Here is a 72,089-nt window from a genome sequence, read left to right on the forward strand (position 1 = left end):
AAAACATAAACTTAGATATAAAAATTTGTTAATCAACTATATCAGAGGTAAATAATTATAAATATTTGGGTGTTACAATTGACAGTAATCTTAATTGGTCTAACCATATTGAAACATTAAAAACTAAATTATTAAAGACAATAGGTATTTTATACAAAACATGGTACTATTTAAATCAAAACTCTTTGTATTACATTTTTAACTCACTTCTTATGAGTCATGTTAGATATGGATTACTTTGTTGGGGTAGAGCAAGCAGAACCAAAATTTCTGAGATCAATAAACTTGTAAATAGAGCTGTAAGGTGCATACATTTTAAAAGTTGGAAGGAAAATATTAGTAGTATAAAAATATCAAAAAAAATTTTAGATGTTGAAAACATGTTTTGGTATGAGTTAGGAGTCTTTATGTACAAATTCAAAAAAAGCATGTTGCCTGTTAATTTCAATCCTTACTTTACAAGTATAAACAAGATTCACAACCATTCAACGAGATTTTCAGAGACAAATTACTTTTTTCCTCGAGTAAATAGTCTTTACGGTTCTAAGTCCTTGTCATATCTTGGATGTAAGATATGGGAGGAAATTCCAAAAAGCTTAAAAGAACAAAACTATCTTAAAGCATTTCAATCTGGACTGAAAAATGTATTGCTCAGAAATCAATCTTAATTTTCAGTTTTAAATAGTATATCATAAAATGATTTCTTAGTTATTAGGTTTTACTCTCTGTTTATTTTTTATTTTTTTTGAGAAAAATCAATGGCAGCTGTGTTGGCTGGGTGTGAGAAGAGTTGATTTGGTCTTGGGTATAGTTTTTGAACAAGCAGTTTTTATTTACTAACTTAATTTATTATTTTTTTTATGTGAGTTTATAATTAGGAATTATTATTATTTTTATTTAGTTATTATTATTTTTTTTAATTTTTAAAAATAATTGTTGAGTTTGTTTTAGAGTAACAGGGTTTTTGAACAGGTATAGTTGAAACTAACTTTGTTTATTTTTATTTCTAAGTGAGATTTATTAATTAATTTTTTATTTACTTAAGTAGTTCTTAAGTCTTTTTTTCTTATATTTGTTTTTTTTTTTAAACACATTTAGTTTAAAAAAAAGAAAATATGTTAGTTATAGCATTTTCACTACTTCTCCCTTTTGTTCTATTATTGACCTTTTTATTGCATTTTCCAGGGTTGCTCTTGTAGAGAGGGCAACAAGAAAAATGTGAACGTACATGATCATAAAAATTGAAATCTTTGGGAGGAGATGGTGTGGTGCCCATGGTAGACTATGATTTTCATGGTTTATATTGTGGGTTTAAAAAAGAGTGCATACCATTTTTTTTCCTTTAAGAATTAATTTATTTAATTACTTAAAGTTAAAAAAAAAATCATATTTAACTTAAAATTAGATTTTATCAAAGTTTTAAATAAAACTTATCAAAGTTATTTATACATATATGGTGTGAGGCTTGATGACCGAAAGGTCTTTCTCCACACCAATCCATTGACCATAGTTGTGAGCGTTCACTTTTTTTATTTCTTCTTTCTTAACATTAAATATTAGTGTGGGAAATCATTAAGCTCAAATCCTCAAGCAAGTATCTGCTGACGCTGCAACAAAAATTATCAACAATCAAACTATGTCAGCTGCCAAGCATGAAATTTCACAAGCAGCTGTTGCAAAATCAAATAAACCAGTATCTATTTCAAAGTATTAAGTTCTATGAGCAAATGGTAATTTACCAGGATTATGTTGCACCAAAATCAAACTGAAACTATATTCATAACCATTTAATTTAGGCTCTAAACAATAATTTAAGAATGTGCTTTTAACAAAATAAATTCACTAATAAGGTACGTGCAATATGCGTAAGTAGGCAGTAATTATTATTCATTACAAAGTTCAAAATAATGCACACACTCTTATCTTTATATTTAGTGGTGTTTTTAGGAAATTTATTAAATACTAATTAGCTATAATTATTTACAGATCTAAATGAAGACAAGCTTTTTAGAGCAGAGATAGAATACTTAAACTACTGATGACCTTTCGACAGGGTTCACATTTTATTTACTTGCAAAACTTTATTGTGACATAAATGTTTTGTATTTATTTTAAGGGCATAGGGGGGGGTCCACCTTGAATTTTATAAGTTGAACTATAAGTTCTAGAGTTCTATCTGAGCTATCAGACATTTTTAACCGCTTAAAAAAAATTCAAAGTATTTTTTGAGGTATGAGCAGTCAAAGTCTGTGACCTCAATAGGTTCCTAATGAAAGGTGCAAACTAAAAACTCAAAAAAAGACCATTTCACTAAAAATCTATCTCCTCTTTCATTTTTTAAGCAATCTTCTTCAAATTTTCACAGAAAGTGTATTATTAAATTTAAAAATGATCAAATGCAGGAATTTTTTTAATTTTGAAAAATAGAATTTTATTAAAAAAAAAAATGTATTTTTTTGTTTTTTTTTATCTAAAATTTTTATTTTTCAATATATTTAAAATTTCAACATTCAAAGTCTTTTAAACTATAAAAGGAAGATTTCCTGAAAATTTTAGGTTTCTATCTCAAAAAATGAAGGAGAAGATAGGTTTTTAGTGATTTTTAAATTTCTGAGAAAATTGACCCTGAAAAACTTGGGATCCAAACGTTTGTATCGGAAACTTTTTATAAATTTTACAATATCTCAAAATTTAAATGATATTTTTTAATTCTATAAAAACTGGCTTGTAGTTTGTACTATAATAAGCTTTCATATGAGATCCAATATTATTTTTAGTAAAAAAAAATGTTGAACCCTTGCCCCCTATGCCCTTAAACTTATAATACAACAGAAAAACAGATTAGTAGCTTTGATAACTTTAAGAGCATATATTATTTAGATAAAGTTTGTTGATCTGACATTTGGTAAATAAACTAAAACAACTAAAATAATCAAACTTTCTTAAAAAACCATTTTACTAAAGAACATAAAAAGATCACAAACTAATATCATGAAATTTTTAAATTAAGATGTAAATGTTTAATATTTGTTACAAAGTTTAAAATACATATATCAACAGCTTTGATCATATTTTGGGTCCTATACAGTTGGCAATGGGACAGTTTTTATTAAATTAAATGATACTAGCATGAAAGTTTCTTAAAATAATCTAGAATTTTGCAAGGGTGTTTGTGTGGTATTTGCAAAATGAAAATAATTTTTTAGCTTAAAACCCCTAAGGTTGCTACATTTATAAGCACCCTGTTATGTCTATATATATAATCTGAAAACACTCACAGGTCTGATACAAATTTAGTTATCAGTAAATTTTCTTGCTTGTTTTAAGATTATGTTTAAGAAAAAACTATTTTGATCAAGAGCATAGGGGGAATAAAGCACTTTTTTCACAATTTGATCTTATTTTATATAGTTTATACTAAGCTACAGGATAATTTTTACAGATTGTAAAAATTCAAAAAGAATTTGAGATATAGCAGTCAAAGTCAGAGGCAACAATAGGTTCTTTGTGGGAGGCGCAAACTAAAGCAGCAAAAATAGACTATTTCACTGAAAATCTATCTTTTACCTTTTTTGAGATAACTACCTCAAAATTTCAGCAAGTGCTCCTTCATATGTTTAGAAAATTCTGTCAAAAAGAATTTTTTTAAATAAAAAAATAAAAATTTTATATACAAAATAAACAAAAAAATTTTTTTTTTTGGATTATAAAAATTTTATTTTTTAATCCTTTTAAATTATGTTCCAACGGGTTTTTTAAATATTGCAACGAATATTTTCTAAAAATTTGAGGTAGTTATCTCAAAAAACGTAGGTGAAGATAGATTTCTAATTATTTGCTGTTTTAGTTTGCGCCTTCCATAGAGAACCTATTGTTGCTCCTGACTTTGACTGGCCATATCTCAAAAACCGTTTTGAATTTTTTAAATCTGTAAAAAGTATCTTGTTGCTTGGTAAAAACTATATAAAATAAGATCAAATCGTTAAAAAAGTGTTTTTTTCTCTCCCCCCTATGCCTTTAGACAAAGTTAATAAATAAATTTGACAATTTATTTAAAGTTTACAAAAGTAAAGCTGCACTCAAAATTAAAGTCCAATAATGTTTTTTAATTGGCTTGCCAAGTAAAATACATGCAATCTAATATTTCAATTTTTGATATTTAATTTTAATTTATGTAATTCAAAGCTATGACTACTTACAAAGGTTTATTTTTGAGTTTGTAAGCATATACTGACAAACTCAATAATGATGCTCTTGCTGATTTCAAAAATATTCATAACAATAAATTATAAAATATTTATGTAAATTTTTAGCATATTAATTTGTCTAATTCATGTTTTTAAAGGGTTGCCAATTTACCTGAAATCCTGGAAAACTTGGAATTTGACAAATTGGCAAAAATGACCTGGAAAAACCTGGAATTTGGGAAATTAAAAAAAAACCTGGAGTTTTTAACAACAATCTCTAAAAAACCCTGGTAAAACCTGGAATTTTAACAATTTTCACATGTTCAGTAGTAAAATTTCAATTTGACTTAAAAAGTTACCATCATTTTTTTTTTAAAGATGTTTAAAGTAGCTTTACAGTATGTTTTCAATGTTTTTATACTATTTAACACCGTTTCTTACCTTAAACTTAACTTTAAATAAAAAATAGACCCAAAAATGTGTACTTTTAAAAACCTGGAAAAAAATTGGAAAGAAGAGTGGCAACCTTGTTTTTAGTTTACTTATTTTTATGTTTGACTTGAATACTTAATTTGAATAGCAAATTTTTAATAAAAAGGCAGAGGGAAACTTTTCTTTTAAAAGAAAATATTTACTCCCAAAAGAAATTTTAAAGTATTAACTATAAGTCATCCAGTTTCTTTAAAATATTAAAGTTTCAATTATCCTTTGAGTAATAGTAATTTTTACTAATTTTTTTATGATACAAACATATGACCACACTTTTTTATAGTCAATTTTCAAAAACTTAAAGTTTCCCCATAAGTTCATCATCTTTTTTCTATTTTAAACTAAAGACAACAAATTTCCAGAAAGTTTTGCATTACTTAAAAGTTATGTTTGAACAATATTTTTAGAAGTGCAATATCAATAGTTTCCAAACTATACTTTTTATATTAGAAAACTGTTTCATTTTTAGTATTAGTTTTTTGAAAAATCAAATAATTTATTTTTTTATAATTTTTTAAACACTTTTTTTCAAGTTATATACATATTCGTGGGAATTCTAAAAAATAATTGTATAGAGTTTTAAAAGAAAGTATATTTTAGTAAAGTAGTCTTTTTTGCTGTTTTAAATGATTATCAATGCATTGCTAAAAACATATGAAAGAAAAATACATATTTTGAAAGTCATAGTTTGTGTTTATTTTTTAATGCTCAAATAAACAAACATAAAAAATTGCAAATATTCCAAATTTGCAATTTATTTTTTAAAAATTAATTGCATCTGCTTCATTAATAATTGTTTGATGAAAGTTATACATGAAAGTTTATGAATTAAAGATTATTAGGCTTTTTAATAAACTTAATCTTATTCAAGCTAGTTTGTAAAATTGAGCCAACCTTTTTGCTTGAATTTAAATTTATATATTTTTTTAATTTTTTTCAAACAGTTACTAAAAAGTGTGGTTTTGATTATTTTTCTCATTCTTAGCTTTCACGTAGAACATATTTAAGTAAAATGAGGTCAAGAGCTACTGGGTTTATTCTGTTCAGAAGAAAGCAACTCTTAATAGAATATCTTCTATTAAAAGCATCTTACGGAGATTTTCACTGGTCACCTCCTAAAGGTAAGGTCTTAAATAATGTATAATGAAAGTAGAAACTACTTTAAAACTTTATATTGTTAGTTATACAAAGTTGCTTTTGTAGTATCAAATGAAACTTAATTAATGTTAGTAGAGTTTGATTTTTGCAGATAAGTTAATTTATTAAGTATGGAGGTTAGCTTTTTAAATGTTTCTTGTTTTGCACTATAATTAATTACTAAAATAAATTTAGAAATGATGAAGTATAAAAAATTCTATAAAATGTGTTTAAATTTGAATTTAACCAAATTATAATTATAATAAAATCAATTATCTATTTGTAGCTAATCAAAGTTATAGTAGTCTTAACTATATTTACTATTCAGTCCCAGTTAAAATAAATTACAAACTGTTTCAATTACCTGTATAAGTTAGTTGTATAAATATAATACATTTTGTGTCAGGTTATAATTAATTTTTTGTAAAATTTAACAATTTTAATTTTCTTTTTAACACAACTTTACTTAACAAAACTTTTAAGTTAATTTATCTGTTAAAGTATTCTTTTTTTGTTATTTTCAATCTAAACTTAAATTTTCCTAACAGTTTTTTGTAATGGTTACATAAAAATTTGTTCTCAATAAAATTGTTTACTGATTTCATTCAATTTTATTTGTTCTATTGTTTATATTGAAAATATTTTCAGCTTCAATTATATATAGAACTGATGCAGTTCTAACAAAAGTACATCTATATTTAAAAAATCTCTCTGCATACAACTTTAAATTCAAGGTTATATTTGACAAAGCAATAAATCTGTTAGTACTTAAAATGAGGAAAATAATATTACTTAACAGTTTAGTGATAGTGATAAAAGTTTTAAGACAATTAGGAGATAAATTACTCACTTTTTAGCATATTTTAAAATTGTCCTCTATTTATAATTCTAAAAGTACTTTTAATTTACAAAATACTTTATTTAGCTTTAAAATATCAATAACAAAAATTTGTTCAAACAAACTTTCTTATATTAAGAATAACAATAAGTTTTTTTTTTCTTTTACAGTAAGCAGGGTTGCCATGGGTCAGGCTAAGTCAGTTTTTTTTTGGGTCAAAATGACCAAAAGTAAGTTTTTAGGTTAAAATAGCAAGAAGTCAGTTTTTTAGGTCAAAATTTCAGAATTTATCAGTTCTAACTTACAAAGTTCCTTAATTTTCATAGCCTTAAATGGTAAAAATTTTACAAAAAATCCTTTAAAGTCAGACTAAAATTGCAAAATTTTCTTAGAAATTTATTTACAAAATCATTATATTCCAAAGCCTTCAAATAGTAAAATTTAATTAATAAATCCTTTGTAAAGTCAGACTAAAATTGCAAAATTTTTTTAGAAACATGTTGAACTATTACCCTGTTTGAACAAGTAGTTATTGTATGTAATGGTTTTAGTATTGATGATCTGTGATAAGGACATTTCCATAGTGAAACCTTGATATATACACAAAAGTCTACTTTGCAAAATTTTTGAATCAGGCTGTTTTTTGGTTAAGTAAGTTACTTAAATTCTTCTAATTAAGAAGTTAGTCAAGTATATTTTAAAAGAGCCTTATCTTGTTTATTATACAGTTACTATTTCATTGCATGTGTTGTTTTAATTATTTTAGTTTGTTTTAGTATTTATGTATAGTCATGGCTAACTTTTTAAGGGTACATCATGATACAATTTTTTTTAAGTTTTAACGTAGGGGTAGGGAGTACAGCACATTTTTTGGTCATATTCAGGGTTGCCACACACTCAGGGAATCAGGGAGTCTCAGGGAATTTTCAAACTGTAGAAAATCTCAGGGAAACTCAGAGAATTTTGGCATTTTTCTTTTAACTCAGGGAAACTCATGGAAGTTTTGATTTTTTCTCTAAATTTCAGGGAAGTTTTTGAAAATCTCAAGGAAATTGTTTTCTAGATCTAGAATGAGGTTTAGTTAATCCAGTTTCGATATTTTGTTCAAAAGTAGTAATTTTTATTATTTAAGTGGTTATTTAGAATTTTTTTAGCCTTGCGGCTAGTTCTTCAATATTCTTAGTATTAACATTGTAGTTTTTTTAAGTTTTAAATTTATATTTACTTAAGTAAAATCAAACAGTTTAGAGAAATGAAAGTTGTTGTTAACTATTCATTATTATATGTATGCATTTAAGTGAGTTCTTCATGTGAAATTATTATTATAGTATAATTAAATTTTGTCAATTAAAATGTCAAACAAATTAAACTTTATTCTTTTATGTAGAAAGTTAACTAACAAGTTTACACAAAGTTGTGCAAAAATTTAGTTTTTAATTTTTAATTGGTTTAAACCTTTTAAGATTGAGTTTTTAAAAACATATTTTTCATAAATTTAATGCAGAAGCATACACATACAACCTTCCTTTTATTATTAAAGAAGAAAAATGAGAATGAGGTATTAATAACTTGTGTTAGAAGAGAATTTTTTTTTTTTTAGATTTGAAAAATACTCAGGGAAACTCAGGGAAATTTAAGGTTACTCAGGGAAATTTTTGGTCACTCAGGGAAGATTTTTTGGCTCAAAGAGTGGCAACCCTGCATATTGTAAAATTCATATGAGTACATATGATTAGGATGTGTTTTTACTTCATTATGAAGAATCTAAAAAAATAGCAAAAAAACCATGCTGCCCAAAAAACTAATTTCAACTCCCAAAATCAAATATTTTTTGACTTAAACAGTAATAAAATCACTTATACATGTCCTAGCTTATAATTTGTACCTTAAATGAAAGCTTATAATTGTAGGCATACATTTAAAAACATTTCAACTGCTTTTGATGTATTATGACGTCATTATTACACAAAATATGAAAAATTTATCTGTAAAATTGTACTTTTTTATAATAGAAAAGGCAAATTCTTCTGTTATTTTTATATTTAGTTTTTATTTTTTTGAATGTAAAATGTGTGGAGTCATCTAGCCATAAATAAATTACAGATGTAATGTCATTTCATTTGCATTGTAATGAACTGCTGCAGTTACTTACATTATTCATTATGTTGAACTTAAGAGAATATTTAGAGTTTGCTATAGTTATGAGAAATAAGGCTTAAAATCAATGATGCAAAATTTTTTCAAAATATTCATCAAAAACATAATAAAGTACATTCTATGTGTGCAGTTGTGTGTTTTGTGTAGCTGAATGAAGGAACTCATGAACTTATGTTTAATTTATTTGTATTTGCTTGTTTTAGGTTTTGTTTAAATATAGAGTTAATATTTTGAATTGCAGTTAATTTCTTCAAGTCATTAGTGTTACATTTAAATGTTTAATAGTCTATTAAGCCTTTTATTGTTTTTTGCTCACTAAAAGTTTTTATTTAATTTTGAGTTAATTTTAGCAAAAACTTTAATCTTTATAATATATAAAAGCTGATACCTTGCTAAGAGCTATTATATACACATAGTAGAATTACATTTTACTAGGTATTTTTTTGATATTAACTATTATTTAATTTATTTTTAAAGAAAAAATAAATATCAACCTCTGAAAATATTTTGATAGGGCATTATTATGTTACATTAATTAGTGAAGGATCATCAGACAAATGGTATATTGTTACTTGTTAAGGTAAAAATGATGATGGGACTCACAAGATGGACCACCTCATGAGAGTTTAAGATGGAAATATTTTTAATTAGAAACACCCACTTAAATGTGATTTGCTGAACTTGCATATAGATTCTATTCTTGATTGTAAAATTGAAGGGGAATGGAATGTTCTAAACAAAGATCTATTACTTTTTCACTGAGAAACCATTTCCAAATAGATTTTTTAGTAGAACAGATGTCTTTTACCGAAAGTTAAATAATAGTTTTTTTTTATTCTTTAAGAGTATTATGTTTACCTAACTATTTCAAACAGTTTAAAGGTTAAAGAAGATTGCTTGAAAAATGTAGGAGGAGATAGATTTTAAATAAAACAGTCTTTTTACGCTGTTTTAGTTTTCCCTTCCCATAAGGAACCAATTATTTGGCCTGACTTTGACCTGTCATATCTCAAAAACTAATTTGAATTTCGTTTTATTTTGTTAAGAATAATGTTTTTGTAGCTTTCAAGGTAAGAGCAATACATGTTACAGAGAACAATATGCGGTTTACAGAGTTTCCACATATTCAGGATAAATCTAGACAAATTTAAGTTTTGAACTAACTCGGGACAGTTTAAGATTTCTAGGAAAGTTCAGGTTGACTCAGGGCAGTTTGGTTTTTTATAAAAGGTAGTTATATAATTTAACAAAAATCTTAGACCAGTTTTTTATTGATCTTGAGAGAGACATAGTTGACTTAGTTTTAATATTTTGAAATTTTATAACAAGTTTTGTCTTAGAACTTGATATTTATTGATATAGTAAAATGTCTTTATTTTCTTTTACAATAACAAAAACTCAGCATGACTTAAGACAATTTTTTTGACACAAAGAGTGGCAACCCTGTGTTTATAAAAGGTGCTAACTGAAGTCATAAAAGAAACGTTACAAAAACCTTATATTTTTAAGGACTTTCGAGTTTAAGAATTTATATCAGGGTTTCTCAAACAGTTTTCATAATATCCCTCTAGAAGAAATTATTAAAGCTATGGCCTTCTTCACAAAATGTTGCAAAAATTCAAACTTATAAACCCCTAATGTTTTTTGCTCTTCATCATCAACTCCAGAATACTTATTGTAAATACTTATTATTATAAATTATGGCCCCTTTACTACTCACACCTTTACTATCTAATATAATTATTTTATATTTAAAACATGTTATGTTACAAACAAAAAATATAAATTATAAGAAATATTTACTAAATTTATTACACACTTTTCATTAAAAATCAAAAATTATTTAAAATTACAGGACACGTGGATCCAGGTGAAAATGACATGCAGACTGCGTTGCGAGAAACCGAAGAAGAAGCCGGATTCAAAAAGGAGGACCTCAAAGTTGACTTGTCAAAGAAGATCGAGTTGAAGTACAACGTGAGGGGCAAGATGAAGACTGTGGTGTACTTTGTGGGCGAGTTGGTGAGTGACAAGGAGGTGAAGTTGAGCAGGGAGCACACAGAGTTCAAGTGGCTGGGTATTGAAGATGCGTGCAAGTATGCAAAGTACGAGGATTTGCAGGGAGCGCTGAGGGAAGTGCACCAGTATGTTGGTTCATCAGGCCATTTTAATTAACTGTTGCAAAAAATATGTGGTGAACTTGAACTTAAGTAGAAATTAAAAAAAGTTTCATTTTAAATCATATTGATTCAAAGATGTATTTATTGATTTTAGATCTAAACTTTTGATGAGCTTTTAAAATATCAAGTATATTTGTATATCTTATATTGCTTATATAAAATTGTAAAAAGTATATATTATAAAATTAAATTGCTAAAGTGTATAAACTAATCAAAACATTGTGCTCTCTGTCAGGTTGAAAAAAAATTACTTTTTCTTAAAATACAATTTTTAAATACAGTACAATATACTGTATATTAATATTTTATAAAAAAACTACTTCCAACTTGCATTAAAATTCACTAAATTTGAGAAAATATTGTTACAGTGTGATATAGTTTTTTTTCAATTGTGTGTTAACACAATTTGTTTAGTAGTTAGTAACTTCATGACAAACTTTTGATTTAAATCTTAATTTTCACTTATTTTATATGCTTTAAAAAATGTCGCTTTATTGTATTCATTGAATATGTATTTGAAATATTCATGTAACTAGTACTTATTAAGTATAGTAAATACGTTATTAGACGCAAATTAGCAAAATATATGCTTATACTAAAAGTATAGTACTTAAAATATTATCAAGTATTGTTTACCACCTGTTACTACTTTATTGAATACTTATAACTAAAACCTGATTATTTTAGTTTGCCAACTCTTTTTTATTTCTTAGTAGAAAATTAGTTGAAAACTACAATGAGGCAAATCTATGCAAAATATATTTGCCATTTAAAATTTGACACTTTCTCAACATATTCAGTAACTTTAGCTTATTTTTACGTTATCAACTGCTGATCATATAAAATTAGTTTCTTCGTCATCGTTTTTATAAATTGTACAACTACTTACCTAAATATTAAAATAAAAAATTAAACCAAAATTTTTGTTTTCTTAAGAGATGAATAAAACTTTGTCAACTATAAAATAAAATGTTTGGGTTTCATTTTATTGTTGACTTTGAATTATCACATAGTTAAAATAATTTATTACAAAACAAAGTCCATAGTTTTTATTCTCTGCTTTTTTTTTAACAGTACTGCAGTGCAAAGCTTTTAGATATTTTACCATAAAACTTAACAAAATACTAACAGATTTAGTATTAAAATGAAGTATTTGTTACTACTAGTCCTCATTGCCACCTGCCTAGCAACAGGTTGCCATGGTTTCAAGGTTGAAGGCAGGGTGAGGGGTTGCCAGGGACCCGACAACCACAACGTGATGGCGGAAGTGGTTTTGGAAGGGGGACTTCACCGGGGTTTCGTCAGAACTGACAACAAGTTCACCATTCACAACGTTCAAAAGGGTTCTTACGTCGCCACTGTGAGTTGTAAATAATTTACTTTGAAATATGTTTACTTTTTGCATAAATGCTTTTACAGGTTTTGTAAATGAGTATAAAAAATTTATAACAAAAGTTATACAATTAGCAACCTGAATCATTTTGTTAAACACAATAAATAATCCATTAAATTCAATTTAGATTAAAACATAAAACACTAAACTTTTTGAGCTACCGTCTTTTTGTATAATAAAAAATATGTGTCTTTTAAATGAACTAAAGTCTAATAGTAACAAACAGTTTGTAAAGTATGTTGCCACATAAACTACACAACTTTAGCACATTTCAAATTTTGTTCAAGCAAAATTTAGTGTGTTTTATCTTCATAGCTATTTTTTTATCGAGCATTTTCATTTTTTGGCGAGCATTTTTTTTATTTTTATTAATGCATAATACATAAAAATTAGATGACAAATAAAAAAGTTTCTTTTTTAACTTCTTTTCCAAACGCGAGACCACCATGCAGCAAAAAATCATTCACTTATTTACCTTCGTTTTAATTTTGCATCATTTTTTGTAATTTTTCCGTTACGGTACATTCCAACAGGTGAACTGCCCCGGTCAATCGTACGAGGGAGTTCGCGTTGAGGTCAGCAGCAAGGGAAACGTGAGAGCGAAGAAGCTGAACCTGGCCAAGCTCGCCAAGCCCGAACTGGTCACTTACCCTCTAGAGTTCAAACCAGTCGGAGTGCCCAAGTACTTCCAACAGAGAGAAACCTTCAGGTTGGTTTTAGTTAGTTTATTTCAAAAATTAAGAATTAAAAAAATTTTTTAGTCAAGTAAAAGTTTTAGTTAAGTTATAAGGCTACTTAAACAGAAAGTAACCTTAAGGTTTTTTTTAATAAAAATTAAAAAATTAAGTGTTAAAGTTTTGTTCCTGTAAAGATAAAACTTTAATGAAATAAATATGCTTTATCAAAGATAGAATACTTCAGGCTTAATTTTGTATATAAATGCTTGTATTTTTTTGCTGCATATTAGTAATTAAACTTTATGATAAAAACAGGCAAGATTACTTTATGCTTTGTTAAATAAGTTACTTAGTATTTTAAATTGCTTCTGACCAGGGTTGTCACAAGGTCAGGAAAAACTTAAAAAAAAATGACAAAAATCAGGAAAAAATGGGGTTTTTGAAAAAAAATCAGGAAATTTGAATAAATGTCAGATTTTGTTAGTTCAAATTTACGAAGCTCCCTATTTTCCAAACCCTTCAAATGGTAAAAAATTAATTAAACATCCTTTAAAGTCAGACTAAAATGGCAAATTTTTCCTAAAAGTTTACAAAATTACTTAATTTCCAATGCCTTCAACTGGTAAAAATTAATAAAATAAGTGCAAATAGGAAAGAAATGAAGCCAACAAACTGTGGTTAGATTTACAGAAAATATTCTCTTTGGTAAGTGTAGGAGCATCAGATGAGAACGATTTAATTAAAATGAGGCAAATGGTTTTAACTGCCAAGAAAGTTAAATGGGATAAATAAGATAGACCAGATAAAGGAAACCTTATCTCCATTAGATGAAGAAGTTAAAATTCTTATAAAGAAACAAAGAAAATAAATTTTAGTGCGTTAGTAAAAAAAAAAACTTTGTTTGATTAAGTTCTTTGTTGTTTTAAGGTTTCAACTGTAAAAGTTCGTTATTTTTTAAAATTTTGACTGTAAAAGTTACTTCTATGTCTTTTCGTTTATTTAGATACATTTATGTTAGGAAATGCTAAAATATTGTATCTATTTTCAGACAAGTTGTGTTTATACATTAAAAAAACAAGTATTTTGCTGATATAGCTTTTTATTGCAAATACATCAATCATACATAGACAGTTCAAGTGATGTAATTGAAGTTAGATGATTGAATTTGGCAAAAAAAAAAAAAACTGTTGTTTTAACCTGTATAAAAATATATAGTTTTAAGTGTTCGACTATGTATTTTACAATAGGTTTAAATAAAGAGCCTGATTTAGAAAAGTCAGGAAAATTTTTATAAAAAGTCAGGAAAAGTCTCAGCTTGATCTGTGGCAACCCTGTTCAGACACACAATTCATGTTGTAAAACAGAATAGGTTAAATACTAAGGTCACCATATTATATATAACAAAATAATAGACACGTTAAAATCAACATATAAATACCAGAAGAATAGGTATACTGAAATCATCATACAAATAACAAAATAATTGGTAGTTGAAATCACCAAATAAATAACAGAATAATTGACAATTGAAATCTTCATATATTAACTAGAACAATAGTTATACTTAAATCATCATGCAAATAACAGAATAATTGACAATTGAAATCACGATATAAATAACAGAATAATAGGTATACTGAAATCATCATGCAAATAACAAAATAATTGGTAGTTGAAATCACCAAATAAATAAGAGAATAAATGACAATTGTAATCTCCATATAAATACCAGAATAATAGGTATACTGAAATTATCATACAAATAACAGAATAATTGAAGTATTGAAATCACGGTACAAGTAACGAACAATTAACATATTGATATCGCCATATAAAGATCAGAATAATTAACATACTGAAATCTCTATGTGAATACCAGAATAATTAACATGTTGGAATCACTGTAACAAAGTCGATTCTCGATTTCGTTGTTTTAAACTTTTCCGCCAGTTGGCGTTATAGTCAGCCGAGATTGTGTACTTATTTCTTGATAACGTTAAGAAAGTGCTCATTAGCCTTTAGCTCGCCCAATATGCGCAGCTCCATTCTATTGTTCTAATTTATGTTTATTTTCAGGGTTGCCACTTTACCTGGAAACCTAGAAAAACCTTGAAAAACCTGGAATTTGACAATTTGTGCAAAAATAACCTGGAAAAACCTGAAATTTGAGAAATTTTGAAAAAAACCTGGAAAAACCTGTAATTTTGATCAAAAAACCGGGAAAAACGTGGAATTTTTAATAATTTTAACATTTTCAGTATTAAAATTTCAATTTGACACAAAAAATCTATCATATAAATAAGATTTTTTTGTCATCAAATTTTTTTTTTTTAACACATTTAAAATAACTTTACAGCATCTTTTAAATGTTTTTGTACTATTTAACACAATTTCCTTTATAGAAATTAACTTAAAACTAAAAATAGACCCAAAAATATTTACTTTTAAAAATCTAAAATAAATTTGGAAAACCTGAAAAAGATTTGGAAAAACGAGTGGCAACCCTGTTATTTTGTATCAGGAAGTCTCAGTTAAGCCATAAGACCGTGCGCGAGGCACACAAATTGATTATAAGAACTATTTAATTATTTTCATTTTATAAGATCTTGATGTTTATTTGCATTATCGTATTATATTGTGCTTAGTTTAGATTTCGTTGTGCATGAAGCGCGACATATATTAAGACTCTGTTTTATTAGTAGTACTATTAGTAACACCTATTTTTGTATTAAGATTGTGACATTCAGACATTTTAAGAACATTATTAAGACCATTTTAATTTGTAAAATTCGGTGTTTACTTGTTGTGTTTATATTTGCAGTTTTATTCTACTGATAGTTTGGCTGCTTTGTCATTCTACTTTCTAGTTATCATATTAATATCACATATTCAATAAACTCACTTCATTAAAGAAATTATTTATATTAACTTTATTACATATTTATTAATTACTAAGTTAAATCTAATAAGTAAGGTAAATTCAGTAAAAGCCTTAAGAGCTAAACGCGCTAAGCGTTTATGACTAAAAAGGGGACTTCCCCCAATTAAAAGTATTTCCTACCACAGGCCACCGAGGACTACATCTCCATATAAATACCAAAATATTAGGTATACTGAAATCATCATACAAATAACAGAGTAAGTGACAATTGAAATCACCAAATAAGTAACAGAACAATTAACATATTGAAATTTCCATATAAATAACAGAATAACTAACATATTGAAATCTCCATATAAATAACAGGATAATTAACATACTGAAATCTCCATATAAATAACAGGATAATTAACATACTGAAATCTCCATATAAATAACAGGATAATTAACATACTGAAATTTCCATATAAATAACAGGATAACAAACATATTGAAATCTCCATATAAATAACAGGATAATAAACATATTGAAATCTCCATATAAATAACAGGATAATTAACATTTGAAATCTACATATAAATAACAGGATAATTAATATACTGAAATCTCCATATAAATAACAGAACAATTAATATATTGAAATCTCCATATAAATAACAGGATAATTAACATACTGAAATCTACATATAAATAACAGGATAATTAACATACTGAAATCTCCATATAAATAACAGGATAATTAACATACTGAAAAATCCCTACATGCTCACAATGGCGGTACCCGTACTGTTGCTGATGGTGATGAGCAGATTGGTCAACACTGACGATCCCGAAATGAAAAAAGAAATGGAAGAACAAATGAGCAGGTTCGTTTTAAAATTTAATACTGACATAGTTATTGTAACAGACTCATAAGATTTTTTTGTAATAAAAAAATTAAACAATTTTTTAACACTGCAACTTTAATTCATTTGTACATTTAAAATAAAAGTATAAGTTATCGTCTTTTGTGTAAATGTCATAATTATTTCACATTTAACGGTTTTAACTTAATTGCAAACTATTTACTATTTACACACTTATACCATTATATATACCATTATACTAAAACATCATAAATAAAAACAACACTATTTAAGTCTGAACAAACAAATTTACCTCAGCACAACCACTATTTTTTTAACACCAACAGGTTCAACAACCCTCAGAAGATGCCGGACGTGAGCGACATGATGACCAACTTCTTCTCGAGCTCCAACAAGCACAAGCGGGCGCTGGAGAGCAAGAAGACGGCGGCCAGGCAGAGGAAGGAGAGGTAGGAGAACGTGTGTGTTGTGTATTTTGTATATGTCTTTTACGTGATAATGATAAAGTCAACTTGAAAAAAAATCCTGATAGCTTTCCTTAGTTATAAGTTTAAAAACTTTAGTATTTAAATTTAGGAATATGTACACTTGTGTATTTTGTTCCGTGAATTTTTTCTGAATTTTGTTTCCATCTTCTACGTGATAATATATAAATTCAACTTAAAACTACATGTATTCTTGATAACTCTCCTTTATCTAGTTTAGTTTTAAAGTTTTGTTTCAAAAGACAAAAATAGTTTGTTATTGTATTTAAACCGGCTACAGTTTTATTGTAACTTTTTAATATGTTTTAATTTGAGTATTTCTAATTTCGTTTTTTTTTACAGTTTTATATAGAGTTTTTAATTGTTATATTAAAAGAAGTATTGATAAAACAGATTAAAAGTACTTTTTTGTTGTTAATAAAAAAAGTGTAAATGACTCTACATAAATTAGTTGAACTAAAAATATTTAAAGGTATAAGATTTAAAACAATAGTTCCTTATATTTTTTAACACAATTTTTTGTAGAAATCTTTTTAGGCAGTATGGTAAACTTGGAGTATTTTACATTTGGTTTTACTGATTTTTTTATTGTTAAAACTATACTTTTAAATGTTTATGTACATTCTACTTGTAATAGAGCTTTTGAATTTTTATAAATGTTATAGAATTTTCTTGAAACTTTTATTCATGGCTTGAAAATTTTTAAAAAGTCTGATTTTATATTTTTTTTAATTGCTTCAATTAGTATTTGTCTAAAAATTTGTAAGATTGAATGCATTAAAAAAAAACTTCATAAAACTTTTCCGTTATTAAATTTAACAATTTGACTAGCAATATGGTTTTATTTTAAACGGTTTCTTATTTTTTATTTTAAAGTAAAGGTTTTTTGTCAAATACTATGTACTATTTTTTTTTGCAATACATATGCAATTATTTTCAATAGTTTTATACTCATGTACTCTATGTTACTTTATTTTGAAACAGTAAATTAAAACGTTTCCAATTTTATAGATATTTTAATTTTTTAAGTTGTGCATTTATATTATTTTTTAAAGTATGATAATTTATGGTTCATATTCAACTTTTCGAGAACTTCCTATATATATTTTTTTCTGCTGCGGCTATTTGTTTTACTACTTGGCTTTCTTAGGTCAGTCACAAGATAGGTAGTTTGAAAACATAACATAAAAATACTAGTTTACTAATAAATATAAATTGACTAACACCAACACCGATTACAAACAGACAGAATTAGACTGTGTTGTATTCAAGTAATTTGAGGTAATAATTAAGTTCAGGTAATTTGTTAATTAGTTGTTGTAAAGGAAATTGTCTTTAATGCAAGTGTAAGAATTTAATTCTAATGTTTTTTTGCTTCCAACATTACTTACAATAGTAGAAGCTTTAAAATATTTTTAAACACCATATAAAGACAAGAGTAGTAAAAGTATTTTCAACAATATTATAATTTTTACTACAGTTTACTATCACTAGTAAGTTTAGCAACATGACCTCTTACAAAATAAAAAAACTAAGCACCTTACTTTACTTTTCACAGCAATAAGGGTTACCAAAAAACATTAAATTTCGAACAGAAATCAATAAAAACCTATTATTTTAGACTCTTTTAACACATAAAGTAATGAAATTTGGATTATTTACGCAACATCCATCATATAAATACTGTTTTTTGTATCATTAAAGTTTTTATCAAAAAGCTTATTTAAGGTAGCTTTACTACATCTTTTCTGTGTTGTTCTACTATTTAAGACAGTTTTTTTACCTTAGATGTAATTTTATATTATAATAATCCAATAAAAAAAAACTTTGGCAACCCTTAGTTTTGTAAAATGTGAATAAAAAACTGTGGTTATGTAAATAAAAGTAAACTACTGAAAAAATTCGTAAAATATAATATTTTGTAAATAAATTTTTATTTAGTATATAATCTTTACTATGCTATTATGTTTCAGAATAACCCTTTAAATCAACATCAAAAATTCTAATTGCGGATTACTTTTTATTTACTATTTCGATATAGTGGTTCATGAAGGTTTATAGAATTTATACTTTAGCTTAAATATTTTTTACAAGTCAGATAAACTTAAATTAAGTAACTTATTAAGTTAAAATTGTATTAGTTTTAAAAATGTTTCTTTCATTTAATAAAATTTTCTTTTTTTATGCATAACTCACTATGGATTTTATTTTGAATATACTCACACGATTATTTACACATAAGTGTTTCACAGTGAGTGACTAATAGTTATGTCAAATCAGCAATACTTAATAAAAAATAATTGTTAACATGTATAGCTGGGTTTCCCAAAGTCAGCCGAGGCCCCATAAGATAAATTTAGGTGGCCATGAGGTCATAACTTGAAACTTACACTAGGTATTGTCGAGTTGATGATGAAGAGAAAAAAAGGTCTTGGCGTATTTAATGGTAGTTTTTGGGTAATCTTGTAGGAAAGGGCCATAGCTTTTTTCAGTTTCTGTTTAAAGGGCCTTTTGAAAAAAGTTTGGGAAACCCTGATCTACAGTAAAGCAAAATGTGACAGCTAATTAATACTGAGAAATATTAAACAGCTCTAACTAATAAGTACTTAAATTTTGTTTAAAAAACTTGGTTTACTTGTTTAAAAATACTTTTTGATAAGCCTCAAAGTATTTTTTTTTTACAATCTAAAATAGGGGTGGGCAACATAAATGATTGACGGGCCGGATCCAAAAAACATTAAGCCTCAGCGGGCCGGAGCATTTACAGTAAGTGATCTACCGGATTCAGCTGGATCTTTTTATAGATACGGACCCTTATTTAAAAATATTATCCGGATCCGGCAAAATACTAATTTTAGACAAGGTTCCGGACCCGAATGGAATTTAATTCCAAAAAAGATTTGGTTCCGGCTGGATGCTAATTGATCGGGTATTTTAGAATTTCGAATCAATTTATTAATTATTAGGTTCTCACGTATGAAATTTTATGTTAATTTTTATTAATTCTATATGGATTATAACTCTGGACCGAGCTAATACTACTTAATCTTATAAAAACAATAATTTACTTACTAAAAGTCACTCGAGCCTAACATTTCAAGCTGAAACATTAAAAAAAATTATAGTCGAAATTATCTTATTTGACAACCTTTGGCTGGAGTTTACATTAAAATATTATTCAGAAATTTACTAACATTACGGTGTTAAACTACTACCTTTTGATTTAAATTAAGTTATAAAGATTAATTACATATTTTTGCACGTATAAAAGAATCGAAAAAACAAATAATTCTGATATAATAAACAGTTTATCATAAAAAGCGAAAAAAAAATTTAAAGATGCAGATGAAACACTTAAGGTTGATAATATATTAGAGTTGTTTAAAAGTTGCATGACGGTTTGGTAAAATCTGCAAGTGCACTGGAATACTGATTAGGTTTGAAATTAGCTTATCCTTAATGATGTTTAAGGTCGGAAATGTTTGTCTGCAAATTTATGAAGATACAACTTAAAATATATTTTTAAATATAAAAACATATATACAACATTTTTTGTATATTCTATCTTACCTTATCTAAATTTTATCGTTAAAAAAATTGTTAAGGTTTAACTTGTTATCTTTTAAGTACGAAATTCTTGGCTATAAAATTTAACTTTGCCAAAATTTTTTAAGTTTAAGGTTTTTTTAATATTATACATTAAGTAAGTAACCTGATTCTACAATCTAAAGGAGGTAAAACAAATCTATAAATATTAAACATCTTGCAATATACTTTTTATTTATTCTGAATTATTTTAGGATTGCCACTCTTTTTGAAAAAATTTCAATTAATTGAACAAAAATTAGTCTGAGTTTAAAAGAAAAGTCAAATTTAAATTTGATATCATCCAAGTTTGAAAAATTTACCACTTACCAATCTTAAATAACTAATAAATTTAAAATAATAAAAATACTTAATGAGAACCAAACCATAAATTTTGCCTGCCATTTTTAAAAAATTATCCCGAGTTGGCTGAGTTTTTAAAGTATCTTAGACTAGCCAGAGTTACTTAGTCTCAGTGCAAGGCAACCTTTCTCAAAATATGAAAAATTATATCAAAAGAAAAGTTAAGAGATAAGAAACATTCTTGTATTTTCCTACTATACCTTCTGTATGTTTTAGACTCTAAAACATACAGAAGGTATAGTAGGAAACTTGTTTTTTTTTCTATAATTTCAAAGTCAACCAATGGATTTTAATTATAAATTAATTTTGATGATATAGCGTGAACAAATTATGCATTTAAACTAAGCTTGATAAATTAGTTTTCTTACAGGATTTGAAATCTTTTTTCAATCAACTTTTGTTAATATAAACTGAGCAAGTTTTTTATTGGTCAACAAGCTTTAGTTAAGTTGAATATAACTGTTTATTATAATACTATGATAAAATTTCATAAAGTATATTTCGAAAAAAAAAATTCTTAGCTGATTTAATGCTAATTGAGAGCATTTATAGTTAAAGGTTATTGGATTAACTACTGTTGTCAAATTCCCCGATAATTAAGAATGTTTATCTAATGATGAGTAGTTTGTTATTAAAATATGAGATAAAAAATGGTGAAAACCTAGGTTGCTGCAAATTTTATAATCTTAAAGAAAAATCAAAATGTACTTTATTTCAAATTAAAGTACATATTAAAATTCTGCAACACAAAACAGTTATTTAACTTTTTTTTAAGGTAAGTATAATAAGTTAAACTTACAAGCTGAAAAATTATTAGTTATTTTTAGTACTACTTTTTCCAAGTTTCGTAAAACTTGTTTACTGATTATACTTGTAAAGTTGACACTTTTTGTGGCTAAAATTTTTTATTTAGATTCATTATAAGGCTTTAAAACATTTTTTATTTGAAAACAGCTGTTTTATGTTAACACTTGGGTCAAACTTGTTTGTTACAACTAAACTTTACTCATATGTCGGCAAACTGTGGATAGCGAGGTATTTTTAGCTCGAAAAATATCTTTGAAATAGTATTAATAAGAACTTGTTGTGATAAAATCTTAAAATTAAAGCATTAATTTAATAACTATTTATAACTAGTGACCTTCTATTGCTTATTTATCACATGTTTATTTTAAACAGTAATTTTACGTTGATTACCACAAGTATCTTGAATTAAATGCGTAAGACTTTTTTATACAAAGTAGCCCGCTAGCAACTTTTTCTAGCAAACTTAGCCTACCTCTCACGAAGGACCACTGATTAATCTTTTATCTAATTATTGGCACTTAAAGTCTTAATGACAAATATTTGAACCTATCTCAAGTTTCAATTACTAAAACTCCCTAAGAATCACATGCCCATACTTACAATAAAATCTAATTCGTTCATTAGAAAATTACCAATCATTAACATAAGGCGCTTTAATCTACCAAAATTCGGAAAAGTATTAGACAAAAGTTAAAGAAAATAAAAACATATAATCAGAAACAGAAAGGCTCGAAGTAAAAAATTTTGAAAATCTTAATGTAGTTCATGTTTATAACTTTTTTTTTCTAATTTGGTACATATTTTTTAATAAATGTTTGAAGTTGCTCTTAATTTTTTTTATTCGTACAAAAACTAATGAAATATGTTATGCAAAAATTTTAGTTAGAACAAATATCATATATCAATACTTAAAAAAGCTAGTGGTCGCAAAAAGTGCATCATTAAAACTATTAAAGCAACTTATAGTAACTATAGATTTTACTATATAGCTCAATTGGTTGACTGTGTTAAACAAAAGAATATAAAACAATTTTTTTTGTATAAATTTTAGTAATTAACAGTTTATATAATGCGAAGTAGTTTAGTTACGAATGTTTTGTTATGATCATTATTATTATCTTATTTGATACTTTAGACAACTTTGTAGGTATAAATACTTTAGAACATAAAATAAATTCTTAATAAATGTAAAAAGTGTAAAATAGTTAGAAAAAAAATGCTGTTGTGCCTAAAATTTATAGGTAAAATTTGTTCTGCAGGTTGAATCTATTGAAAACGTTTTTGGATAGCAATAAAAATACTACTTTAAACGAAAAGTATGGCATGGTAAAGTAAGCAGTAATAGAGATTTAATAGCTGCTAATTTTTAATTTACGCGCTTAATTGTCAGTTATTAAATATTTTACTATAATTTAACATGTTTTATTATAGTCTTAAATAGATATATTAGTCACAACTTATGCATGAAACAGTCTGTTGTGAAAAATAAGTAATGTATAAACACTTACTACATTTAAATTATTTACAGTTTATTACAACTTTTAGCTAAGTAGAACAATAAATTAATCAACCGTATCATTTTCTTTTTATAACAGCATTATAACAAACCTTTAAAACGAAAATGATAAAGGATAATTTTTTTATGCATTAGGTATTAAGACATGTCAGATAATAAAAAATATACTACTAAAATTAAAAAAAAAAATTTAAAATTTATCTTATAAAAAAAAAAGATCTTTGAAATGTTAAAAAAGGTAAAAAATTGCCTATTTAGTACAAACTTTTGTAAAAGCTTACCTTATAAAGGTTTGATTACAAGTTCGTGACAGCTTAGCCACTTTGGCTTAAGGACTTATAATCGTTTCGGTCCTTTATAAAGTGTAATTCCAGAACAACTGTTTTTAGAAGTCGTAACACTAACAAATCAAAACTTATGTTTTTTACTAATCTCTTTTCTGATTTTGAATAGCTTAGTATATACATTAAAAAAGTAAAGTTCTTTGTTTTTACAATAGAAAAACAAAAAAAAAACGACCTTAAGCAACTTATACTAGACAAGTTTTATTTTTATGTTCGTCATTTCCAACAAATACTCTAAGTCTATTTTGATGTGTTTTATTCAGCTAACTTATTAACCTAATGTAGTTTAAGTAGTGAAGAAAATATTATCTGTTTAAAAAATAAAAACCTAACAGAACTCGACTCTTTAAGAAAATTGTACAAATTAGAGCTTAAACGAAAAAGTCTGCTTTAAACTTGTTTATTAAAATAACGTATTCAAGTAAAGAACGTTTGAAAAAATAAAATTTTGTTTTATAATATTAGTTAGTAACTTACAAATAATTTGTATTTAAAAACTACTTTTTAAACCTACAAATAAAATTAAAATAAGTATTTAGCTCATAGTTTACTTTTGTTTTAGTTTATTTTTACAAAGATATTTACTAAATAAACTTAGTCGAAAGAAATTTACAGCAATTTTTTTATTATGATTGCGTTGCTAAATGCTAATCTAAAGCTATGCACCGGAAAAAAAAAATATTCAAACTGACTTTTAATGAAGAACAATGAACAGCATTGTTCAAAATAACACACATTTCTATGCTTAAAACGTAACAATACACTGCTGTTCAAGTATTTAGCGTTAAAAAACTTATTTAAAAAAAAAAATATAAAAAACAAGTTATAATGCTTCACAAAAAAGCAATAAATGACAAAAAATACTTTAAATATATTACAAGTTATTAATAACCTTCTTAGTTTTATGTTTTTATTAAGAAAAAAGTAAATTGTAGTTTATTGCATTGTATGCTAATGTTTTTCAAATACAGGTTTTTAAAAAAGTTTAAAGATAATTTATACGACTCATTATTACATTCAAAAACTCTTATAGACTGTTAAATCAAGATCGTTAAAGCTTTAATTATATAAATAGTATAATACATAAATGTTTTTTTCAGTTTTATTGTCACTAAACATTAATGTAATAAGAATTACTACATTTCTTTTTTACTTGTTTAAAGTCCTACTTTTATTTTAAAAAAGCTTAACACAACTAAACTTGAAAATTCAAAACATTAATTAATACTGGTTTATAAGTACAGTGTTAAATTTATAGTCTTAAAAAAATATTTATTTTACTCTTTCTTAATGTAAATTCAAAAAAAAAATTAGTTTTAAACTGATGAAAAGTTAGGAAATTTATTTTACTGAAACAATAAAATATCAATAGTTAATTTACTGTTTAAAAGATAATGTATTTTTGCAACTTTAAGGGTTATTAAAAAACTGAATTATATTTTATTGAGTTTTTATATTTTTTGTTTGCTTGCAAATATTCAGTTAAAAAAATTATATAAAAACGAGTTTTTTTTAAATTAGCTTTTTATATATCAACCTTATTTTACTAAATAGTAAAAACTGTTTTAAACTGGGAGAAACTTTTTTAATAGACACATAATTTTTAAGTTCAACTTTACATTATTTGTTACTATAAAAAATAAATAGAAGTCTATATATTTTTAACTTAACCATTAAGTATAAAATTATTATTTTAAAAGTTTAAGAAAAATAATCATAGCATTAAGCTCTGTATTTTTACTGTAATTTATGATAACAATGCTTGGTTAAATTTCAAACACTTGTTGTTTTAAACAATTTTGAATTACTTTTTTTTGTCATCATAGGGAACTAAACTCAAAACCGTTTAAAATAACATAAATTTCCTTGCTTGAATATCAACAAAATATTGTTGTTTTAGCTTTCAGCGTCAAGAAAACTTCATAATGACCGACATTGGGAGCTTTAGAAAACTATTCAAGTGCCGCAATACTATTCTTTTGTAAAACGATTGTTTTATGGAATTTATTAACCGGGAGTTTTTGTTTCGTTTTCAAATTACAAAGCATTCTTAGAAAAAACTATTTTTGTATCTTATTTATTTACCGGAAGTTTTTGTTTCGTTTTCAAATTACAAAGCATTTTTAGAAAAAAATATTTTTGAATCTTTTTTATTAACCGTAAGTTTTAGTTTCATATTCACATTACAAAGCATTCTTAGAAAAACAACTGTTTCATTGAATTTATAAACCGAAAGTTTTTGTTTCATTTTCAAATTACAAAGCATTCTTAGAAAAACAATTGTTTCATTGAATTTATAAACCGAAAGTTTTTGTTTCATTTTTACATTACACAGCATTCTTAGAAAAACAACTGTTTCATTGAATTTATAAACCGAAAGTTTTTGTTTCATTTTCACATTACAAAGCATTCTTAGAAAAAACGATTGTTTCATTGAATTTATAATTCGATTGATTTCGTTTCGTTTTCACGTTACAAAGCATTCTTAGAAAAACAATTGTTTCATTGAATTTATAAACCGAAAGTTTTTGTTTCATTTGAACACTTAAGCATTCTTAGAAAAAACTATTTTTGTATCGAATTTATTAACCGAAAGATTACGTTTTGTTCTCACATTACAAAGCATTCTTAGAAAAAACGATTGTTCTATTGAATTTATAATTCGATTGATTTCGTTTTGTTCTCACATTATAAAGCATTCTTAGAAAAAACGATTGTTGTATCGAATATATAAAGCGAGAGTTTTCGTTTCGTTTTCACATTACAAAGCGTTCTTAGAAAAAACTATTTTTGTATCGAATTTATTAACCGAAAGATTACGTTTTGTTCTCACATTACAAAGCATTCTTAGAAAAAACGATTGTTGTATCGAATATATAAAGCGAGAGTTTTCGTTTCGTTTTCACATTACAAAGCATTCGAAATGAAGCTGGTTGTGATTTTGCTGTTTGAACTTTTGCGCGCCTTCTCAGCGGACAGCCAGAGTTGCGCGGACGACTGCAAGATTGTGTGCGGCAGCGACCTCCCCGCCGTCCTCACCGGTCCGACTGGCACGCTCAGACGTGGCAAGCACGGACCCAAGGGGCAGAAGGGGGAGGTCGGGTTGCCAGGGACAACGGGGTTGCCGGGCAGAGACGGGGCTGACAACAGCAATCTGGTGGCTGAGATTAGCTCGACTGTGCAGGTGATGAAAGAAATCGTGTATAGAGTGTTCAGCGGAGAAATTGCAAAAAGTAAGATTATTTACTGAAAACTTGTTTATTTAGAAAATAAGGTAAATATAAGTATGAGGTACGGACTACTCTAAGATAACATACTTTATACTATTTAATGTATAAAGGTTTTGAATGTAAAAGTGAAAACCGTGCTTGTATATACAGGTGTTTAAGTATTCAAAAAAACAAGTTATAAATCTTGCAGAGTGCGGACTTGGAATGCAGGACAAAAATGTTGTAAAAGATCAACAGATAACGTGTGGATCGTATAATGGTAACCATGAAAGCCATTCATGTAAACACGGAAGACTGTTTGGAACAACCGGAGTTTCTGCTTGGGTTGGAGGCTACAATGCAGCTCATTTGACCAATGGTTAGAGAAGTTGTGTAAGTATTAACAACCTTGCTTAAAAATGTTAAAATTTTAATGGTTTTATTATAGTAATAAACATGTTTGAAGCTATCGCGTTATAGAGATGTTATTAGGGTAATAGGGATTAGTAAAGTAGATTAGTAGAACAATCAAAACAACACTTTTATTTTATTTACATAAACTAAACAACACAAAGATACAATTACAGTAACCTCCCGCTTATTTACGCACATTGTGTCCACAGAGAAAGTGCGTAAAGATACGAGAGATCGTAAAGATACGAGAGGTTCTATATATACTTACTATAATGGCTGTTTTTTGATATTGCTTCTTTTTGAAAGCAGACTGGGGACTTTTCCACTTTTAAAAATTTGTTTAATTTATTCATAAGTATGAAAACCAAAGATAAAACTATACATATATTTTAAAAAAGATTTAAATTTAAGTAAAATACCAGTTTTTAATAATAAGTAGACTTTATCTTTATCTTTATTTATAAGTGACTTATTTGATATTTAACATTAATATCATTCTACTTAGCAAGTTCAATTTATGATTAAGCATTTGTTTACAATTTAGAACTGGTGTGGTCTCTATATTAAAATTTGTTTCTGTAGCCTTTTACAAAAATATGCATTTGGTGCTGTTATGGACTTCTTATTTGAAAAAAAAAATATGTAAAATATAGAAAATATGTTTAATAAAAATTGGTTATGTTTAGAATTTTAATTAAATCTTTTATTCTTAACAAAGTTTCTTATAAACTGAGGCATAACTAAATGTTTATCAATTAGTCAAGAAACAAAAGTTTACGAAGTCTAAAGATATAGAGAGATGAGTTAGCATTTAAAAACATATTTTAAATTCAAAATATACAATAAACCTAGCTTGTGCAATATCAAAAAAAAAAGTATTTTTATTTATTGAAAATTTTAGAATTCTAAAATGCGTAAGTAAACGAGAGTGCGTAACGTCACGAGTGCGTAAAGATGCGAGAGGTTACTGTACATCACTCTATACAAGAACTACATTTAAACACAAATAATAATGCAATTATAGTAAGTATCTTATAACTTAATCAAGAAAGAATCTTAAATTTAACATGTTTGAAATGCATCTTAACTTAAAGCACACCAATAACTGCCGAATGCTCTGCCGAAACTGCTTATATATGGAATACAAAACGCATTAGTTCTCTCAAATAAATAATTTTATTGTGGGAAAGCTTATCAAAAAGCATTATTTTTACAAAATACTCCCACGCGCTAAAATCATAAACATTTATTACTTATGATTCCCGTTTTAAATAGATTATTTTTAAAATATCCCACACCATCGGTACAAAGCCGTAAATAGTTTTCAACTTTTAACAAAACAGTTAAAATGTAGTTGAATTAAACCAAAATTATTTTATTACAAAGTAACTTTTTTCTATAGTTTAGTATAAAACTGAATAATCAAAAACTTCCTTAATTCTATGAAAAGTTTTATAATGCTACTTTGCGAAGTTACTGTTGTTATAAAGGAGTGTTCCACGACAAGATGTGGATACAGCTCGACTTCGAATCATCAACGGAGGTGGAGGGACTGATCACCCAGGGACGTGAAGTTTACGATCAGTGGGTCACAGGGTTCAAAGTTTTATACAAAGAGGAAAGCAGCGATGTTTTCAAAACTGTTCTTGATGAGGACGGCAAGACTAAGGTTGGAACTAGTTATATATAAAATACTGTTTATTTTTTACTTTAAAGCTACTAAAAATTAAACTAGTTCGATGAGCATTTTATAATGTAATATTTTAATAATGACTTTATAATATTTAAAAACTTTAGATGATTCTTGGTTTGATTGTCTAAAGCATTATCACGTACAGAAAACTAACAAGCTTATTCTACCCTGTCAATTATTTGGTAAAAAAGTCAAAAATTTAATGTAGCGAAACAAACAATTTTTTTTCAACTTAAATTATTTTAACAGATATTTGAAGGAAATACTGATACGAGAACACCCAGAACCATCTTGTTCAAGAACAAAATCACAGCTAGAGTGTTTAGAATTCATGTGAAATCTTGGAATAGTTATCCCGCACTGAGATTTGATTTTATCAACTGTTGAGACTGTTATAATTTTAAAAATAGACTACATTAATTTAAAGATTGATAAGATTATCTGTAGATCTTTTATGTTTTATTTCTATGTTTTTTAAAATTAGTACAGTAAAGAAGACGTTTCTCCTGTGCACTATTGTTTAAAGGCTATAATAAAAAATACTTAACCAACGTTTTGTTTTACAAACTAATTAAAAAGTATAATATAGTTTAAAGCTAATTTTGATAGTAATTATACAACCGTCAAAATCTTTAAAATAAGGTAAATAAAATTAAAAAAATATCAATTAAAATATATAACTGTTGATCTTGAATTTTTGAAACTCAAATTCATGTTAATACATTAGCATGACTTTATGTTAAATTATTGAAGTTTAGTTATTTTTTACAAACTTATTTTTTTAATTTTTTAATGAAGTTTATAAGCTTTCAAGTATTCTTATTAATATTGGCAAGTTATACAAATAAGCAAATCTAGACTTCATTCGCAATGTAATTTTCTAAATGCACAAAGATGTTAATATTGTTATATAAGTATATATAGTATGTATATCGAAATATTATGAAGCAATCAATAAACACATTTATGTTCAACCGAAAATCATAAAACCCTTTAAAGCTCCACGATGTTTATTTTAGAAATAAAAATTAAAACAATTAGTTAATTTACAAAGCTTAAATAACTGTTATAAAAATACTTCAATAAAAAATGTTTGTTTTAATTTTAAACTTCCTACAATCAAGGGTTTTGTTTACAACTGTATTTTCTTCATACATAACAATGTGCGTGTAAAGACTTTACTAAACTTAATATTGGGATTATGAATTTATGTTCACAACAATTAACAAATTTAGAAGAAAAAATACAGAGTTTCAGATGACTTTTTCTGAGAAAATGTTTAATCTTACTGACTTGTATTAGCTTTAAATATACTCTGTTAAAAAGTTTTTAATTTAGCTTAAGAAAAGATGAATTACGCTTGCTAGTTCTAACACCATTGTGTAACTTTTATTAATAAACAATAAAATGCTTATATTTAAAAAATAAAACCGCATTTTTGATTGATACTTAATTTTAATTTTTATAAATGATGACAGCGAGAAAAACGTCAGTTTGATAAATGTTCCAATTCTGTGTCTCAGTCGTTAAAAAATACCATAACCAATTAAAAATATTTTATACAGACAATATAAAAAACACATTTTAGACCATATTCAGTTTTTTCTAACTTAAAACATTGAGCAGCTATTGTAACAACCGACCGTGTTATTTTCTTCTTTTGATTTTACACATTTTGATTTTTCTTTAAACAAACCAATACTTTCAAGCAAGCATAACAGCTTAAAGCACGCTGCGGATTCGTACAAAGATCTTTGTACTTTTTCACCAAAACAGCCTCGAGTCTTATCATTTCGCTTGTTGTCAGATCCTTGCAAATGTGAATGAAGCACGTGACATTATCTTCTTGATATTTGTACGAAGAACTACAATGCTTCACCAACATGCCTGGCAATGTGTGTTTTTCGATTATTAAAAACAATGAGTTGAAAATCTGTAAAATATTCCTTGGTTTCGACCATAAGGCAGTTCGAAAATTTTTAGCAGAGTTTTAAGGCGAAATTAATAAAAAATTGCAAAAGTTTGTAGTCTCTATAACTTGTTTTAGTAATTTACCGAATCCAAGATTCGAAATAGGACTCGGCCGAATCCTATACTTTAAAATAAGACTCGGATTCGGGTTCCGCCAAATTTGAAGTTTTGAATCCGGAAGACCGCTTCAAACTTTTTGAGTTGTACTCCGTTTTTTGTTAAAATTTAAATGAAATGTAAAACTAATTGTTGATTTCACGCTTGAGTGTATAAAACAGTGCTTTTTCACTCTTTTAAAAACATTTTCAACTTTGATTTAGAGATTTGCGCACAGTATGAAAACTATGATAAATTGTTTTTTTCTTAGATTCTCAAATAAGTTAAGTACATAATAAGTGTTTAATCTCAGCTTTTTGGATAACCGCTCCTAATTATTCATCATATGTTTAATTTTTTATGTTTGCTTGTGAACCTATTTCGGTTCATATAACATTTTAATTTTTCTTTTACGAGAATATAAAATATAAATTTGCTTAGAGGTAATTTAGTTTATTTTATTTTAGTAAGGTCTTCCTCAGGTCACCTCAGTTTAGTTAAATCTTATCTGCATAGATCAGGTAGAACCTGGATTTTTTTCTTAACATCTTTATTAAGGTTATCTTAAAAATTTATGACATATATCTTATAAATAAATTTATTGAGTGTTTAGTAGGGAGGTCTGGTGTACAAAGATTATGTTTTTAAAATTATCCTTTGTTTAGTTAATGTGGTTTTCAGTCTACATTTAGTCGTTTTTGATTATTTACTTAATTGTGTCATAAATGATTAGTAACTAGGAATAATAGGAGTTATATATATTACTTTTTTCGTAATTAAAAAAAAAGATCATATTATTTTGTTTTATTCTGGAAAGCCTGTTAATTAGTATAAAAATCTCAGTTATAGTTAAAGTGTTTTTTACAAAGTTTTTCATATAAAGGTTAATTATTTATACAATGAAAAAAAAATCAGCTTAAACATGTAACATTAAAGAAGTTGATTGCATACTCTTAGCTATATACTTTTATGTTGATGTTTTATTAGTAGTTTTTTTGTTTTTAAATATTTTTATTTTAAATATTAATTTTTATTTATGATATATATGTTATAGCTTCAAACGTTTTAAGATTTTTTTTCAAAATCATGTTCTAAAGAAAAAAATCTGTTAATGATAAATTCTTAATTAACTTTATATAAAATTTTTATCTATTTGGTGTTAAACAGATTATAAAAAAGTAATTCTATTTATATTAATCAATAGAAAAAAAAGTACGATTATAATCAGTTCAATTTATACTAGACTATTTTTCTTTATATTCGTGAATACTAACAAATAAATAATCTTTGTTTATCTGATATTAATGATATTTTTTGATTCGTCTAGTTTGTTAAATAAAAGTAATAAGTGTTTGAATTTTAGTCAATAAAAACCTGACAGAACTCAACTCTTTAAGAAAATTATTCTAATTAGATATTAAACGAAAAAGTTTTTTTGAAAATTTTTTTTTATGTGATATTATTACACAATAACCTAAAAACCACCTGTAGTTAGCAAATTATTTTTAAAACCTATAAATACAAAACAAATAAGTAGCTAGCTCGTAATTTACTTCTGCTTTAGTTTATTTTTACAAAGATAATTGCTGGTAAGTTTTAGTTGAAAGATACTTACAATACGTCTTTTTATTTCAAATTATGTATTGCTAAATACTAATCTGAACCTATGTACCGGAAAGTTTTAATTCAAATCGATTTTTAATAAAGAACAGCGAACAGGTTTGTTCAAAACAAAGTACATTTGCATGCTTAAAACTTAACATTACATTGCTGTTTCAGTATTTAGCAATAAACAAACTTTAATTAAAAAAATGTATAAAAAACAAGTTTAAATGCCTCACAAACAAGCAATAAATGACATAAAAATATTTTAAATGTATATGTAAATGATTAATAAGCTTCTAAGTATTATATTTTTATTGAAAATAAGTAAATTGTTGTTTTTTTTCTGCTAATGTTTTTCAAATACAGGTTTTAAAAAAATAACAAAGATAACTTATTCGACTCATTATTACATTCAAAAACTCTTATAGACTGTTAAATCAAGATCGTTTAAAGCTTTAACTACATAAACAGCATGAATTATAAATGTTATATTAATTATATCGTCACTCATAGCTTTGTAATAAAAATTACTTTTTTTCTCTGAAACTTGTTGAAAACACTTTTATTAATAAAAAAGCTTAGCACTATAAAAATTGGAAAAAAAAAACATTAAATGTTATTGTTAAAAAAGCAAATTAAATTCATAGTCTTGAAAAAAACTTTTTTTACTCTTATTTCGTTTAAAGAGAATTATTTTACGTAAAACATATAAAATAAATTAGAATACATATTTTAGAGAAACGGAAAATAAATTCACTATTTAAAAATTTATGTTTTTAACGGCCATTAAAAATATATACTTTTAAAAATTTTTATTTATTTTTTATTACTTGCAAATATCTTATTTAAAAAAAATAATATGTAAAAGATGTGTTTTAAAAAAATAAATTTCTCAGGTATTAGTCCTATTTTACAAAATACTGTTTTAACTGAGATAAACTTTTATATGAGATCTATAACTTTTATAACTTCAGCTTTACACAATTTATTGTTATAAAAAAAAAGATGTCAATATATCTTTAGTTACTTTTAAGTATAAAATCATTAATTTTAAAGTTTTAGATGAATAATCATAACATTTAGCTTTTTTATTTTTACCAAGTATTTTATGATAGCAAATTTTTTTTTAAAGTTCAAAAATTTGTTGTTTTTAACTGCTTAAGAAATATTTTCTTTTTCATGAAGAGTAAGTGACTAAAACAGTTTAAAACAAAACAAACTTCCATGCTTGAAAATCAACAATACATTGTAATTTTAAACGACTTTAGAATTATAATTGTTGTCATCATAGGGAATTAAACTTTGAAACGTTTAAAATAACAAACATTTCTTTGCTTTGATATCAACAATAACTGTTGGTTTAAACGATTTTAGAATTATTTTCGTTTTCATGAAGAGTAAGTGACTTAAAACAGTTTAAAATAACAAACACTTCCTTGCTTGAAAATCAAAAGTACATTGTTGTTTTAGCTCATAGCGTCAAGAAAACTTCGTAATGATCGACAATAGGAACCAAAGAAAACAGTTTAAATGCCGCAATAGCATTCTTGGAAAAAACGATTGTTGTATTAAATATATAAAGCCAAAGATTTCGTTTTCACATTACAAAGCGTTCGAAATGAAGCTGGTTGTGATTTTGCTGTTTGAACTTTTGCGCGCCTTCTCAGCGGACAGCCAGAGTTGCGCGGACGACTGCAAGATTGTGTGCGGCAGCGATCTTCCCGCCGTCCCCACCGGTCCGACTGGCACGCTCAGGCGTGGCAAGCACGGACCCAAGGGCCAGAAGGGGGAAGTCGGGTTGCCAGGGACGACGGGGTTGCCGGACAGAGACGGGGCTGACAACAGCAATCTGGTGGCTGAGATAAGGTCGACTGTGCAGGTGATGAAAGAAATCGTGTACGGAAAGTTCAGCGGAGAAGTTGCAAAAAGTAAGATTAGTCACTGTAACTTGTTTGTATAGACAAAGTATGTTTAAGTATGGATTAAGTTAAGACAGTTTGTTTTAAACCTTATCATGTATAAGATTTGGAAAGTAAAAGTAAAGGTATTAACTTATTTATCAAATGTATATATACATATATATATATATGTGTACAGGTGTTTAAGTATTGAACAAACTAAAATTTTGTAGTGAAATCTTTTTATTTAGAAAAATATAAATATTAGTATGACGTATGGATTACGCTAGGATAAAATATGTTGTACTAAACAATGTATGAAGGTTTTGAAAGTAAGATTAAAAACTGAAAAAGTACTTGTATATCCAGATGTTTAAGTACTAAAAAAAACAAGTTATAAATCTTGTAGAGTGCGGACTTGGAATGCAGGACAAGAATGTTGTAAAAGATCAACAGATAACGTGTGGATCGTATCATGGTAACCATGAAAACCATTCATGTAAGCACGCAAGACTGTTTGGAACAACCGGAGTTTCTGTTTGGGTTGGAGGCTACAATGCAGCACAATTGACCAATGGTGAGAACAGTTTTTGAGCTTTAGACAATGTTTTGCTTAAATAATAAAAGTTTAATGGTTTTGTTATAGTTATAAACATATTCGAAGCCGTGAATAGTTTTCAATTTTTAACAAAACAGTTAAAATGTAGTTGAATTAAAACAAAACTTTTTTTTACAAAGTAACCTTCTATTATATAGTTTGGTAATACTATTTTGCGAAACAACTGTTATTATGAAGGGGTGTTCCACGACAAGATGTGGATACAGCTCGACTTCGAATCATCAACGGAGGTGGAGGGACTGATCACTTAGGGACGTGAAACTCATAATCAGTGGGTCACAGGGTTCAAAGTTTTATACAAAGAGGAAGGCAGCGATGTTTTCAAAACTGTTGTTGATGAGGACGGTCAGACTAAGGTAGGATTTTATTAATAGAATAGTTTCTTTTACATACTAAGTTCTATTGTAAATAATAAGTTAACTAACCAACTTTAAATAAATAATTCAATGATTACATACTATTTAAAAACTTTAGTTGATTTTTAGTTTAAAAGTTTATTGTTTAAAGCGTAATTACGTAGTTTGTTTAGTAAACTAACAAGTTTATTTACCCAGTCAATTAACTGATAAGAATTTAAAGTTTAATGTCGCGAAATCTAACAAATTTTATGTTTTTTATAAACTTCAATTGTCTTAACAGATATTCGAAGGAAATACTGATAGAAGAACACCCAGAACCATCTTGTTCAAGAACAAAATCACAGCTAGAGTGTTTAGAATTCATGTGAAATCTTGGAATAGTTATCCCACATTAAGATTTGATTTTATCAACTGTTAAGACTGTTGTAATTTTGAAAAATAAATTACATTAGTTTAAAGATTGATAAGATTATCTGTAGATCTTTTATGTTTTATTTTTTTGTTTTTAAAATTAGCACAGTAAAGAAGACGTTTCTCCAGTGCATTATTGTTTCGAGGCTATAATAAAATATACTTTACTATCGTTTTGTTTTATAAAACATTTAAAAAGTAAAATTTAACATAAAGTTAATTTTGATAGTAATTATACAAATGTCAAAAGATTTAAAATAAGGTAAATAAAATTAAACAGATATCTAATTAACTATGATTTGATAACTGTTAGGACTTGGGAATTCTTTTAAACTCAAGTTCGTGTTAACACATTAGCATGACTTTATATTAAGTTATTTGAAGTTTATTTATTTTTTTCAAAATTATTTTTTTAATTTTTAATGAAGTTAATAAGCTTTTAAGTATTCTTATTAATATTGGCAAGTTATATAAATAAATGGCCGCATTCCATTCATAAAAATAACGTGCTCGCGGGCCGCAGATTTATCCTTCGCGGGCCGCATTTGGCCCGCGGGCCGCATTTGGCCCTCGGGCCGCAGTTTGCCGATCCCTGACTTAAAGCAACAAAAAAAAATCTATTAAAGTTAAAATTGCTATTTAAACTGAAACTCAAGGACAATAATTTAAATGTTACATGATCTTTTACGTTTTTTGAACTGAAACAGTGCACTTTGAAGGATTATAAATGTCCAAAAAATAAAAAACAATCTTTATGACCTACAATCAATGTTGTAAGTATTTAAAAAACACTTGTTTTGTGTAAGCTTGTAAGTAAAATTTGTAGAAAAATTATCAGAACCATTTACAAAAACAAATTAAAAAGAAATAAGGACATTTAAAAACTTATATGGTATTTGTGTAATAAGTTCAAAAATTATTTTATTGCTGTTAAACTTATACTTGTTCTCCTTATGCAAAGTGATATTTATATTAATTAAAACGTAAAAACGTATCTCACAAATGACATACTTATTTGGTATCTAAAACTTGTTAAGTAAATCATAGAGCAGCTATAAGATTAAATATTAGGTCAATTTGCAAATGATACTATTTACAGTAAACTTAATTAAAATGGTAGTCACACTGTATTTTAAAACAAACACTAGCCAAAGTCAGTGCAAATTTTAAAAACTTTTAAAATTTTTAAATCTGGCAAGTATGCTTAAAAGTGTTATTTACTTATAAGATCATCGAACATAAAAATTACTAAAATAAAAACAAATTTCTAAACTAGATCAAAACGAATAATTTAGTTAAAATAATTTAGTTTCATTTGTATAATAATTTTTTTTTATTTACAACTAAACTTATAACATGCTTGTTATAAAAATGTTGATACTACGATTTTTGCTAAAGCAAGTTGATACTACGAAAGCAAAATTTTGCAATCGATCAACCTTATTTAACACTAGAAGATGTATACTGTATACTTTAACAATCGTTTTTAACCAAATTTTAACAAGTTGTTTTACTTTGATTGTTGCTTATACTTCTTTTTGAATATTGAAGTTTGTGTTATTTAAAAAAATCATCAAAATAATGATTGTTTCCAATCGTAGATCACGAAAACAGTATAGATGATAAATTTTAAATTGTATATAGTGTTTTTGGATAAAATAGCTGTCAGTATGTTTAAAAAACAGCAAAGATTTAATCAAATTTTAGAATTAATCTTAACTGACATAAAACTTATTTTTAACTGTTTAGAAAAACTTATTGAAGCTTTAAAAGAAATAACATTTAAACAACTAATTAAATGCCTTTTTATTAGTTGTTGAAGTTCAAAAACATTTTCTGAGTAAAATAAGTATTCCTATTTTTTACTAAGATTTGTTTCAAATGGTTTTTGGTTTTTTTATTTATTTATATTGTATCATTGTAACTTTTAACATAGAGATGTTTATGTTAAAAGTGATTGGTCTTTACAATATTTAATGATATGTTCTTACTGTTTTTGTTAAACTTAAGGAATATTCAGCAAGTTTCATTGTTGAATAGATTTCAATTAAAACAAAACCTGCTTATTTGAGTTCAACTGATACATATTTAAACAACAAAATAACTTGTTATGCTTTAGTTGATTTGATGCTTTAGAATATTATAGTTGCTAAGTGCATCGTTTGAAACTTAATTTTTTAATGAAGGATCTTATTATTTGGATATTTATTTTATGAAGCATAAATTACTTAGTAAAAGTACGTCTTATAGAAATAATTTAATTTAATTAACAGTGAAAATATACTGTAATACTCAGTGTTTTAATTTGCGTTAATTAAGCTAGTAGAAAAATTTAATTATAAACAAATTTTTGTTTTCGATTAAAGCTTTAAAATTAAATTAAAATTCCTAAAAACATCTAATTTTTTACTACTTATTAAAAAAGGGTTACTTACATTACAATAAATCAAATGTAATTTCAGATCGTGGAAGTAACAAAGTTTTTACATACCTTTAAGAACTTAACTCTTTACCAATTTTAGTAATAGTTTAAATGACTTTAGTTCCTCTAATTAAAGTCATTAGAATGTAATTAAATTTAGTTTGATTAAAATCTAATTTATTTGTAGTACAGACTTGATCACGTTTAGAAAAACGATTTTAACTTTAAACAAACCTTTCCATATCAAACTAAAAAAACACATATTTTATAGAAAGTTTGCGCTAAAATGTTTCGTGAAATTGAAAGTAATAACAAGGATCAGCAACAAGCTGCTGTTGACGCCCAACGTGACTACCACCCTCCTAAAAGTCACCGAAACTCCAAAACGCCCACTTCAAATTTTGACAGTTCTGGTTATCCGTACAGTAAAAACGTTACAGAAAATAACACACAACCTGAAATTCATCAACAAGGTGGTTTGACATTTTTGTGTATTCAATACTTCTGCAAATTAATGAGCAACTTATCTTAATTTTTTTTTAACATTTAAATTTTTTTTTGTCAAAATCTTTAAATAGATTTATTTTTAATACAACGTAACAATAAAAGAAAATTATAATGAATTCATGTTAGAAGAAAGTGAAAAAGCAGGCTCTGTTCCCTCAACTAATGAAGTGGAAGAAGTAGATTTTAATTCTTTTATTCTTGATCAGAAAAAAACTGCTGAAGCGGAACAAGGCGGGTTGATTTTTTGTTATGGAAATTTTGCAAATAAATGAGCACCTTATCTATATTTTTTATTATATGAAAAAAATAATTTTTATCTTTTGTACTACAATTATTCAAACACAACCTCTTAACAGAAGAAAAGTCTAAAGAATTACTTCTAGATAAAGATGAAGAATATTCCACTAAAGAATTCAGCCACATCCCAGAAAAACTGTCAAAAAAGAGAGTTTTATCATGCGGCACACTATACTTTGTAAAGTGGCAGGTAATTGATATACTGAAATAAAAAAATACTACAATCATTAAACTTTAGTGTATAACTAACTGCTATTTGCAGGGACTGCCGAAAGCTGCTAACACATGGGAGAAATTAAAAGACCTCGAAGTCAATTACCAAGGCATCATTAACGAGTTCGAACAAAGGTACAAACTACAGGAAGATAGAAAGAAGAAAATGCTTATTGAAAAACAAAATGATCTGATACCAAATAAGCAGGTAAACTAATATAGCTAGACTTTATCGTTTTAGTATCATAAATATTTATTTTTGAAATAAATTAATTTTGTTTCCAATAACGGGAAGAGATTTAGTTTAGATATTTATTAAAAGTTTTGAATATTTTAGTTAAGTTGTAATAGTTATATATCTTCAACTTATTTTTCTTCAAAAAATGACAATAAACTTGTACTTATAAAAGCCTTAGAGAAACTTGAAAATATTTTCACAAGCAAAGGCCACTCTGATTTAAAACTCCTTTTTCTATAACCTGTTAATATAATCATGTTAAATTTTTAAGTAATTTAATTCTCCTGAAGTTTTCTAATTTTTGTCCTATAAATGTGTAAGTAAAGTAGTAAATCAATGTTTGTAAAAAATATGTTTTATTAAATACAACATAAACATATTTTTTTACATTGCTTTTAAATTTTCATTGCTCTAAATTGCTTTTCTTAATTGTTTGTTAAGATTTCATAATACTTGTACAGTAAATTGTTTGTAAGTATTTAGAGTATTTGTAAGTATTAAAACTTTGAAGCAGTATTTGATAGATAAATAGAATAATTTGCTAAATACTTTTGATAGTTATTATATTCTTTTTATTTTGATATATAAACTTTTTCTTTCGTAGGTATCCAAAGTTGAAACAAATGTTAATGTTATCAAAAAGAACAAAGCATATAACAAGTATTTCAAATCATGGGAAAAAATTCCACATTTTAGGGGTTTCTTTTTTTACCATATCTGACTAATTTAATTTCAGATTTAATATTTGAATATTTAATTATTTCTAGTAGATTATTATTTAAAAACTTAATATCTTTTATGATGAATAAGCAAAGTTTCAAAAGTTGCTTAAAAAGATTAAAACCTTATTGAAGAAGCTTAGATTTATTTTTTCTAAAAGGTAATAATATTTGGTGTTTGTTGTTTTCTTCAATTCAATTTTATTTTGTAAATTTTAAAGTTATCAGAAACTTAATTAAAATACTTATATAATCTTAACACCATAAAGTTTTTAAATTAATTAACTAGTGTTTCCTGTAAATTAAAAGAGTCTATCTTAAAACTAGAATCTATATTCTTATTGGTAATCTTAATTATTGAGTAACTTGACAATGAATATATGAAGTTGTTGATTTTTTTTTACATAAATTACTTGATCTCAAAATTTAATTGACTTTTTTTTTTACTAAAAAATTATTTATTTATCATGCTTTTAATAAAGACTTACTTAATTTTATGCAAGCTTACCTTTTAATGACTTTAAATTTTACTCATGTATAATTTTTTGAGTTGTCTAAAAATTAAATTTTAGGATTTATATTTATTTACATAATAAAACATTTTATCAAATAAGTGCCATGTTGCTTTATACTTACTCATAAACTAAGTTTAATCCTGGTAAAACAAAATGTATATTTGTTTTGGACAGGTTGGTTGGCGCCTAATCATGATGGTACTAAAGCTGTTTGCAAATGGTGCAAAAAAGAGCTAACAGCAAAAAAAAGTGTCCTGCAAAATCATTCTGAGACTTTAAGACACAGAAGGACGAAGCCTGGCAATCAGGTTTACACTGACTTTTCTTCGGTCAAAAAATCTCAGATTGAAATCAGGAAATCCTTGGTAGCAAAAAGAAAGTTCACAAGAATTCAACATGACAATCTGGTATATATAAATAATAAGATTTACAATGCTAGTAATTTTAAACAAACTAAGTCTCCACAATTTATCAACAACACTAACGGTTACCAAAAAAGCAACAGAAAGCAGAGTCCCAATTTAATATATAAAGTGCCGGAGAAGTTGTTGGGCAAGAAAGTTTTTAACAGCAAGACACTGTACAAAGTAAAGTGGAGCCACAAGTCAAAAAGTGAAAGCACTTGGGAGTTGGAATTGAAAATTCCCACACACTTGGTAACTGAGTTCAACGAGGCAATTAAAAAGCAGATGGAGAAGAAGAGTTCAGTGGGCAAGAGGCCAGCTCAGGAAGACATTTCTCCTCAAGTTCCAGATAAGGTTTCAGTCCGGCAGGGATTGCTGAGCTCTGTGCAGATAAACAACCTAAGTGAACGTAATGTAACCCCTAAAGTCACACTTTCTTCCACAAACTTTAGCACCACTGAATTAGATCAGCAGCTGAAAGTGTTGGAGAATATGGGTTCAAAGATAAAAAGATATGAACAGAAGAAGATTTCGGAAAAATTAGTCATAAATAGAGATGAAAAGTTAACTGGAAAGTTTCCTGTACAAAAGCAGCTAAACCTAAGTAAAAGGACTTCTCCCAATCCAGTAACCAAAACAACATTTTCAAAGGGTAGCATTTTTAATGATGTTGATAAACAAATTTCAACTCATTCCAAATCACTACTGGAAAAAGTAAACTGTTTGGATAAGAAAGGCTTAAAGTTGCAAGAGGAAAACACAGATGGCATACCGAATAATACCACATATGAACAGATCCGTTTTGAATCACCTTCAGAATCTGATTTGACTGATCAAGGCAGTTTCGAATTTGTAGATGCAGACAAGATTGTGAGCCCATATGATATAATTGACCTGACATTGAATAATTTAGCTATTGATTCTGTTGAACCATCTACCACAGAAACTGCTAAAGACATTGAACCAAAAGAAGTTACTAAAACTGCTGATCAAGATAAAGTTATAGAGGTAGAAGAAAAAGTCACTAACTTACATCCAGTAGAAAGCTACAAAGAGTTAGGTAATCTTTCGTATAAACTAATGAAAAAACTTTCAACAAACGAAGTAGAAAAAGTAGATTTTGATACTTTCATTCTAGAGCAAAACAAAAAATTTGAAGCAAACCAAGGTGAGTAAAAATTTGTTTTGTATTATAAACTTCTGCCAATAAATGAGCACCTTATGCATTTTTTAAACGTAGGAAAATATGTATTTTTGGCAAAAGTTAAGTTATATTACGTATTTAAAGTTATCAGCAAAAAAACAATAGTTTTATTTTTTTTACAACCTATGAATAGGAAAAGAATTCGTTTTAGATAAAGTGTATTCTCCTAAAAAATTCACCCACATCCCAGAAAAACTGTCAAAGATGAGAGTTCTATCATCTGGCACACTATACTTTGTTAAGTGGCAGGTTACTGATATAAACTATTTATAAAAAATAAATTAGTTTGTACAATAAATTTTAATAAGTTACTAACTGATTTTTACAGGGACTGCCGAAATCTGCTAACACATGGGAGAAACTAGAAGACCTTAAAGTCAATTACCAAGGCATCATTGACAAGTTTGAACAGAAGTACAAGCTGCAGGAAGATAGAAAGAAGACTATGCTTAATGCGAATCAAAATGCACAGGCGCCAAATAAGCAGGTACACTAATATAGCTAGACTTGAGGGTTTTAGAATCTCATATTTTTTATTCTTTTATTTCTTTTCTTTTCAACAATGTGAAAACATATTTTGAGATTTAAAACTTTTTTCAAATTTGCTCATTCAATTTTGGAAAACTATCTATCAATTTAATCCAGAAAAAAATGTTTTTATTTTTTAGATAAGATTTTTAAGTCCGGAATAAAACGTCTGGAAAAAAATTACATTATTTACTTAGCGATAAGACAATCATAACAACAAAAAAAAATTAAACAGTTGACACCAGCAAATCTACAAGCAGTGAATCTCTCAGTTACTCATGTTGAGCCTCAACCTTCGTCAAAAAGTAAAATATATACTAAAGAAGACATACAAGAGATGCTAGGGAGACACACCCTAGATAAAGAGGTTGTTTTTAATATGCTTTTGTTATTTTGTACACCTTTTTTTCAGGTGTTTTTATTGTCTTACTAAAATTTAGTAATTTTTATATTTGAGTTTTAATTTAATTTACTTAAAATAATATAAATTAAATAAATTTGACAAAAATAGTTTAAAGATACGTTTAAAAACTATGTTGGTATATATAGGAATGTAAACATGTAAAATATCATGCTGAATAAGTTGATAATGTTAGTATTAACTTAATCGATTTAAAATTAAAAAATATTATTTTTTTGTACCTCAGCCTGAAATAAAGTAGAATGACATTACAGGTGCAGAACTTACTATCTCAAATAATATTCTTAACTTCAATTTTGATTTTTTATTATTTTTTGCCTAAGTTGAATGAGAGATAAAATATGTTTAAGGTAGTTATGTTGTAGCATTGCATCTAACTACAGAAAAATGTCCAATTATTAGTTATTTGTTATTGAATAAAAATAAACTATTGTTATATCTATATTTGAACAGGTTGTATACGCGATAAAGTTGAAAGGTCAGTCCGAAGTTAAGTATGTTCAGAAGAAAGACCTGGACTGCGCTGAATTGATAAAAGAAGCAGATAAAAAATACCAGGAAGAACTGATAGCAAAAAGTCAGGATATAGGTACACATTCATCAACTGGTTAGTTTTGTTGGTGTTATATTACTGTCTAAGTAATTGTAAAAAGTTGCATTATTTTACAACTATTTTGTTATGAACATTAGTTTTGTTTTATATATCAATCTTCAGCCAATAAATATAGAGTGCTTGCTTAACTGATACCTAACATTTTTTTAAATATTAAAACATGTAATTTTTTTTTACTTTATTTAGCACGTACTAACTGCAGCTATGGGTTTATCTTTTTGATACTCACTTATTGTTTTAAAAAGTAAAAATGTTAATTAAAAAAATTATTTCATGGTGTCAGTTATTATAAAGCTTTTTAAATGACGTATTTAATTAAGTTAAATCAATATTTTCATATTTCAAATGTATCAAACCTTAAATTTAAAGTATTTTAAGAGTAAAAAGAGATTTTAATATTGTATATATTTAAACGTATATAATGTATACAAAGTATATACATTGATAAACAAACTTTCTCAGTATTTTACTGCGAATAGGAACAACATCTAATAATTTTTGCATGTAATAAACGCGTATTAAACCATAAAAATATGTATAACTTCCATGTCCGGCAAGGTAGAAACTAGTTACATAATGCACCAGTTTCTACACAATTAAAATAAGTTTTGAAAAACTCATATTTCTTTTTATCTCATCTATAACAGGAAGAAGCAAAAGAAAAAGAAAGATGAACAACAAATATGGTGATGACTTCATCTAGTTAATGAACATTTGCCTAGTTTGAATAAACACTTACTTCATTAAATAACTTATATATTTTCTTAAGCATTACAGTTTTTCATAATTTTTACTGCTGTTAAATAATTTCATATTTTTTATGTTTAAGATGTAGATCATTAGAAACTGTTTTTTTTTTCAATAAAAATAGAGTCTATTATGTTTGTCTTTCAGTTTTATATCAAGCTTTTTTGTAGTCATCGTTTTAATTTAATTTTCTCAAATTTTTCTGTTCTTTTTTATAAAGTTGCTTGTATAAAAGTAATTTCAATCACTTCAATAAACGAATGTCCAATGTCGAAACAAGTAGCATTTTTTTGTTTTAAGTTTACATTGATATAGAAATTATAATTCTAGATTAAAATAAATAGAAATGATACATTGTTTATGATTTTAAAAAATTATGATCTTTATAACGTCTTACTAAAAGAGCGTTTGACAATATTATAACTTAAATTATCAAGCAGCGCGCCTAGATCAGGGCTTCCTAAACATATTTTAAGGAAACTATGGCCCCCTTCGATAAAATTTCTCAAAAAACTAATGTTTATTACGCTAAGAACTCTTTTATTTTTATCATTATCATCTTTATATCATGTTTAAAGTTATATCTTTTTCCGAAATATCTAATGTAAGTTTCAAATAATGGCTTGTGGCTACCCCTTTCAAAACTTATGGCCCCCTTATTATCTGAATCGTCGTTTAAGATCTGTATAAGTGTTTCAAAACTGCCATTAAACAATTCTAAGAATTTTTTGCTTTTCTCCATGAACTCTAGAATATGTAGTGTAAGTTTCATAAGTTTACAATGATGACATCAATAATTCAACTACAAGTAGACCGCAATACTACAACTACCAAATCACAGTAGATCGCAATGATTCAAGTAACACATCTCCGTAGACCGCAACAATGCAACTATCACATCACAGTAGATTGCAACAATGCAACTATCACATCACAGTAGATTGCAATGATACAACTATCACATCACAGTAGATCTCAAAGATGCAACTATTACATCAAAGCCTACAGGTGTTTTATAATTAAATCAACTTTTAACGTAATTCTATTGAGAAGTAGCATTGATACAAAACTTAACAAAAGTTCTTACAATTTCTAAAATAAAATTTAAAATAAATTGAATTTAGTGCAAAAAGAAATCTAGCAGTTAAATTCGTATTTGACAATTCATGGCTTTTTAATACAACGTAAAAACTTTGACGCAACTCTTTAATAGAATTAGTAACTTTTAGAGTTGTCTTAGGTTTACATAAATGTTTTTCATAAAAATTTTTGCTAAATTAAAGTAACCGTCGGGAATCCATCACCGTAAGTATCATTTTCTTATAATTTTTATTTACGTTTTTATATCGTTACGATCTACTGTTGTGTGATAATTGTATTGTTGTGTTCTCTTGTGATTTGATACTTATGTCATTGCAATCTACTGTGAAGTGACAGTTTTATCATTGCAGTCTACTGTGATGTGATAGTTGTATTATTGCGATCTACTAACATATGATAGTTTTGTTGTTGCGATCTACTGTGATGTTATAGTTGATTCATTGCAATCTATTGTGTTATGATTGTTGTGTTGTTGAGTTCTACTTTTATGTGATAGTTGTATCATTGCTAAAAGTTTCTAATTTAGAATATATCTAATTAATGGTATGTATGACAACATATGAGCTTATAAGCAGAAACTGGCAGAACAAAATGATAATAAAGGATATTCATACCATAAGTTGCCTTCTTGTAGTTTTTGTTAACTTAATTTTTCAAAAAGAATGTTTATTCAGGTAACTACTTTTTGTATTGATACTTAATTGTTTGCTACCGTTGGTTGATTTGTATTATTGACGTTATTATTTAGTAACCACTAGTAAGTCTTTTTATAGAATAGTTAGTCTTCTTCGGATAGGTTTTGAGAATCTCAGACCTGTTTTCTTTGAGTTTGTATGAGGTTTGTTTGTTTTAATTTAAATTTTCTAATAACTTATTTTTAATTTTTTATAGAGACTACATTTTCTTAGCTTTTGAAAAGTCGAAATTATTTTTATAAGGATTTGAAAAACGTTCATGATGACTCAAGTTGATTTAAGGTCACTCAAGACAATTTTTTATAAAATAGTGGCAACCCTGAGAACCATGATTTATTATGTATTGTTTATAACTTTTTACATTAAAATACTTTTTTTTTTGTTTTGTACCATTTTTGACAGTTTTTTACCTAAAACCAAATCTTGTACTAAAAATGGACATAAACATTATACTTCTAATAACCTGATATTTTTAAAACCTTCGCAAATCTGGAATATTTTATTTAAAATTTATTTACCATAAAACACCTTTAAAGTAACAGTAGAGATTTATTTTTAGAAACTTAATTGTATAAGTTACAATTTTCAACCACAAAACTTGTTTTCTTCTAAAAAGGTAGGGAAAAACTTGTATATAGGTAAAACTTGAAGAAACTCAGAATATTTGGATTTATTTCTATTAAACCAGTGGTCACCTGAAATGAGGTCTAATTTGAATATATTAATTAAAAAAAACACTTTGTTTCTCCGTTTTAAGTGTATGGTTAATAATAATAAATAGAATTTGTATTTAAATTAAAAAACTAGTACTAAAACAATAACTTTATTTAACTCATTTTAAACATTAATGTAAATTAATTCAGAAATATTTTATATCTTTTGAATGCAACATTAATTAAAAAATATTTATGATAGTTGTTGAAATTTTCTTGTTTAGTTAAGCTGATTTAGTGTTTACTTAAAAAATTGCAACACATTCAGGATACCCAGTAAACCAGTACAACTCAGGACAGATTGAAATAATAAAAAACTCAGGATGACTTAGGACTACTCGGGCTAGTTCATCACAGAATGAAATAAAAAATTTCAATATGGCTGATTGAAAACAGTTTATTCTTATTATAAAAATCACAAGACATTTTTATATGTTTTTGAAAAATTCAGAGAAGTTTTACATAAATCTTAGGTACGATTTAGTTGATCTTGATTAGGGTTTCCCATAATGGACCAAGTGGCCCCTAAAGGAGCCACATATGGGCCATGAGGTCATAAATTGAAACTTACACTAGCTGTTTTAGAGTTGTTGATGAATTTTAGAGTTATTGAGTAATTTATAAACAAAAAAATAACTCTAATAATGTTGAATTTGATCAAAAACAATTTTAGTAAAATAATAATGTTCTCTTTGTAAATTTATTATATCTGTTTATTGCGTACTATAAACAACTGAAGATCTGGTTTTCAAACGAGTGAAACATTGTTTTGTTATTAAAATTTATTATTGATATCTGTTTATTACTGAAATTTATAGCTATTTTTACTAAAATAGTGTAATTTGTTGTGATTTTACTGAAATTCTAGTAAAATGTTATTCCTTTTATTACATAGGTCGTACATGCTATATAACAACGTACTAGTTATAAGTAATTTATTACCTTTAGTTTTGATTAATTATCAAATTTAATTATTTATTAAATTTTGATTTACCATCAAGTTTAATTACCTTCTAACACCCATTAGAAAATATAATAATAAACAACGTGTTTTGTTATTAACAAAATATATAACCTTGTTTTTATTTTTTGTATGATATTTGACTCATTCTAGCAAAATATTTTGGGTACACAAAGTAAGAATAAAATTGCGGGTTCGGTTTATTTATATATGTAAATTCAAAAAATATATGTTTGCTACTAGTTTTTATAGCTTACTTATATCACAGGTGTTAGTAAAAACTTTAAGATAAATTTGTAAACTTGTATCGCTTGTAACGCTCTTAAGCCCGCTTTGATCACAACAGCGGTTTCTCGCGACTAAGCCTGCCTGTGAATCATGAAAAGGACGAAACCGGTCGCAGGTTGTATCGGATGCTTTTGTTATTGGTCGTGCGGTGAAGTTCATTGTATATTCACTTGTATTCAAAATGATGAAAAATACGAGCACACTGGCAAAATTAAATAACCACTTTCCATCGCAGTATGCACTTTAGAGGTTCGCAACCCCTGTTGAGCATTTTTTACCAAAACAACGTCGTGTTCAAAGCGCAAGTTTTTATTTTTATAATTTTACTTAATACAGCTTTCGAATAAAAATTTACTTTTTATTTAGTTTTCTTGTGTTTATTGAAAGCAAACGAAAATAAAGAGTATTGTAAACTCAAAGGCTTATGATTTAGAATTAAATTAGAGATTTAATTAAAATCAAAAAATAGCCATTAAGAATGAGTTGACCAAAAAATGTAATTGATACTAGAGGAATTTTTTTATATAGTTTAAGGAAATTTGCCATGGATAATTTAATCACAAACGAGGATGTACATTAAGTTAAGTATTATCCGAAAAGCACAAAATAAAATTACGGCTGAGAAATCAAAATAAAAAATCGTTAGTGAGGTACGTAAACAAAAGTTAATACAAACGACTTATTATTAAGTTATGACATTCTTTTACTTGTTTGTTTCTTTTTTAGTTAAGCAAAATTTTCTCATCAAGTTAAACATATTTCAAATAAAACATTTAAATATGGTGTACAAAATTAAAAGGCTAGTTAAAGTTGTTGGAACTAGAAAAAAGGTAAAAACATAATTTTACTTGTGGATTGTCTTAATAAGTAAAATTCTATACACAACCCGTTTCGAATTCACACCAGACCAGGTTTTTTTTTAAGAAAAATACAAAATACAAATTACTTTATGGAAGTAGATTACAAGTTGCTAAAAGACTTGAAATCTCTGAGGAAAAAGTAACTGTAAGTTAACGGGTTTATAAATTAGAACGGTAAAATACTAATTATCTTAAATTACGCGGTAAAAATATAGTTTTAGCACAAAACAGTATTTTTCTTAGACTTTGATTCATAGCAGACGCAGAGAAACAAAAAGCTGAGGGTAAAAAAACAGTGTTCTGAAGTCATGTACATGTAGTTGTCCGATTTAAATTTGACAAGGCAATCAATATCTATCAACGAGGAGCTGCCTCTCGAAAAATTCAATTACTTTCTTCGGATACCTGTGATTTGTTATTTAAATCAATTTAATTTATTTTGCTTAATTGTTGGTCTTACTTAACATATAACCGTAGATACTTTTATTTTACAAATTTTAAACAATATGCTTTGAAACACGAATAGCATTTAATTTAGTTCTTTAAACATGTGTTATTACTTTTAAAGCAGAGCCTTCATAAATCAGGTTTGTCAAATCAAGCGGTCGTAAAGCATATAATTTTTTGCAATAGTTAACATGAAAACCTAAGCGTAAAAAAACATAGCATTCACAAACGCTGATTTACTCTTTAAACAATGGCAACAACGCTTTTAAAACAAATTGAAGTGTTTTTAAGCTTATTTTACATTTTTTTGCTAGATAACACAATTAATCTAATAAAAGAATTAATATTTAAGCTGAGGGGAACATCAATTTTTATTTGTTAGCTTCTACTAGGCTTGAAATAAATAAATTGTGTATCATAGTATAGATTAACTATCTATTTTAGACACACATAGTTTTATACTATTCAAATTGCTGTTATTTATTGTCGTTTAAAATTTTAATATACCAACTACAATGGAGTGAGGGAGGCTTATATCTACAAAAGTCATCATTGGCTCTTATATTAAAGTTTTAATTAAAAATTGTTATATGCAAAAGTTGTTATATGCAATTATTAATTGCATATAACAACGTATTAGTTATAAGTAATTTATTACCTTTAGTTTTGATTAATTATTAAATTTAATTATTTATTAAATTTTGATTTACTAACTAAGTTAAATTACCTTCTAACACCCATTAGAAAATATAATAATAAATAAGGTGTTTTGTTATTAACAAAATATATAACCTTGTTTTTATTTTTTGTATGATATATGACTCATTCTAGCAAAATATTTTGGGTACACAAAATAAGAATAAAATTGCGGGTTTGGATTTTTTATAAAAGTAAATAAAGAACACAAAATATATATTTTTGCTACTAGTTTTTATAGCTTACTTATATCACAGTTTTTATAAAAACTTTAAGATAACTTTGTAAACTTGTATCGCTTCAGTGAATACGCTCTCAAGCCCGCTTTGATCACAACAGCGGTTTCTCGCGACTAAGCGTGCCTGTGAATCATGAAAAGGACGAAACCGGTCGCAGGTTGTCTCGGATGCTTTTGTTATTGGTCGTGCGGTGAAGTTCATTGTATATACACTTGTATTCAAAATGATGAAAAATACGAGCACACTAGCAAAAATTAAATAACCACTTTCCATCGCAGTATGCACTTTTGAGGTTCGCAACCCCTATGGAGCATTTTTTACCAAATCAACGTTGTGTTCAAAGCGCAAGTTTTTATTTTTTTAAATTTACTTAATACAGCTTTCGAATAAAAATTCACTTTTTATTTAGTTTTCTTGTGTTTATTGAAAGCAAACGAAAATAAAGAATATTGCAAACTCAAAGGCTTATGATTTAGAAATAAATTTGAAATTTAATTAAAATCAAAAAATAGCCATTAAGAATGAGTTGACCACAAAATGTAATTGATACTAGAGGAATTTTTTTATATAGTTTAAGGAAATTTGCCATGGATAATTTAATCACAAACGAGGATGTACGTTAAGTTAAGTATTATCCGAAAAGCACAAAATAAAATTACGGCTGAGAAATTAAAATAAAAAATCGTTAGTGAGGTACGTAAACAAAAGTTAATACAAACGACTTATTATTAAGTTATGACATTCTTTTACTTGTTTGTTTCTTTTTTAGTTAAGCAAAACTTTCTCATCAAATTAAACATATTTCAAATAAAACATTTAAATATGGTGTACAAAATTAAAAGGCTAGTTAAAGTTGTTGGAACTAGAAAAAAGGTAAAAACATAATTTTATTTGTGGATTGTCTTAATAAGTAAAATTATATACACAACCCGTTTCGAATTCACACCAGACCAGATTTTTTTTAAAGTACAAAAAGACAAATTACTTTATGGAAGTAGACTTAAAGTTGCTAAAAGACTTGAAATCTCTGAGGAAAAAAGTAACTGTAAGTTAATGGGTTTATAAATTAGAACGGAAGTATTAATTATCTTAAATTACTCGTTAAAAATATAGTTTTAGCACAAAACAGTATTTTTCTTAGACTTGGATTCATAGCAGACGCAGAGGAGAGAAACAAAAAGCTGAGGGTAAAAAAAACAGTGTTCTGAAGTCATGTACATGTAGTTGTCCGATTTAAATCTGACAAGGCAATTAATATCTATCAACGAGGAGCTGCCTCTCGAAAAATTCAATTACTTTCTTCGGATACCTGTCATTTGTTATTTAAATCAATTTAATTTATTTTTCTTGCTTGTTGGTCTTACTTAACATATACCCGCAGATACTTTTATTTTACAAATTTAAATTATATACTTTGAAGCATAAATAGCATTTAGTTTAGTTCTTTAAACATGTGTAATTATTTTAAAGCAGAACCTTCATAAACAATGTTTGTCAAATCAAGCAGTCGTAAGGCTTATAAATTTTTGCACTTTAATATTTAATATGAAAACTTAAGCTTAACAAATCATAGTAATTTAAACCCTGGTTTTCATTAACTTAAACAGTGGCAATAATTCTGTTAAAACAAATTGAAGTGATTTTAAACTTTTTTTTTTTTTTTTTTTTTGCTATATAACACAATTCATCAAATCATAAAAGTATTATATATTTTTACTGCAGTATTTTTATAAGGAACATATTTTTGAATGAAGTTAAAAAAAAATGATTAATGAACTATACATTATGTATTATGTTTTTCAATATATAAAACAACGTAATAAATAAAAACTGCTGTTTTTGTGATAAATATTTTTTTTTTTTTGCTTTTTTTAATACTTATCTTTCACAGATCTAAAAGTTGTTGTAAAATTTTTAAACTAAAGAGCTTATAACATAAGTATGTACTATGAAATTAGTATGAAAGCTGATGGGAACTTCAATTTATAATAGTTAGCTTTACTACACTAGAAAAAAAATAAACTGTGTATAATATAAAATAACTGTAAGACACACATAATTTCATACTCTTCATTAATTTAAAATTTTATTATACCAACTACAACGGCATGAGGCTTATATTAACAAAAGTCATCATTTTCTTTTATATCAGAGCTTAAATTAAAAACTGTATGCCAGTTTCATTGAAAATAAAAATCTTAAACAACTTATGAGATACATAAAGTTTTGTACAAATTGTGCAATACAAATGTATGGACCAGAACTTTTCATCAAAAATTTTCTTAAAAGCGAAAAATTTCACTAAAAAATTATTTTCTACTGCTATTTTTAGGAAACGTTTCTTGTATTATACAAAAAAAATGCTATTCAATAAATAACTCTGTTAACTCAAAACTGCTACAATGGGATAGTTTATTATTAGTTTAAAATTATACTGAAAAATTTTAGAACTATTGCTTAAAAACTGTAAAAAACATACATTTTAAATGAAATAGTCTTTTTTACACGTTTTAAACTTGACCTCACCATTCCATAAAAAATCTACTGAACTTTCTTATTTTGTACTCTGATACCTTTACACATATTCGATAACCGAAAGGTTCCTTTGTACACCAGGTCCTTAGACCAAACTTTTTGAGCGCTTTTTATATTGTTCAATAAACAATATAAAATATTTCAAATTTTAAGCAACTGTTAGCTACATTAATGAGTTCTAAAATGTAAATATAGGTAGTTACTAGTGAATAATCTCCTTATGCCTTCAATAAAGGCACGTACTCATTTCAAAACTAAGTAAATTTAAAATGAGTTTAAAAAAAACTTTTCTGCAATATAATTTTTCGACTCTAAAAACAAACATGCATGAACAATAACATTCAATCTGCTAGGCATGAACGTTTTGAAGAAAATGCTTATTTATCAGGTTAATTACTCATTATATATGAGTACGAATCTTACCTGTGATATACGCATGGGGCAGGAATATATTCACCTTCTTCAATGCCTTCGTAAAACACTTTCAACTTCAATATACCTTTAAATTTCGTTCCTGATGTTACCTTTGAAAAAATCATTTATTAATGATCATAGTTGTGTGAAGCTCAACACTCAGATTAATTAATCTGTAGCAATAATGTAATACTTAATGTTAATATAACTTAGTTTTAACATAATTTAGTAAGGTTGGTTGATTAAAACATTTTTGTTAAAGTTTTTGCTTTGAAAAAGAAAGCTTACAAACTTTTTTATTTATTGCTAGTTCCAACAAAATTACCATTAAACCAGTCAATCAAAATTGGAATAATTTTTTTTTCATAACAACACTTACTGTTAAAAAAGATTAATAATGGTGTCCTAGGAAACTTATTTTTAAATATAATATAATTCATAATTGTAGACTCTAAGAAAAGAACTAAGTTTAAAAAGCTACCTTTACAACGGGTACACTTTTCCACCACTTTGATTTCACTCGAGTACTTCTTGCTTTCCGCGCCACCTCCATGGCAGTTGGTGACGTGTAATTAGTTACCACGTCCAACTTTCTAGGACACCTCATTTTTTTAGGCGTTCCAGATTTTATTGGGTCCGATTTTCTAGGACGTCCCCTTTTTTTAGCTGGTCCAGAATTTATGGTGTCTACTTTTCTAGGACTTACCAGTTTCTTTGGCTGCCCTTGGCAAAGTTGTGCTTTATTAGGGGATTTATTCAGCGTTCTTGAAGTGTTTAGAGCCTTTAAATTAAGTTTGAGTTAGTTGGAATATAAAAAAAAAAAAATTCATTTCTTATCATAACAATTCGGTAAATAGTGTTTTATAACTTAGTTTGACTTAATTCATTTGAGACATATTTATATATACTCAATGATAAAAATTATTTGGATAATGTGGTTTACGACTATTTTCAATATAACGAAATATTTTCATTAAAGTCTTTACAATGTTTTATCAGGGGTTTGTATGCGAAATTGCAAGATTTTAGAATGACATTCCTCGATATAGACAGATATAAACTAAAAATTTACCTAATCTTTGTTAGTCGGCACACAGTTGAACTTATGACCAATTTAAACGAGGTAACCTATAAGTTTAATTTTAACGGCGTAGTTTATTAATAATGGGGGTTTTTCGTACATTTATATTTTTTTAGTTTCAAACTATAAGGTCCCTTATATATAACATAAAAACTTGAGTTGTCTGAACTTAAATTGAACACCGCTACAGACACAATTTATTTTATACTATCAGAGAGTTAGCTCACAGAGTGCTAGGTAAAAAAACCATATGCTTTTTACATGAATTTTACACCATTATTTCGCACACAAACACATTTATTGATATGTACCAGTTTCATTACTATATGGTGGTATAAATTAAAAACACTAAATAAATTTAATTTAAATTTATTTCTTTGTACTTGAAATTATTTTCAAATAACAATTGTCTAGTATTTATATCTTAAGTTTTAAGTACTAATTTAGATACTAACAAAATCATTTTTCCTTTTCTTATTGATTGGACTTCCTGGTGGAGTAAGCTGTCTGGAAGGTATTGGAGTAAATTCATTTAATTTGTTTTGTTCTTGTTCGTACAAAAATTCAGATAATCCTATTGAATAACCCAGATCGTTTTCTACAAAATCATCAGCATATTTGCTAACCATCTTTCGTTTTCTTTTGCTTCTACCTGTTTTTGAATGAAATTATTTTATTTAAGTTTTTTAAATGTTATTTATTTTGTGTAGAACCTGGTGCATAATGTAAATATTTTCTGACTTGCCCGGCATGGAAGCTACAGCTATTTTTTATGGTATAATACGTATATTTTACTAGGAAGAATCATTAGATGTTGTCACTACTCGCAGTAAAAAGTTTAACAACTGACTTTAAAAAAATAAAGAAGTATTTTAATCCGTATATATATTTCGTAATCTATCTGTATTTAGACCAAGGTTCCCCAAAATTGGCCATAAAAGATACTCAAGGGGCCAAAGGGGGGCTATGAGCAGTAAAGGAGCCATAAGGTCATAATTTATAACTTACTCTAGATATTCTAGAGTTGTTGATGATAGGCAAAAAAAAAAAAAAAAAAAACAAAGGTCTAAGGTGTTTTTTATGGTAGTTTTTGAGTAATCTTGCTTCAAGAAGGCCATAGCTTTTTTTATTTCTTTAAAGGGGACCATTTGAAAAAAAGTTTGGGAAACCCTGGTTTAGACTTTTCTTAACGAAAACTTAATTAATACTTTTAGTTTTAGTCAAAAATTTTTAAAATTTATAAAAATTTAAGAAAACCATATAGTTACAAAACTTCACCATTTTGTACAAAAAAAAAATTAAGTTTTTTCTATAGTAACAAATAATTGATATCTAATATTTAGGCTATTTCTTTACAAACAAATATAAATTTAACAAGCATATTTTTAGAAAAACTTTTTTTCATTCTTATGCTAATTTTAATTCGGAGACTAAATGTATTCAAAATAAAAACTTAAAATTAACTTAAACCAAAACATTATTTATAAAAGCTTTATAACAACCAACACCATGCATTAGTTTTTTTGATGAAAATAGTACTTTTTAAAATAATAATAAAGTTACAACAAGTTACAAACATATCTGCAGTTAGTTTTGGTATGTGCTAACTAAATTGATAAGTATTACAAGTTTTTAAAATTAGAATCTTAGCTATCAATTGAGCAAAAACTTTAATGCAAATTTCTTAAAAGAAAAAACTTCTACTGGCTAAAGGTTAACATACAAAACAAAACTTATGTTTATATAAAATAGTTATAAAATAGACCAACTTTTTAGAATGTTTGTATTAAGATGTTAACAAAACTAACCAAATGATGAATTTGTACCGATATCTTGACTTTTTGCTAACAACTTTTTATGGTATTTTATATCTGCTTCTTTTATCAAATCCGGACAGTCCAGGTCTTTCGTTTGAACATACTTAACTTCGGACTGACCTTTCAACTTTATCGCATATACAACCTGTTCAAATATAGGTGTAATTAAGCTATTTTTATAATATAATAAACATTTCATAGGAGTACAGTTTTCTGTAATTAGAAGCAATGCTTAATGACATCGTTGGGTATTTAAAGCAACACAAACTACCTTGAAAATATTTTTATCTCTCATTTAATTTAAACCAAACTAATAAAAATGAGTTCAAATTAAAGTTAATAATATCATTTGTGGTAGTTGACTCTGTGCCAATTATATCGTCACATGTTACTTTTGGTTGAGGTACAAAAAAAAATTGAAATTTTATTTTAACTCAATTAAATTAATAGTAAAATCATCAATTTATTTGGCATGATGTATAACATTTGTTTACATTGTTTTACCAGCATAGTTGTTACTCTTTTAAACGTATCATTAAAGTATTAATTATAAAGTTAATTTTCGTAACATAAATTTTACAGGGTGACTACAGGTTTTGGAGAAATTTCTTCCAGGTTTTAAAAAGTAAAAACTTTCTGTTCTATTTTTATGTTAAAGTTAAGTTTAAGCTAAAAAACTGTGTTGAATAGTAAAACAACATTTAATATATACTATAAAGCTTCTTTAAATGTGTTTCTTGATAAAGAAAAAAATTATGATGACAAAAAACTTATATGATAGATTTTTTGTGTCAAAATAAAATTTTACTTCTTAAAAAGTAAGAATTGTTGAAAATTCCAAGTTTTTTTCAGGTCTTTTATTTTTTTTGAATTCTAGATTTTTTCAGGATTTTAAGTTTAATAGCCAATCTTCTTTAAACTAAGTTTAAAATATTTTACAGCAAATAACTTAACTTTAATGTTACATTTAAAGCAATAGAAAAAGTAAAGGACAACAATAACATAATAAAACTAACCTCATTATCAAGTGTGTGTCTCCCTAACATCTCTTGTATGTCTTCTTTAGTATATTTTTTACTTTTCGATAAAGGTTGAGGCACAGCAGAAGTTACTGGGTGACTAAGTGCTTGCGGTTCTGCTGGTGACAGCTGTTTAATTTTGGATGTTGTTATAAATGTTTTATCATTAAGTAACAAATGTATTATCATTTTCTTTAGGATTGTCAAGTCTGGATTAAAATGGTATCTAACTTTTTGTGAATTAAATTTTTAGATAGTTTTCTTAAAGTGAATGGGCAAATTTCACAAGAGTTTTAAATCTTAAATCATGTTAAAACATTGTTTAAAAGAAATAAAATGAAAAATAAAAATAAAAATTCTGAAACACTTAAGTCTGGCTATATTATAGTACCTGTTTACATGGCGCCTGTGCATTTTGCGTTGCAATGAGCTTTTTCTTCCTTTTATCTTCCTGCAGCTTGTACTTTTGTTCAAACTTGTCAATTAGGCCTTGGTAATTGGCTTCGAGGTCTTTTAATTCCTCCCATGTGTTAGAAGCTTTAGGCTGTCCCTGTAAAATTCAGTTAGTAATATATTAAAAACTACTGTACAAACTTTAGTTTTTGGTAATCCCTGAAAATAAATCATTATTCAATATTTTTAGAACTAACGCAAACTTATTAATTTTCAAAAAACAGTTTATACTAGTAACCTGCCACTTAACAAAGTATAGTGTGCGGCATGAATTAACTCTCTTTCTTGACAGTTTTTCTGGGATGTGGGTGAATTCTTTAGGGGGTAACTCTTCATCTAAGACGAATTCTTTTTCTGTTCATAAGTTGTAAAAAATTACTGCTATGCTACTAATTATTGGTGATAACTTTAAATAGGTAAAATAACTTAACTTTTGCCAAAAATACATACTTTCCTACGTTTAAAAAATGCTTGAAGTGCTCATTCGTTGACAGAAGTTTTTAAAACAAAACTAATTTTTACTCACCTTGGTTTGCTTCAATTGTTGTCTTTTGCTCTAGAATGAAAGTATCAAAATCAACTTGTTCCACTTCGTTTGTTGAAAGTTTTTTCATTAGTTTGTACGAAAGATTACCTAACTCTTTGTAACTTTCTAGTGCATGTAAATTAGTGACTTTTTCTTCTACCTCTATAACTTTATCTTGATCAGCAGTTTTAGTAGTGTCTTTTTGTTCAATGTCTTTAGCAGTTTCTGTGGTAGATGGTTCAACAGAATCAATAGCTAAATTATTCAATGTCAGGTCAATTATATCACATGGGCTCGCAATCTTACCAATTGATCTCTTCTTCTCCATCTGCTTTTTAATTGCCTTGTTGAACTCAGTTACCAAGTTTGTTGGAATTTTCAATTCCAACTCCCAAGTGCTTTCACTTTTTGACTTGTGGCTCCACTTTACTTTGTACAGTGTCTTGCTGTTATAAACTTTCTTTCCTAACAGCTTCTCTGGCACTTTATCACAAATTAAATTGGAACATTGCTTTTTGTTGCTTTTTTGGTAACCACTGGTGTTGTTGATAAATTGTGGAGACTTGGTTTTTTTAAAATTACTAGCATTGTAAATCTTATTTGTTATATCTACCATATTGTTATTTTGAGATTTCAGGAATTTTCTATTTTCTACCAAGAATTTCCTGACTTTAACCTGAGATTTTTTGAAAGAAGAATAGTCAGGGTAAACCTGATTGCCAGGCTTCCTCCTTCTGTGTCTATAAGTCTCAGAGTGACTTTGCACTACACTTTTTTTTGCTGTTAGCTCTTTGTTGCACATTTGCAAACAGCTTTAGTACCATCATGATTAGGCGCCAGCCAACCTGTCAAAAACAAATATACATTTTGTTTCATCAGGATTTACACTTAGTTTATGTTTAAGTATAATGCAATATGGCTTTCAGAAACCAATTAGAAGGCACTTATTTGATAAAATGTTTTAATATTATAAATAAACAAAAACCCTAAAACTTAATTTATATACAACTCAAAAAAATTATTCATAGGTAAAATTTTACGTCATTAAAACGTAGAGGGAAACTTGTATACAAATTAAGTAATTCTTTATATGCAAGTAAGATGTATAAGTTTACTTTCAGTGAATGAACACTATCAATTAAATTTTGAGATCAAGTCATTTATCTAAAAAACAACAACCAAAACTTCATATATTCATTGTCAATTTACTCAATAATTTAAACTACCAATAATGTCTTGTCTTCTAATTTTTAATTTTAAGATAGACTCTTCAAATTTCCAGGAAACATTTGTTAGTTAATTTGAATTACTTATGGTGTTAAGATTATAAAAGTATTATAATTGAAAAAATTCTGATAACTTAGATAAAAATCTACAAAACATTATTGAATTGAAGAAAACAACAAAAACCAAATATTATTACCCTAAAGAAAAATATAAATTTAAGCTACTTTAATAATGTATTGAACTTTATAAGCAATTTTTTTAAAATTTGCTTGTTCACTATAAAAAATATTAAGTTTTAAATAATAAATTAACAGAAATAATTAAACGTTCAAATATTAAAATTTAAATTAAAATAGTAACAGATGGTATAAAAAAAAACCTCTAAAATGTGGAATTTCTTCCCATGATTTGAAATACTTTTTATATGCTTTGTCCTTTTTGTTAACAGTAACATTTGTTTCAACTTTGGATACCTACGAAAGAAAAATTTTATATATCAAAATAAAAAGAATATAATAACTATCAAAAATATTTAGCAAATTATTCTATTTATTTAACAAATACTGCTTCAAAGTTTTTAATCGTTAGTTTTTTGATTGCAGAAAAATTAGTCTTTATTTTGAATGTTTATTGCACATAGACAAAACAAACTTTTTCATTAAGAACTATCGCATTCTTTTTACTTACTTACTTTTTATAAAAAAATTATGTGTTTATATAGGATTTTTAATAAAGTACTCACAAAAAATTACTTAACAACGATTATGAAAACTTAACAAACATATAAGAAAAGCAATTTTTGTAAAAAAATATGTTTACGTTTTTTACATACATTGCTTAACTACTTTACTTACACATTTCTAAGACAAAAACTTAAAAAACTTAAGCAGAATTCACTTACTTAGAAATTTAACATGCTTATGTTATATTTAACAGGTAATAGAAAAAGGAGTTTTAAATCAGGTTGGCCACTGTTTTTGAATTTTTTATATGTTTCTCGCAGGCTTTTATAAGTACAATTTTTTGTCATTTTTAGAAGAAAATTAAGCTTAAAATATGGAACTATTGCAACTTGTAATAAATATCATAACCAAGATATTCAACACCTTTGCCATTTTTTCTTTAAGACTGATATTACACAAGTATTAATTGATGCGATACATTTTAAGTTTAGTTTTTTATTTCTTGCTAATTTTGCCTTAAAACAGACATCTGATTAAATCAAATCTCTAACACTAACTTAATCTTATTTTTGAATGTTTATTATTTGTTTTTAAGTATTTAACTTTTTTGCAAAACTATTTAAAAGGATTAACTATTGTATGTATATGATATTTGCTTCTTACTGAATCCAAGTTTAATAATTGTATTAACTTGCCACTTCTAAATAACTTTAATTTTACACAACTTATCAAGAAGATTATTAAGGTTGTTACTTGTTTTTTCAAAAAATTTTCCAGGTTTTCCAAATTTCTTCCAGGTTTTTAAAAGTACACATTTTTGGGTCTATTTTTAGTTTAAATTTAAGTTTAAGGTATAAGAAGCTGTGTTAAATAGTATAAAAACATTGAAAAGATACTGTAAAGCTACTTTAAATATGTTTTTGGATAAAAAATATTTTGATAATGACAAAAGATTTTTATCTATATAATAAATTTTTGAGTCAAATCAAAATTTTACTAATGAACATGTGAAAATTGTTAGACTTCCAGGTTTTTCCAGGTTTTTTTTTGCCTAAATTGTCAAATTCCAGGTTTTTACAGGATATCAGGAAAAATGACAACCCTGGATTAACTAAAAGTGCTAATTTATAAAATTATCTAAGTAACCACACAATTATTTTTATATATTTTTTTTATTACAGCTTAGGCTGGTAGTTACTTGAATTTCAGATTTGTAATTTTACACATCTTGTTGTTATAAAAATGCATTACTGTTCATGTTTTCACCTGGGGACTTTATCTTTTTTTTAATGAAAAATAGGCAATGAGAATTACACATAATATAACTTGTTAAATAGACATTCTAAAAATGTTATTTGTTGTAAATGGAAATTGTAATTTTTTCGTGAGTTTTAAGAAGAGTTGTTGCTAAGTTGTATACTACAGCTTTATACATTGTCAAATATTTTTTGTTTGATAAATTTATAGAATAACAAAATTGATTTAACAAATATATTTTATGTGCATTTTTTAACTAATTTACAAGATATGTAAGTTTGTACTTTAACTACAACTTGTAGGCTACTCTGACTAAAAACTAACTTTGATAATTAGAGTTAAGGGTAAGCTTAAGAGTTTACTATGTTTTAAAAGCAGTTCTCAACAAATTTATGGCATAAAAAAGTACTTTTAATTGCAAGTAAATAGTATTTAATATAAATATATTTAATATAACTATGACCAAGAAAAATGAATCCACAGAGACACTAAATTTACATTGTAATCAAGTTAAACATTTATTAATTTTATTATAGTAAAAAACTTAAAGCCTAAACATAAAAATCAGAGGCATTTTAAATCATATAGTTTTATAAAATGAAGTAATGATTAACTCTAATAATTTTAACCATGGTAGCATCTAAACAAAATTTTATTTTCAAGGATTTATTGAAGAAAGATACCACCAAAGCAACAAGCAAATGAAGGAAAGAAAAAAGAAGAAGTGGTACATAGGAAAGATTAGAGACTAACTTGCTAACATTGTTCTTTTTTAAAAAGATACCCAAGACAAGTCCATGAAAGAGGTCCCAACAATATTTTACAGCTCAACCTGATAGTTTTAAATAAGATATGTTGACACCCAAATAAAATAAGGTAATAATCAATACCATGCTGAAAGTTGAAATAACACTATAAATTTCAAGTGAAAGTCTAAGAATAATATAGTAAAAATATAAACTTGAACAAATAAAAAATATCAAAATATAGTTAAAATTATATTGGAATATTATTTAATTCAATTAACTAGGTTGTCAAACTTTTCCTATACTATAATTTTTTTTATTTAGCTATCCTGTGATTTACAAAGACTATTGTAGATTGGTTATTTAACTTGGAAAACCTGAAAGTTGAACATTAAGGTACAGAAAACTTAGAACTTAATAAATTAAAATCAAGAACTTGAAAGGCATGAAATATTGAACAAAATTGTATATAACTTGGAAATAACAGCAATTTTAAACAATTTTCACATGCAAAATAATTTAGATTTTTCAAGATTAACAGCATTTATATGAGCTAAATAAAAAAGTATTCATAATATTAATATATTACAAATAGCCTAATAGTTTCTTTTACTTTTTTACTATAAAATCTAAATGATGCTAAGTTTAAAACTTAACTTATAAATATAAAAGAACAAGCAAATTTGTAATTTTAAAATACTATAATTATTGGTCACCCTGCTCATAGGGTTTTTGAGCAACTCACAATTCATTTATGTAAATTATTTTAATGATACTAATTAATAGTAATTCCAGTTTATTTGAAAATATAAAAAATAATTTAAACTTATATTAGAAACATTTAAATGAACTCCAATTTTATATATGTACAAACAATAACTAACATTATCTACTTCTTTTTTTCCTTTGGAATTTTCCACAATCATTTTAGCTTTCTGCAATACTGGTTACAATTGACAATTTTGTTTGTTATGGATACTATTAAATTTCATTCATAAATTAAGAAAGTCTCATTTGAAAATAACAATGTGAGTTCATAATTCATAAAATTCATAAAAAAACCCAATTAAGTCCAAAATGTACAAAATACTGACAGTTAGTAAAAAAAATTATAGCCGTTTATACACATATTGTTAAGAAGGTTAAAAAAAAAAAATTTATTATTAATTTTTTTAAACTCAAACTCATAAAATAAAATAAAAATTTTTAAAACCTAATTTTTTCTAAGGGGCCTCAAAAAACGAGACCCCAATCTAAAGGATTTTTTAGTTTTTAGACAAAAGACCGTTCTCAAGAATAAAAAAAATTGTTTAATTAGCTACTAAGATAAGGAAAACGTTAGATCCAAAGTTTGGACATTTTAAAAGTTTATTCAAGCTAACTTCACACTCGTAAAAATGTCTTTTAGAAAGTAAATACAATATCAGCTGGTGACATGTTTGTTAATGTGGCGATGAGCATTTAGCAACAAACAACTCAAGCATGAAATTATTATTATAGACAAACTGTGTACTTATGGTAGCCATGGTGAATGGTATTGAAATTAGAAAGGAAAGATATTTGAGAACAATAAAGTGTTCATTTAACAATTTACCAAAAGTAGTATTATTTATTTTTCAAATTATTAATGCTGAGCATTAAATTTCTACCAAAAAAAAAAAAAAAAAAAAAACTAAAGTTAAACAAAAAAAATTTAAAATACTAGATTTGATTTTATTTTCTACTAGTATTATTTTGATTCTTGAGTATAAAAGTTAACATTTGGTATAGTTTTAGCTGTTTTTTATTTTATTTTGTTAACTTGTTATTTTAGACACATTACTTAAAATAGACTTAATCCTAAAAAATATTTTAAAAGACTTTAAAATCCAATGGGTAGAGTTTCTTTCTTCTGTTTGCAGCACTAAATATATACAAATGAAATTTAATTATTCTCTTTTATACAGGTTTGTTACTGTTTAAATGGAAACAATCTGAAAACATTTTCTAATTTAAAAACTAACGATACAAAACTAAGTTAATCTAAACACGCATCTGCTTCATATTTTCAATATACATAGTTTTACTTTCAGATTTACAGATGTGGTTGTGTGTGAGTTAATGTTCTTATATAGTGTAGTGATTTTTGAATTATATAATTAGTTAAAGGGCCGTTGTAATTATTTCATCAAATTCATTTTAAATTTGTTTAAAAGCAAAAATATAAAAATTCCAGGTGAACAGATCTCGTTTTTAAAAGTTAAAGTTATTTTTAAAGTTTTAAAGTTTATCTAAAACGAATTCTTCTCCTGTTCATAGGTTGTAAAAAAATAAAACTATTGTTTATTGCTGATAACTTTAAATACGTAATATCACTTAACTTTTGCCAAAAATACATATTTTTCAACGTTTAAAAAAGTATAAGGTGCTCATTTATTGGCAGAATTTTTAAATTTAAATTTTTTTAAATTTAAACGAATTTTAGAATTCGTTTAAAGTTTTAAAGTTTTTAAAAGTTATTTATTTTTATTTGAGTAAAGTACTCACTAAAACAGTAGCTCAATAAAACACACTCTAACAAAAAAGGTTTTTTTTTTAGAAGTTTTGTTTTACTATTTTCTAAGTTTTTTTATATTGCTTTGTTTAATAAATACAATATTAAACATAAAACGACCATAGGTTTTTTAACACTTGGTATTTTTTTAATAAAAACTAGCATTATTATTAGCTGATCAAGATAAAGTTATAGAAGTAGAAGAAAAAGTCACTAATTTACATCCAGTAGAAAGCTACAAAGAGTTAGGTAATCTTTCGTACAAACTAATGAAAAAACTTTCAACAAACGAAGTAGAAAAAGTAGATTTTGATACTTTCATTCTAGAGCAAAACAAAAAATTTGAAGCAAACCAAGGTGAGTAAAAATTTGTTTTGTATTATAAACTTCTGCCAATAAATGAGCACCTTGTGCATTTTTTAAACGTTGAAAAATATGTATTTTTGGCAAAAGTTAAGTGATATTACGTATTTAAAGTTATCAGCAAAAAACAATAGTTTTATTTTTTTACAACCTATGAACAGGAGAAAAATTCGTTTTAGATAAAGTGTATTCTCCTAAAAAATTCACCCACATCCCAGAAAAACTGTCTCAGATGAGAGTTCGATCATCTGGCACACTATACTTTGTTAAGTGGCAGGTTACTGATATAAACTGTTTATAAAAAATAAATCAGTTTCTACAATAATTTTAAATAAGTTACTAACTGATTTTTACAGGGACTGCCGAAATCTGCTAACACATGGGAGAAATTAAAAGACCTTAAAGTCAATTACCAAGGCATCATTGACAAGTTTGAACAGAAGTACAAGCTGCAGGAAGATAGAAAGAAGACTATGCTTAATGCGAAGCAAAATGCACAGGCGCCAAATAAGCAGGTACACTAATATAGCTAGACTTGAGGGTTTTAGAATCTCATATTTTTTATTCTTAAATTTCTTTTCTATTCATCAATGTGAAAACATATTTTGAGATTTAAAACTTTTTTCAAATTTGCTTATTCAATTTTGGAAAACTATCTATCAATTTAATCCAGAAAAAAATGTTTTTATTTTTTAGATAGGATTTTTAAGTCCGGAATAAAACGTCTGGAAAAAAATTACATTATTTACTTAGCGATAAGACAATCATAACAACAAAAAAAAATTAAACAGTTGACACCAGCAAATCTACAAGCAGTGAATCTCTCAGTTACTCATGTTGAGCCTCAACCTTCGTCAAAAAGTAAAATATATACTAAAGAAGACATACAAGAGATGCTAGGGAGACACACACTAGATAATGAGGTTAGTTTTACTATGTTTTTGTTATTTTGTACACCTTTTTTTCAGTTGTTTTTATTGTATTACTAAAATTTAGTAATTTTTATATTTGAATTTTAATTTACTTGAAATAATATAAGTTAAATAAATTTGACAAAAATAGTTTAAAGATACGTTTAAAAACTATGTTGGTTTATATAGGTATGTAAACATGTAAAAAATCGTGCTGAATAGGTTGATAATGTTAGTATTAACTTAATCGATCTAAAACTAAAAAATATTATATTTTTGTACCTCAGCCTTAAATAAAGTAGAATGACAATACAGGTGCAGAACTTACTATCTCAAATAATATTCTTAACTTCAATTTTAATTTTTTTAAATTTTTTTGCCTAAGTTGAATGAAAGATAAAACATGTTTAAGGTAGTTTATGTTGTAGCATTGCATCTAACTACAGAAAAATATCCAATAATTAGTCATTTGTTATTGAGTAAAAATAAACTATTGTTACATCTATATTTAAACAGGTTGTATACGCGATAAAGTTGAAAGGTCAGTCCGAAGTTAAGTATGTTCAGAAGAAAGACCTGGACTGCGCTGATTTGATAAAAGAAGCAGATAAAAAATACCGAGAAGAACTGATAGCAAAAAGTCAGGATATAGGTACACATTCATCAACTGGTTAGTTTTGTTGGTGTTATATTACTGTCTAAGTAATTCTAAAAAGTTGCATTATTTTACAACTATTTTGTAATGAACATTAGTTTTGTTTTATATATCAATCTTCAGCCAATAAATATAAAGTGCTTGCTTAACTGATACCTAATATTTTTTTAGATATTAAAACATGTAATTTTTTCTTTACTTTATTTAGCACGTACTAACTGCAGCTATGGGTTTATCTTTTTGATACTCACTTATTGTTTTAAAAAGTAGAAATGTTAATTAAAAAAATTATTTCATGGTGTCAGTTATTATAAAGCTTTTTAAATGACGTATTTAGTTAAGTTAAATCAATATTTTCATATTTCAAATGTATCAAACCTTAAATTTAAAGTATCTTAAGAGTAAAAAGAGATTTTAATATTGTATATATGTAAACGTATATAATGTATACAAAGTATATACATTGATAAACAAGTTTCTCAGTATTTTACTGCGAATAGGAACAACATCTAATAGTTTTTGCATGTAATAAATGCGTATTAAACCATAAAAATATGTATAACTTCCATGTCCGGCAAGGTAGAAACTAGTTACATAATGCACCAGTTTCTACATAATTAAAATAAGTTTTGAAAAACTCATATTTCTTTTTATCTCATCTATAACAGGAAGAAGCAAAAGAAAAAGAAAGATGAACAACAAATATGGTGATGACTTCATCTAGTTAATGAACATTTGCCTAGTTTGAATAAACACTTACTTCATTAAATAACTTATGTATTTTCTTAAACATTACAGTTTTTCATAATTTTTACTGCTGTTAAATGTTTTCATATTTTCTATGTTTAAGATGTAGATCATTAGAAACTGATTTTTTTTTCAATAAAAAAAGAGTCTATTATGTTTGTCTTTCAGTTTTATATCAAGCTTTTTTGTAGTCATCATTTTAATTTAATTTTCTCAAATTTTTCTGTTCTTTTTTTAAAGTTGCTTGTATAAAAGTAATTTCAATCACTTCAATAAACGAATGTCCAATGTCGAAACAAGTAGCATTTTTTTGTTTTCAGTTTACATTGATATAGAAGTTATAATTCTAGATTAAAATAAATAGAAATGATACATTGTTTATGATTTTAAAAAATTATGATCTTTATAACGTCTTACTAAAAGAGCGTTTGACAATATTATAACTTAAATTATCAAGCAGCGCGCTTAGATCAGGGCTTCCTAAACTTATTTAAAGGAAACTATGGCCCCCTTCGATAAAATTTCTCAAAAAACTAATGTTTATTACGCTAAGAACTTTTTTTATCTTCATCATTATCATCTTTATATCATGTTTAAAGTTATATCTATTTCCGAAATATCTAATGTAAGTTTCAAATTATGGCTTGTGGCTACCCCTTTCGAAACTTATGGCCCCCTTATTATCTGAATCTTCGTATAAGATCTTTATAAGTGTTTCAAAACTGCCATTAAAAATTCTAAGAATTTTTTTCTTTTCTCCATGAACTCTAGAATATGTAGTGTAAGTTTTAAAAGCTTACAATGATGACATCAATAATTCAACTACAAGTAGACCGCAATACTACAACTACCAAATCACAGTAGATCGCAATGATTCAAGTAACACATCTCAGTAGACCGCATCAATGCAACTATCACATCACAGTAGATTGCAATGTAAAACTATCACATCACAGTAGATCTCAAAGATGCAACTATTACCTCAAAGCCTACAGGTGTTTTATAATTAAATAAACTTTTAACGTAATTCTATTGAGAAGTAGCATTGATACAAAACTTAACAAAAGTTCTTACAATTTCTAAAATAAAATTTAAAATAAATTGAATTTAGTGCAAAAGAAATCTAGCAGTTAAATTGGTATTTGACAACTCATGGCTTTTTAATACAACGTAAAAACTTTGACGCAACTCTTTAATAGAATTAGTAACTTTTAGAGTTGTCTTAGGTTTTTCCTAAAAGTCTTTGCTAAATTAAAGTAACCGTCGGGAATCCATCACCGTAAGTAGCATTTTCCTAAAATTTTTATTTACGTTTTTATATCGTTACGATCTACTGTTATGTGATAATTGTATTGTTGTGCTCTATTGTGGTTTGATACTTATGTCATTGCAATCTACTGTGAAGTGACAGTTTTATCATTGCAGTCTACTGTGATGTGATAGTTGTATTACTGCGATCTACTAAGATATGATAGTTGTGTTGTTGCGATCTACTGTGATGTTATAGTTGATTAATTGCAATCTATTGTGTTATGATTGTTGTGTTGTTGAGATCTACTTTTATGTGATAGTTGTATCATTGCTAAAAATTTCTAATTTAGACTATATCTAATTAATGATACGTATGACAACATATGAGCTTATAAGCAGAAACTAGCAGAACAAAATGATAATAAAGGATATTCATACCATAAGTTGCCTTCTTGTAGTTTTTGTTAACTTAATTTTTCAAAAAGAATGTTTATTCAGGTAACTACTTTTTGTATTGATACTTAATTGTTTGCTACCGTTGGTTAATTTGTATTATTGACGTTATTATTTAATAACCACTAGTAAGCCTTTTTATAGAATAGTTAGTTTTCTTCGGATAGGTTTTGAGAATCTCAGACCTGTTTTCTCTGAGTTTGAATGAGGTTTGTTTGTTTTAATTTAAATTTTCTAATAAATTATGGTCAATTTTTTATAGAGACTACATTTTCTTAGCTTTTGAAAAGTCGAAATTATTTTTATAAGGATTTAAAAAACATTCATGATGACTCAAGTTGATTTAAGGTCACTCAAGACAATTTTTTATAAAATAGTGGCAACCCTGAGAGCCATGATTTATTATGTATTGTTTATAACTTTTTACATTAAAATACCTTTTTTTTGTTTTGTACCATTTAAGACAGTTTTTTTACCTAAAACTAAATCTTGTACTAAAAATGGACATAACAATTATACTTCTAATAACCTGATATTTTTTAAACCTTCGCCAATCTAGAATATTTTATTTAAAATTTATTTACCATAAAACACCTTTAAAGTAACAATTGAGATTTTTTTGGAAACTTAATTGTATAAATTAAATTTTTCAACAACAAAACTTGTTTTCTTCTAAAAAGGTAGGGAAAAACTTGTATAAAGGTAAAACTTCAAGAAACTCAGAATATTTGGATTTCTTTCTATTAAAGTCACTCTTTAATAAGGTCTAAGAAAATACATTGTTGAATACTTTTAAAAAAAAACTTGAAGAAAATCTGAAAACTTAATATGTTTCTATAAAACTAGTGGTCACCTGTAAGGAGGTCTAACTGGAATAATTTAATTTAAAAAAAACACTTTGTTTCTCCGTTTTAAGTGTATGGTTAATAATAATAAATAGAATTTGTATTTAAATTAAAAAACTAGTACTAAAAAAATAACTTTATTAACTCATTTAAAAATTAATGTAAATTTTTTCAGAAATACTTTATATCTTTTGAATGCATCATTAACTAAAAAATATTTATGATAGTTGTTGAAGCTTTCTTGTTTAGTTAAGCTGATTTAGTGTTTACTTAAAAAATTGCAACACATTCAGGATACCCAGTAAACCAGTACAACTCAGGACAGATTGAAATGATAAAAAACTCAGGATGACTTAGGACTACTCGGGCTAGTTCGTGACAAAATGAAATAAAAAATTTAAATATGGCTGATTGAAAACAGTTTATTCTAATTATAAAAATCACAAGACATTTTTATATGTTTTTGAAAAATTCAGAGATGTTTTACATAAATCTTAGGTACGATTTAGTTGATCTTGATTAGGGTTTCCCAAAATGGACCAAGTGGCCCCTAAAGGAGCTACATATGGGCTATGAGGTCATAAATTGAAACTTACACTAGCTGTTTTGGATTTGTTGATGAATTCTAGAGTTATTGAGTAGTTTATAAACAAAAAAAAATAACTCTAATAATGTTGAATTTAATCAAAAACAATCTTAGTAAAATAATAATGTTCTCTTTTTAAATTTATTATATCTGTTTATTGCGTACTATAAACAACTGAAGATCTCGTTTTCAAAAGAGTGAAACGTTGTTTTGTTATTAAAATTTATTATTGATACCTGTTTATTACTGAAATTTATAGCTATTTTTACTAAAATAGTGTAATTTGTTGTGATTTTACTGAAATGCTATTAAAATATTATTCCTTACATAGGTCGTACATGCTATGTAACACCGTACTAATTATAAGTAATTTATTACCTTTTATTTTTATTAATTATAGAATTTAATTATTTATAATAACGCGTTTTGTTATAAACAGAATATATAACCTTATTTTTATTTTTTGTATGATATAGGACTCATTCTAGCAAAATATTTTGGGTACACAAAGTAAGAATAAAATTGCGGGTTCGGTTTATTTATAAAAGTAAATAAATAATACAAAATATATGTTTTTGCTACTAGTTTTTATAGCTTACTTATACCACAGGTGTTAGTAAAAACTTTAAGATAAATTTGTAAACTTGTATCGCTTGTAACGCACTCAAGCCCGCTTAGATCACAACAGCGGTTTCTCGCGACTAAGCGTGCCTGTGAATCATAAAAAGGACGAAACCGGTCGCAGGTTGTCTCGGATGCTTTTGTTATTGGTCGTGCGGTGAAGTTCATTGTATATATACTTGTATTCAAAATGATGAAAAATACGAGCACACTAGCAAAAATTAAATAACCACTTTCCATCGCAGTATGCACTTTTGAGGTTCGCAACCCCTGTTGAGCATTTTTTACCAAAACAACGTTGTGTTCAAAGCGCGAGTTTTTATTTTTTTTAATTTTACTTAATACAGCTTTCGAATA

General features: G+C 26.3%; 4 protein-coding genes across 4 annotated transcripts; all 4 read left to right on the forward strand.

The window, feature by feature from the left end:
* The first annotated feature begins 5,665 nt into the window (after positions 1-5,665).
* On the forward strand, positions 5,666-11,908 carry LOC145835940 (bis(5'-nucleosyl)-tetraphosphatase [asymmetrical]-like). Its single transcript, XM_082943712.1, has 2 exons — positions 5,666-5,797; positions 10,664-11,908. Exons 1-2 carry the CDS (start codon positions 5,689-5,691, stop codon positions 10,981-10,983), a joined length of 429 nt encoding a protein of 142 aa, XP_082799838.1. The 5' UTR covers positions 5,666-5,688; the 3' UTR covers positions 10,984-11,908.
* A 216-nt stretch (positions 11,909-12,124) lies between these two features.
* LOC145836149 (endoplasmic reticulum membrane protein complex subunit 7-like) lies at positions 12,125-17,577 on the forward strand. The gene is made up of 4 exons (XM_082943961.1): positions 12,125-12,348; positions 12,915-13,090; positions 16,675-16,806; positions 17,133-17,577. Exons 1-4 carry the CDS (start codon positions 12,133-12,135, stop codon positions 17,257-17,259), a joined length of 651 nt encoding a protein of 216 aa, XP_082800087.1. The 5' UTR covers positions 12,125-12,132; the 3' UTR covers positions 17,260-17,577.
* Positions 17,578-26,690: 9,113 nt separating this feature from the next.
* Positions 26,691-29,764, forward strand: LOC145836995 (retinoschisin-like). The gene is made up of 4 exons (XM_082944762.1): positions 26,691-27,139; positions 27,327-27,494; positions 29,020-29,198; positions 29,472-29,764. Exons 1-4 carry the CDS (start codon positions 26,830-26,832, stop codon positions 29,607-29,609), a joined length of 795 nt encoding a protein of 264 aa, XP_082800888.1. The 5' UTR covers positions 26,691-26,829; the 3' UTR covers positions 29,610-29,764.
* Positions 29,765-34,512: 4,748 nt separating this feature from the next.
* LOC145836438 (uncharacterized) lies at positions 34,513-35,662 on the forward strand. The gene is made up of 3 exons (XM_082944237.1): positions 34,513-34,822; positions 35,202-35,369; positions 35,589-35,662. The coding sequence occupies exons 1-3, from the start codon at positions 34,513-34,515 to the stop codon at positions 35,660-35,662; spliced, it is 552 nt and encodes a 183-aa protein (XP_082800363.1).
* The last annotated feature ends 36,427 nt before the right edge of the window (positions 35,663-72,089 follow it).

The sequence above is a fragment of the Thalia democratica genome, chromosome 5 (assembly GCF_965202585.1).
Source record: "Thalia democratica chromosome 5, ktThaDemo2.hap1.1, whole genome shotgun sequence".
NCBI classification, from domain to species: Eukaryota; Metazoa; Chordata; class Thaliacea; order Salpida; family Salpidae; genus Thalia; species Thalia democratica.

Coding starts and splice junctions, on each gene's coding strand:
- LOC145836149 (XM_082943961.1), top strand. CDS start 12,133: ATGAAGTATTTGTTACTACTAGTCCTCATTGCCACCTGCCTAGCAACA. Junction 12,349..12,914: donor AGGGTTCTTACGTCGCCACT/GTGAGTTGTAAA, acceptor ACATTCCAACAG/GTGAACTGCCCCGGTCAATC. Junction 16,807..17,132: donor ATGGAAGAACAAATGAGCAG/GTTCGTTTTAAA, acceptor TAACACCAACAG/GTTCAACAACCCTCAGAAGA.
- LOC145836995 (XM_082944762.1), top strand. CDS start 26,830: ATGAAGCTGGTTGTGATTTTGCTGTTTGAACTTTTGCGCGCCTTCTCA. Junction 27,140..27,326: donor CAGCGGAGAAATTGCAAAAA/GTAAGATTATTT, acceptor TAAATCTTGCAG/AGTGCGGACTTGGAATGCAG. Junction 29,199..29,471: donor ATGAGGACGGCAAGACTAAG/GTTGGAACTAGT, acceptor TTATTTTAACAG/ATATTTGAAGGAAATACTGA.
- LOC145835940 (XM_082943712.1), top strand. CDS start 5,689: ATGAGGTCAAGAGCTACTGGGTTTATTCTGTTCAGAAGAAAGCAACTC. Junction 5,798..10,663: donor TCACTGGTCACCTCCTAAAG/GTAAGGTCTTAA, acceptor TTAAAATTACAG/GACACGTGGATCCAGGTGAA.
- LOC145836438 (XM_082944237.1), top strand. CDS start 34,513: ATGAAGCTGGTTGTGATTTTGCTGTTTGAACTTTTGCGCGCCTTCTCA. Junction 34,823..35,201: donor CAGCGGAGAAGTTGCAAAAA/GTAAGATTAGTC, acceptor TAAATCTTGTAG/AGTGCGGACTTGGAATGCAG. Junction 35,370..35,588: donor TGCAGCACAATTGACCAATG/GTGAGAACAGTT, acceptor GTTATTATGAAG/GGGTGTTCCACGACAAGATG.